Source organism: Dromaius novaehollandiae, chromosome 5 (genome assembly GCF_036370855.1).
Source record: "Dromaius novaehollandiae isolate bDroNov1 chromosome 5, bDroNov1.hap1, whole genome shotgun sequence".
NCBI classification, from domain to species: Eukaryota; Metazoa; Chordata; class Aves; order Casuariiformes; family Dromaiidae; genus Dromaius; species Dromaius novaehollandiae.
This window is the reverse complement of record NC_088102.1, coordinates 77,503,718-77,574,903: the sequence shown is the minus strand read 5'-3', so window position 1 is coordinate 77,574,903 and position 71,186 is coordinate 77,503,718. Positions and strand designations below refer to the sequence as shown.

Below are 71,186 nucleotides of genomic sequence, written 5' to 3'. Positions count from 1 at the left end.
CACCCAGTAGTAGTTGTGTTAACTGTTATGCCTATTACTTATGATTATATTATACATAAGATTATGGAAAGTGATAGTACGCCTCAAAAGGCTTCGAGAACTCTGTTTAAAGCATTAGCAGGGATGCTTAATAAAAACAAAGGGGGGACTGTTAAGGAAATAGCAAACTGAAACTGTAGCTGCTTAGCACAACTTCTCTAAAACTTGCTTAGCATGAGTAGCTAAATTTGCTGAAGCCTTAGGCCGCACTTAGATAAAATAATGAACTTTTACTTAGTCCAGGAAGAAAAGCGCCTCAGAGCTGGTTCCAGCTGGGAAGATAAGGAAGTTACAAGCAGTCTGCGTTCCTGCGTCTCACACTCCAAAAGGGAGGGTGTCAAGGCTTTGAAATAAGACAGGGCATTAGGACCTTGAGGGGCAAAGCCTTAGCTCACTGCTGGGGCAGTGTTAATTGTTATGATTTAGAATCACCTCCTCCTCCTCCTCCTCAGGATCTTGAGAGAAAACAGTAAGACCCAACCAAAATAAAGGTACAACCGTCAGCAGAGACCGCAAAAAATAAAGATAAGGAGAAAAACAGCTTACCTAGGAACATCAGTGAGATCCAATGAGGAGCAGGAGACCCCAGATCTAAAAATTACTATTGGTCTAACTACTGCGTGAGGGGTGGGAAACTTAAGTTGAAAAAACTATAATTGCCCAGGATTTTTTTTGTTGGGGTTCCTCTTTGGAGGCACCCAGCTCGAGCTGTAATTACGGCACGTGCGTGATTAAAATTTAATTATTTAATTTGCTTTGATTCTGATTAGCTCTGAACTGTACTTGCGGGAACCTAGGGTCGAGCCCTGTTATGGTGGCCAACAAGCCTAATTTCCATAACAGAGTGATTAGAAAAGCACCTGGTACTTATATGCAGCTTGACTTTGGCACACAGTATGCCAGAGCCTTGCAAAGTAACTGTATTTGTGAATCTATTCCCCCTGATTTCCTCTGAACTTCATGTTCACAGATGTGACCAAAACAGCAGGACAGATCAAGAAGGGCGCTCCTGAGAGAGCTTCAATTAATTATGATGCACGCAGGAGGATAATTACGAGGCATATAGTTTTTGGCTTGAACCTTTTTAAACATTCTTATGCCCCTTGTTCAAGTCTTGCACAGGCTGTGGAACATGGGTGAGGTACTGCCTTCACAAGCTATTGCATAATTACATCTCTTCCTCAAGGCATGATGAGCTCAACTACTGCAACATCCTCTTCCGTCCTGAAATACAGCCTTACCCCACTCAGATCCATTCAGAAAGTGGCTCTAAAGATCATATGCTGAACTTATTCCCTTAATCACAAAGAGCATTCTCCTGAAAGCTGTCAAGTTTCTTCCCTCACAGCAAACAAAGTTGCTAGAGCCTTTCACCAATTACCCTCATTCCCACATTATTTCCCACTGAGTGCCCAGAGGAGAGCTCTGATTTCCAGGCCGGCACTGACAGCAGCACCTACTGACTAACTCCTCAGTACAAAAATGCAGCAGCACACGAATTTCTGCTCTAAACCAAGGCTCAGTAAATGTGGAGGTTGCTGCAAATTCTTATCCAGATACAAAACGGAGCGTATCAGCTAATCATCAACTACTAATCCACCAGTAGAATCATGAAAAAAGCAATAGTTCCTCAGCAGCCACAGAACTGTTCATACTGTCACTTGAGAGATATCATACAAATTGCGTGAGCAATTCTGGTCTCATTTGAAAAAAGGGAACTGAGATTCAAACAAAAAGTGACAAAGGCAAGCTATGAAGATGCTCCAAAAATGAAGTGCCAATCATTCAAAAGCACACTAGGAGAATGTAATTTGACATAGCAAAACTAAGACAGAGGAAATATGATTGTTACATATAATAGAAGTTGCTCTAGGGACAGAGAACCAGTTACGCCCACAAGTAATGCTGGTACAAGAACAAATATGCATAAACTTGCCCCCAATAAATGCAGTTCCCTAAAAAGGAAATCCTGGAAGTGACTCTCAATGAAGGGAGTATATTACAAAGGAGCTTAACTCAATTTATAAAAATGATTCTGGGATCCTTTTGCCTGTAACAGGCAACTAAACTACAGCACCCAGGAGATTCTTTGGGAGGTGAGGAGATGTCAAGGAAAAACAGGCAAATGGGAATCCAAATCTCAGCCACAGGGACAAGCACAGGATGCTAAGCAGTGCCTTTTAGCCTGTAGGCTAACCACACTGCCCAGGCAAACATCATTCTTTTGTGCATGTGGAACAATGAGATTCAGGAGCTGAGGAGTAAAATCACAAAAGCTTAACAGCTTAGTTGTGCCTAGGCAATGGAAGGCATCACACAGTCTTCTTGCATATTTCAACCCCAGCCATTATTTCTGAAAAGTTTTAAAGTGGAAAAACAAGTCCTGAAACAGCTGTTTGTAAGCAGAGTATCTATACAAAAATCACAAAAAGGCAATTCAGAGAATGCAGCATAAAGCGTATATACTGACTGCTCACCGTTATTTCACATTTTCTGAGGAAGAAGCTATGTCCTCCCTGCTCAGAGCATGCCTCTAGCATGGTCATACCTATCAATATGTAAATTGTAATTAGAGAGGAAAAATGAAAGTTTTCTCAGACCGTGGTACTCTGTGAAAGAAGTTATTTCAGCTACATTAGAAGCATTACTCTGCTGTGTGAAATATACTACTTACACAGAAAGGGTAAGATAAATGAATGTTTAAACTTCTCTGCATCACCAAACAACACAAGATCTTCCATCACCTTCACATCATCCGCTGGCTTGCTATACTGCTTCTGTGGGACTGACAGAAAGCTGCACACACAAGAGCAAAGAAAACCAAGTGTCAAAAAAGGTTGGACACAATGCATACAAGCAGCAGGACATCTCAGTGTGGACTTCACATAACGACAGAGTCAAATTAACACTTAGCCAGGTTCTTCAAAACTAAAAGAAAGTTAGTTCAAATGTTTGCTTTGTACAGAGCGGTTTAAGAACAAGTGCTTGAGACTCTGCAATCACACACTGCACTGAGGTTCATTTTCCCTCCCCCGAATACAGTGAAAAATCCACTTTTGTAGGAGAAAAAGAGAAATTCTAAAGGTCATAGTCAGACATGAGAAAGGAATTATGGCAGACGTTAACAGCACTTGAACTGCTCTGCAGGACAGCAGGAAGTCCTCTGCAGCTAACAGCCTCCCCCAGACCCAGCGGCTCTCTGTTCCTAACTGGGGTGCAAACCGCGGGCGTTGCTCCATGGTGGCACACGTCGGACAGGCCATCCCGCAGCGGCCCCACACTGCAGCTCCCCCAGGAGACAGCGCCAGCCTGGGCTGCCCGAGGGCCGCGTCGGGAAGGAGGCTGCAGGCAGAACCGCAGGAACGTCAGGACTCCTCGGGGCGGGCTGCGGTCCCTCTGCCCCCGTGTCCGGACTCGCCCCGCGCACGAACCGCATTTCGATGCGCCTCAGCCTGGAGCAGCAGCTCGTCAGCGCTCCAGGAGCCTCTCACCCCGCAGCCGCCACTAAGATGGCGCCGTCCCGCCCGGGTCACGTGGCCACAGCATTGCCATGGCAACACCCCCAGTGCGGCCCTGCTGTTGGCCGGCAAGAGGAGGTGGGCGGGTCTGGGTGGGACTGACAGCTCTATCAACCAATCAGAGTCCAGCATGCAGGGTCCTCGGGGAGGGGAGGAAGGGGTGGGGCCTGACTTGGGGGAGAGAAGCGAGCGGGAGAGAGAGAGCGGGTGGGGGTGGGTCTGGTGGGGGCTGTGGGTGTGTTCAGATGCCGGCGGGTGCCCTCCCGCTGGGGCGGGGCAGTGGTGCTGCCGACGGGGCTGCTTCCTGCCGGAGCTGCAGCAGGTCAAACCCTGAACTAGGAGAAGGCTTCTTGTCCTGGGTGTGCAGAGCGTTTGCTGACTGCCGAGTTGTGGGAAGGCCTCTCACCCTGATGGCACAGGAGGCCCTACTGTCCTCAGCTCCATGATCGCTGCTCCCATGCAATGCTCCCATTAGAAAATGGTGCCAAGAAATCCGGGCTGTTCTCCACTTCCTAAGTGTCATAGGCTGGGTGTAGGTAATACATGGGCAGAAGGTAGTGTTCTTTTGGGGTGGTAACTGGTATGTAATGGGTGTTTTGCTGTGCTATGGGGGCGGAAGGGCAGCTGGGGTTGCAGCAGAGCCGTGTGTCAGGCCCTGGGATGGCCAGCGAGGCCATGCAGAGCCAGGATGGCCATGCCTCAGTCTCAGTTTGGCCCTGCACAGAGGCCAGGGAAGTGCTGCTGCGCAGAACAGCATAACATGAGTTGAGACTGCTGTGGCTGTTGCTGTGGTGGTGCCTGGGCCGGAAAGCGGCCTGGCTAGAAACAGCCTGTGGCTGCAGGGCACCGTGAGAGGCAGCTCCCAGCAGTGGGTGGGGGTAGGACCCTTTTGGAGGAAGCTCCCAGCACAAAGGGGCAGGGCACTCGGGGACGGTCACAGCGGTGGTGGGTACCCAAGGTAGGTAGGAGATCCTGGGGACAAGCGGAGCTGGAGGCAGCAGCGTGACCCGGCAGCACGGCCGGCCCCGCACCCCAGCTGTGTTAGCAGAGGGCAGCCAGCAGGGCGAGGGAAGGCATTGCTCCCCTTGGCTCGGCCTGGGAGAGACCGTGTGTGGGAACAGGGTCCAGTTTGGGCTACCCAGCCCCAGACAGACACAGACACACTGGCGCGAGCCCAGCGGAGGCCCCCGAGCCGGTGGGGAGCTGCAGCATGGGACGTATGAGGCAAGGCCAAGGGCACTGGGTGTGTTCAGCTGGGAGAAGGGAAGGTGCAGGGGGATCTGGCTGCTGCCTGCAGCTGCCAAGGGCAGGGTGGGGAGAGGATGGAGCCAGAGGATGGAGCCAGCGCATCCGCGAGGTGCCTGGGGCCAGGACGAGGGGCAAGGACACAAGGGGCAGCAGGGAAAATTCCCATCTGAGAGTGCCAAAAGCCTTTGAAGCCTAAGGGTGCTCCAACAGAGAGAGTCTGAGCTCTGCCAGGCCCTGGGAAACCCCCTCTGGCTGCCACCCCTTGCGGCAGGAGCTTGGAGCAGAGACCTCCAGAAGCCCCTTCCCACCCCAGCTGCTCTGGGACTCTTTGACTGGTTGAATGGGTTTCCCTCCAGACCTGACTGGCTTCATTGGCGTTGCCTGCACTAGTCTTCCTCTGGAGACGCACCCAACACCAAGTAACATGGGCAGAAAAAGCCTCCCAGGGTTTTTTATTCGAAGCAGGCAATGGCTGTCACCGGCTAGGGCTTGTGAGAGCTGTGGCAGCATTTCTGTAGCACCCAGGACAGCGTCTCCGTCGCTCTTGCTCTCTGCTCTGCGCCAGCCCCGATCTCAGGGGACCTGCCCAGCACTTGCACCCGCACGCCATTCCTCTCGCTGCCCCGTGACACAGCGGCAGCAGAAAGCTCTGCGCAGAGCCCGAAGTGCTGTGCTGAGCCGTGAGGGCCATCGCCTGGGCGCTGCAGCATGCGGGAGGGTGGCGTTGCCTGTGGTGGGAAGGAGAGCCGCGTGTGAGGGGCAGCGAGGGCGCAGGACCGGCACCTGCCTGTCCCCTGCCACCAAGGGCTTTCCCGCGGGGTCGTGGCCTCGGCACAGCCAGCTCCCGAGGGCTTCCTGCTGCCGGCCTCGGTGCCCCTTGCTGTGCCGGCACAGGCCCCCCGTCCCCAGAAGGGCTCTTGACTTGGGTACGTACCTGGGTCAGCCTCTGGTGTGTGCCTGAAGGAAGAGGATGACTTCTGCTCGCCTTTGGGCTCAGAGGCAACCTGCATGGGCGGAGCAAGAACACACACCCGCGTGCCATCAGCTGGCTATGCTCAGGATACTGGTGCCCCGGGATGGACGGGGGAAAGGGCTTGGGGTCGGGGGATGCTGCCACCAGCTGCGAGTCCCAAGGGGAGGGAGCTGCGGCTGCCACAGCAATGGCACAAGGCCGTAGCAGCAGGGCTGGGCTGGCTGGGGGCTGCGATGGGCAGGGGCAAATGGAGGTGGCCGGGTGCATGGCAGAAGTGGGGGTCGCTCACCGGGTGTGGGAGGGGGCTGCTGCTGGGGCCGCCCCTCCCCTCCTTGCTCAGCATCCATGCCCCAGGGCTGAACGCAGCACAAGGGGTGGAGGGCACGTCAGCCCTGTGCCTTTGGCACTTTGAAACAGAGAGGAGCAGGCATCTCCCCCATGGGAGATACTGCAGAGGATAAATGGCTGGGGGTGACCGCTTGGCACCATGGCCGGGGGGTGCCACGCGATGGGGCAGCTCTCTGCCCCCACCCTGCACACCCCAGACGTAGCTGACACAGCAGCTCCCTCTCATCATGGGTGCCAATGGCGTGCTCGTTGCTCACCTGGTGAGGAGGGCCTCCAGCCAAGGCAGAGGTCGCTGGTGGTGTTTCCTTGGGCAAAGGCTGTTGGAGAGGCAGGCTGTTGCTCTCAGCCCAAGTGCCTATGGCCAAGGGAGAGGCCTGTGGCACAGCTTCTGCAGGAACTGATGGAGTCAGAGGTGCATTTTCCCCCACATCCGGAGGGATGCTGGGTGCAGGGGAGGCCTCCTCCGGCTTCGTTCCTGCGCTCAGAAATGCTGATGGGGCGAGAGACGCGCTGTCCCCCGCGTCCTGAAAGCCATCGGCCAAAGCAGGTGCCGCTGCCTCGGCTCCTCTGGGCACTGCTGGGGCGAGAGGCGTGCTCTGCAGGTCGCCCGTTGCCTCCCCGGTAGCGTCTCTGGCCTTGCCGTTGGGAGAGCAGGGCACCTTCTGGGGGCACGTCTCTGTGTCTGTGAAGAGGCTCCTGAGGCTAGGTCTGACCCAGGTCATGCACAAGGAGGGCTTTCCCTCCAGCTCCTCCCCTTCGCCAGCGGCAGGAACAGCATCGGTAAAATGCCTCTGAGGTCACTTCAGCCTGGTCAGCTGTTTGTAGCAGGAACACGGCTGTGAAATTGCTTGTGAGGATGCTTCTGATTGATAGTCCAGAAACGCGCTGGACTTGCAGGGTGTTCGCTGCTGGGCTGGGGCACTCCAAGGAGGCCTGAGCCGCCCCCAGGCTGCCTTGGGCAGGGGGGGTTGTGCCAGGCCCCCACACAGCAGGTGCCTGGAGTCCACTGAATAGACTCATCACTCAGTTCATGCAAGGAGGAATTTGGTAGGTTTGCTTGGGATTTTTTTTGCACACTGAAATAGAGACTGCTGTTGCATTTAGAAACAAAGACTTATCAGCTGGTACCAATGAACCACATACCACACAGAACTCTGAAAACACAGTTCGTGCAGTTGTGTGGGGACTCTGTTGTTCTACGCAAGTGCTCCGTTATGAAACATATGTATATATGCATATACGCATATATACGTATACACCTATCTCTGTGTATTGTTTGGGTATCTAGGAACTACAGAAGGTGTTCCTGGTGATCGGCTATCTTTATTCTTAGGAGAATAGGTGTGTTCACCACTGCAGAAACAGGCAAATCGTGGTATTCAGGAGTGCTTTGTAGAGACTGGTACAGTCTCCTTAGATGCTTGGTAGGATGAAGTTCTAAGCAAATAGTGTGTTCCCATTAAATCAAGAAATGCAAGATGATGTATTTCAGCACTGATTTAGAAGCTGTACTAATGCAAGTGAGGGATATGGACTATTCAGAGAAGTGAACAAAGATCTCTGGTCTTTCAGACAGTATAAATGCTACCATAAAAGAAGAGGCAATGGATAGTGATGAGGAGTCACCTTCAGGCTTTGAAGATGAGTTATCTCATCAAACGCCTAGTAGACAAAAGGAAACATCCCCTGACTGCAACAGGTAAATGTCTGTGTCCTTTTGAGTCAAATTCTTCAGAGTGCTGGGTCTTTCTCAACAGTCTTGGCTGTTGTAAGTGTGAGGGGACGTAGAGGAGGGAGTAAAGAAAAGATTTTCAGGGAGGGAGGGTTATATCAATACATGCAAGAAGTAAGCAAGCACAAAGATAAAACTAGGTATTAAAGTTCCAGTAAAGTACATTGTTATTACTGATCAAATTGAAGGACCCAGCCTTCTTTTCCTGCACATAAAAGATCCACAGACTCTTTGGGTGTGTTGATTTAAAACACGGTATGCCTTAAAAGATTAAGGACCAAAGAAATATGTTGTCTATCCTTTTAGATAAAAGAACCTATATGGCCTTGTCTAGCCATCTTTGCCCTTCCATTTCCAGGATTGTTAGAACAGCAGTGAATTGTGTAGTGGGCATAAAACTGAGCAAGGGTTTGTTAAAACAGCATAAGAAAAAACCACAATGTCGGCATTTGTTACTGTGAACGCAAGGCGGGCAAGAGACGGTCGGACGCTGGCCGAGAGAGCCACTCAAAGTTCGTGAGGGGTTAAACAGGACAGATTTAATCAAAGACTTGCACTCCAAGCTGCACAGGGAGCCCAGGGAGCCACGCGGAGGGGTCACTGAGAGGGGGATGCTGGACACACGGGTTGGACGCCCAGGCAGGACTCCCCCTGTGTAACCCAAGGGCCCCCTTTTATCTACTAGAACTATTTCCTTACCTCAGCTGTGCTAACCTTGAGTAGCGACTGTCTGGGAAGCACCAGACATTGCTGACAAAACAGAACACGCCTGGGCCTGAGGGGAACTTGGTCCGTGTGTAGTTTCACACGCTGGGCCTGCTACCACCTACTCTGCCAGTCACTGACTCCTTGCCAGATCTTCCACAGGTGTTCTTACTACATTGACCTTTCAGCCAGCTTATGTTAATCTCTTGCTCTTTCAGTGTGAAAATCATGTAAACCCACAGATGAAAAGTGAGGTTAGGTTGTCCCAGTTGGGTCAGTCACTTTTCTCAATTCCTGTTCCTGTGTTGGTCAGGAAATCTCCTGAACTACTAAACTCAGTTATGGCACTAGGATCTTTGGCTTGAGGCAGTATATAAGGTACTGCAGGGCTGTGGTGGCAAAAAGAAATGGTGTCCGCAGATGTATTTCCTAATACTAGAGCAGGATAACTAGAAAGTTTATTTGCAGTCTAGGTTAGTAATCAACTCACAAGGAAAGATAAAATCAGTGGGATGGCTGAACAAAATAAGTATCTCACATGCACTTATGGTACTGCTGTAACTTCACCCATCCAATTTGCACTTCTTTAGATACAGCTCCTGTGTTTCAACGTTCATGTTTTTTTCTAAAAATGTTATTCTGCTCCTTCTTCCCTTCCCACCTTCTTTGATAACTGCTGACCAGTTCCAGCGGAACATGACAAATGCAGAGCTCTCAGTGTTTCGGAAGTCCTGGCATCACAAAAATTAGTGCCTGTATGGCAAGGAGAACATGTCACATGTATGCTGAGAGAGAAAGCTGCAATGCTACCCCATATCAGCTAACTGACACCTTGCCCTGCATGCATTTGGCTGGCCAGTGCCCATGTGTGATGTGAGACCCATCACTTGCCCAGCCAACATGGTGGGGACCAGCAGGCATGGTGGGGATCAGCAGGATTGCTTAGGGGAGGTATGGTACGAGTCATCAAGAACATGGGCTTTGGTAGTCATCCTGACCGCAGAACAGCTTATTCCTTGCTGGAGAATGGAGGGTTTTAAGCAATTAAAATAAATAAATAAATAAAGTGGTGAGAAGGGGGAAAGAAAGAAAAAAACCGTTAACATCTTTGTCTTTCTTGGTAATTTTATTTTTAAAATTCTTACTTTTGAATTATTGTTGTAGAAATGCTTATTGTCAGCCACCATAGTACAGGCCGGGGCTCTAAACAGCTGCAGAGCCAGGATACAGGCAAAGGCCTCCCTTGGAGCCTGCAGGAATACATGCTCGGGAAAAGTTTGCAGTTCATACCCCGGGCCTGTCAGGTCTATTTGTTAGCACCACATCCCCTGAAGAAAGATGCAGTTACCTTCTTCCTTCTTTAATCTCATAGGATGAATAGACTCAAATGAGGTAGGTGGAACTCATTGTTATGGAGGTGGCCTGGTTTGGTGCGCTTCCTACTATTTCTGTCTGAATATCCACATTTCTTCTAGATTGAATGACATCAAATGACAATGTTGTACATGATCATATCTTCCACTCCAAATTGAACAGTCAGGATGTTGCTGGCAGCTCAGGGAGCTGGAAGATGCTGCTCATAAACCTCTCTCAGTGGCAAGAACTCCTGCTGACCTCAGTGGGATTCAGACCGTGGTTTTCATCACCTCTTAAGATTCTGTAGCTCCTGGTAGAGCTCCATCAGTCTGATGGCATGTCATGCGCTTTTTCTAGCTTCTTTTATTTTTATAATGGTGTATTGCAACAAAGGATTTTTTGAGCAAACATCTGGGGTTTTTTTCTGTTGTTGTACTGAGGAGGAAATATTATAACACACTTGGTTAATATAAACATTTCCTGTAGCTGAGTACATTTACCAAGTGTAGACAACACCACAGCCTGTAATGCTGCATTGTAGGCACTAAAAGCATTTCAACTCTCAGAACACTTCTATCTGCAAATGTGTGTCTTTTTCTGAATGAGAAAAAGCATAAACAGACTCAGTGCTGTTTTGTTCCTTTCTACTTTTGGGCAGGAAATCCATTCTGTTGTTTGGCATCCCTATATTACAGCATCTGGAGCTTTAGTAGAAGCATTTGAGAGCTGTGACAGTATGGGCAGACGCGTTACATGGCTGAGTGCTCATCTGTCACATAAGAGGAAGATCTGCATTTGGGTTGTTTGATGGTTGCCTCTGTGGTCATCTACCAATAATGTCTAGTCAGTGCCCACATGTACCGACAGCATGTACTAATGTGCCTGAGGCACCACGTACAGGCAATGGCTTGTGATGTTCTTGAGCAAGAAACTTGGTCTGAAGGAACCTCTGGAAATGAGGCAGCAGGCTGTGAGCTGGGGAGCTCTTCAGACAGGTTGAAGGCTGGTCACCTCTTACAAAATGACCTTCTGTGATTCAAAACCAGGCTTCTAGGACAGTGCCTGCCCTCAGCTTTCCTGCCTATGTCGTGCTACTTGTGCTCCAGACTGACTTGGGCACAAGCCCATCCTGAACTGAAACCTCTGCAGTCACATGACCACATGAATCCAGCTGTGAGGCTTCTTAGGAGTGATCTTACATCTCAGTAGCTCTGAAGTCAGGCAGAGATTAAGGTCTAATTCTGTCTGTGGAGCTAGGTCTGTAATGTAATCAAAGTAGATTTTTTTCACCTACCAAGACAAACAAATATCTTAATGGAAGGGGTTTTCTGACACTTAGTACTATCTGGCTGATAAACAGTTTGCAGTTTACATCCTGTTTACATGTGTTAGTTCGCATAGATACATAGTTACTAGCTACATAGCAGCCCATTCTACCTGGCTCAATATTCTCTTGATATGTATTCAACTTCCTTTTCACTAGCAGGTGGGAAGAGCAGAGGACAGCACCAACTATCATTTATATTCCACATGTCCGTGTATGGTGGGAGGCTGTTGGAGTCTCACTGGAAGCTACATTAACCACATTATTACAGAAGGGTCCAGCATCTGCACCAGCTGTTTTGCTTGCATGATACATGGATGGATGGATACGTGTATTTTCCAGTTTCATTTCATTATCCTTTTCCAGTTTCATTTTCATTTATGTGCCCTTGAAGCCCCTGAATGCTGTGCTTTCCCAAGCAACTGGATACTGTTATCACGAGGGCACCCTACCTGAAGCTCTTTAGACTGAAAACATTTGTCTAAACCCTTCTCTGAGTCAAGAGATTCACTTGGACCCAGCCTTCCCCACGTTCTCACAACCATAGGGTTATTAGACAGATCTGTAAGTGTAAGTTTGCCTAGGAGAATAACTCCAGTGACTCTGAGATGACTGTTTATATCTTGAGTCAAGTGTATGCAATGCACTCAATGTAAAAGGCAATCAAGATATGTTCACTAAACGCATACCTTCCGACAGTCTGCCATTGAACAGTATGGTTGTTGCATTGTTCAAAAGAGAAATCAATTGAGCATTTCAATAACTTCACTGCAAGGTCAGTTCTTTCTTCATAAAGGCCAAAGCTTGAAAAATTAGGAAGCTAAATCCCATCTTGTTCTTCAGTGACTTTAGGACGACAACTACCTCGATTTCCAGCAGCAGACTTCCGTTAGGAGTACAGCCTTCACTTTCCAGACTTCTGAGAGCTGGCATTAAAAGAAGGTGTTTAAAAGATGAAACAAGTTGCTCTCCAGTGGATAATGTTTTCCTGAATATGGAAACAAAAATCTTGACTACGTGTGTTTACCACCAAGTGCTTTCAAACTACATGACTTGGATAGTGTTGGTAAATCCCTTCTAAAACTGAATACTGAAATTCCAGCATGTCAACAGTTTCTGGCATCAAGGCAGGTCCCTTTTCCGACAGAAGGCTCCAGTAGCTCAGAGCTAAGCCCCCACCTCAGGGGTCAGCGCTGGCCCTAGAAACAATCCTCCATTTCCTCAGCATCAGGGTAGCCACGTCAGGCTCTGATGTCCAGTAGCCATGGTGCAGAGATTCAACCTTATCTTTCCAAAGAGGATGAGAAAAAATGGATTTAAGATGTAATAGTTAACACAGGCCTTGTCAGAGAGTTCAAAGCCCTTCACACCAAGTAGCAGTACCTCAAACACTGATATGTTTGAGTCTCTGCCTGAAGCCATTTTTGCAGTTCCTTCAAATGATATCATAATATATGCTGTCCTGCTGTCTAAAGCCTCGCAGCTTCTCCCCAAACTTTTGCTGCTTCCCCATACTCCTTCTGCCTCCTCCCATTTCCATTTCATATCTTTAGCAGTTCACAAGAACTCAGTCCACTGGTCCATGGATTTGATCTATCTCCAGATACACAGGCAGGACTTGATAGTAAAGCCTTTCATTCCTTCTTAAAAAGTTGTAACTTATTGGATTTTGTCTCTCAGAATTGGTCGGCAGTAGCTGAGGAGAAAGTCTAAAGCTGGGAGGAAGAAAAAGGTATTCTGTATTTCCAGATAATACTTAAATATCAAGTAGAAAGGCTAAGCTACCATTGCTTAGAAGAGAATGCCAATGAATAAAGCAGCAAAACATTTGAAGGTTTTTCTTATTTGCAGTACTTTTAACCTTCTTGAAAGAGAAGAATTTAAAGTTCTATTTCCTCATGCTGAGTTTTTGCTGATAGGGAATATATAGAGCTAACTATTAAATCTACAGACATTGCACCCATAAAGGGAAATGCCTGGTCTTTCAAGCAAACAATTGCAATTGACTTCCAACAGACAAACCTCTCCAGCTTATAAAGTAATCAGGTTCTCAGGTATGTAAAAAAAATCATAGATGACAAAACTCCCAAACCACCTTTTTAAACCAGGACATGTTTTGAGTATACTTTCCGCTTATCACACAAGACACTAAGCCTTTAACTATGGCAAGCAATCCCCTATACTTTGAATCTATGTATATTCTGGATTTCATCTGTTCTTAAGAAATTACTTTGTACTGCTACTATAAAAGCTCAATAATGGCAGAAGCTTTTCAAGCACACAAATGTATTGATGTCTCAGTTTACCTAAAGATAAATCCAACAGAACCCATGTCCTGGGTTTAAGAAAGGCAAAGAAACCCCATCGCTGCCTCTATTTATAAATTTTCTGTTGGGGGGGGGGGGTTCTTTCTGAATAGCCTACTGTAAAGCAGAGGGGCAGTAGAATTTTACATTAAAATATTTAGAGTTTATGCCTAACCCCTTCAAAGAAATCCAATTGCTTTTAAAAAGTCTAAAAATCCAATTGCAGAGAGCCCCCTTAGAGCCACCAGTGCCAGTAAGTTACATACTATGCTAATGGATTAAATATTGCCACTGTTTAGAGTCTGCATAGGAGCAGGGAGGAGAACACTTCACATCAAAAATCAAGTGAAGCCTCCTCCAGAATGTACTGTGAGAGCTAAGAAGTTTCCAGCCCATTATCTGTATTCCTCGTGCATCTGATTTCAAACTGCATTACACGTTTCCCCTTGTGAGAGCAAAATTCAGTCTTTGCTGGGAAGGTAAAATGTTTAACCAGTTTACAATCAAAATTCAGCTACAAGTTGTTCAAATCTGTAATCAGACACACAGAGCACCCAGTTTCACTGAGCATTAAGTATCCACTCTGTAAAACATAAGCCCTTTGCATGTATTGAATCATCGCTCTTCCAAAACTGAGGCCCCCTCTTCTTTCCTAAACTGACTGCTCTAAAGAATGTCAAAGTGTTCTTATCAAGCAATAGATAGCTTTCTCCAAGCTCCAAGTGCTTACAGCATCCAAAACAACCTTTCTCACCACAATCGCCATCAACACTTCTTTATGGATTTTTTCTTGTTTAAGAGTACTTCTACAGAGAAATAATCCAAGAGGAAATTAGTATTGCCATCTGAGTGATTAGAAAAGCACCTGGTACTTATATGCAGCTTGACTTTGGCATACGGTATGCCAGAGCCTTGCAAAGTAACTGTATTTGTGAATCTATTCCCCCTGATTTCCTCTGAACTTCATGTTCACAGATGTGACCAAAACAGCAGGACAGATCAAGAAGGGCGCTCCTGAGAGAGCCTCAATTAATTATGATGCATGCAGGAGGATAATTATGAGGCACACAGGTTTTGGCTTGAAGCTTTTTATACATTTTTATTCTCCTTGTTCAAGTCTTGCACAGGCTGCAGAACATGGGTGAGGTACTGCCTTCACAAGCTATTGCATAATTACATCTCTTCCTCAAGGCATGATGAGCTCAACTACTGCAACATCCTCTTCCGTCCTGAAATACAGCCTTACCCCACTCAGATCCATTCAGAAAGTGGCTCTAAAGATCATATGCTGAACTTATTCCCTTAATCACAAAGAGCATTCTCCTGAAAGCCGTCAAGTTTCTTCCCTCACAGCAAACAAAGTTGCTAGAGCCTTTCACGAATTACCCTCATTCCCACATTATTTCCCACTGAGTGCCCAGAGGAGAGCTCTGAATTCCAGGCCGGCACTGACAGCAGCACCTACTGACTAACTCCTCAGTACAAAAATGCAGCAGCACACGAATTTCTGCTCTAAACCAAGGCTCAGTAAATGTGGAGGTTGCTGCAAATTCTTATCCAGATACAAAACGGAGCGTATCAGCTAATCATCAACTACTAATCCACCAGTAGAATCATGAAAAAAGCAATAGTTCCTCAGCAGCCACAGAACTGTTCATACTGTCACTTGAGAGATATCATACAAAATAGCGTGAGCAATTCTGGTCTCATTTGAAAAAAGGGAACTGAGATTCAAACGAAAAGTGACAAAGGCAAGCTATGAAGATGCTCCAAAAACAAAGTGCCAATCATTCAAAAGCACACTAGGAGAATGTAATTTGACATAGCAAAACTAAGACAGAGGAAATATGATTGTTACATATAATAGAAGTTGCTCTAGGGACAGAGAACCAGTTACGCCCACAAGTAATGCTGGTACAAGAACAAATATGCATAAACTTGCCCCCAATAAATGCAGTTCCCTAAAAAGGAAATCCTGGAAGTGACTCTCAATGAAGGGAGTATATTACAAAGGAGCTTAACTCAATTTATAAAAATGATTCTGGGATCCTTTTGCCTGTAACAGGCAACTAAACTACAGCACCCAGGAGATTCTTTGGGAGGTGAGGAGATGTCAAGGAAAAACAGGCAAATGGGAATCCAAATCTCAGCCACAGGGACAAGCACAGGATGCTAAGCAGTGCCTTTTAGCCTGTAGGCTAACCACACTGCCCAGGCAAACATCATTCTTTTGTGCATGTGGAACAATGAGATTCAGGAGCTGAGGAGTAAAATCACAAAAGCTTAACAGCTTAGTTGTGCCTAGGCAATGGAAGGCATCACACAGTCTTCTTGCATATTTCAACCCCAGCCATTATTTCTGAGAAGTTTTAAAGTGGAAAAACAAGTCCTGAAACAGCTGTTTGTAAGCAGAGTATCTATACAAAAAATCACAAAAAGGCAATTCAGAGAATGCAGCATAAAGCGTATATACTGACTGCTCACCGTTATTTCACATTTTCTGAGGAAGAAGCTATGTCCTCCCTGCTCAGAGCATGCCTCTAGCATGGTCATACCTATCAATATGTAAATTGTAATTAGAGAGGAAAAATGAAAGTTTTCTCAGACCGTGGTACTCTGTGAAAGAAGTTATTTCAGCTACATTAGAAGCATTACTCTGCTGTGTGAAATATACTACTTACACAAAAAGGGTAAGATAAATGAATGTTTAAACTTCTCTGCATCACCAAACAACACAAGATCTTCCACCACCTTCACATCATCCGCTGGCTTGCAATACTGCTTCTGCGGGACTGACAGAAAGCTGCACACACAAGAGCAAAGAAAACCAAGTGTCAAAAAAGGTTGGACACAATGCATACAAGCAGCAGGACATCTCAGTGTGGACTTCACATAACGACAGAGTCAAATTAACACTTAGCCAGGTTCTTCAAAACTAAAAGAAAGTTAGTTCAAATGTTTGCTTTGTACAGAGCGGTTTAAGAACAAGTGCTTGAGACTCTGCAATCACACACTGCACTGAGGTTCATTTTCCCTCCCCCGAATACAGTGAAAAATCCACTTTTGTAGGAGAAAAAGAGAAATTCTAAAGGTCATAGTCAGACATGAGAAAGGAATTATGGCAGACGTTAACAGCACTTGAACTGCTCTGCAGGACAGCAGGAAGTCCTCTGCAGCTAACAGCCTCCCCCAGACCCAGCGGCTCTCTGTTCCTAACTGGGGTGCAAACCGCGGGCGTTGCTCCATGGTGGCACACGTCGGACAGGCCACCCCGCGGCAGCCCCACGCTGCAGCTCCCCCAGGAGACAGCGCCAGCCTGGGCTGCCCGAGGGCCGCGTCGGGAAGGAGGCCGCAGGCAGAACCGCAGGAACGTCAGGACTCCTCGGGGCGGGCTGCGGTCCCTCTGCCCCCGTGTCCGGACTCGCCCCGCGCATGAACCGCATTTTGATGCGCCTCAGCCTGGAGCAGCAGCTCGTCAGCGCTCCAGGAGCCTCTCACCCAGCAGCCGCCACTAAGATGGCGCCGTCCCGCCCGGGGGGGGGGAGGGGGGGGGGTCGTCGCGACCGGGTCACGTGGCCACAGCATTGCCATGGCAACACCCCCGGTGTGGCCCTGCTGTTGGCCGGCAAGAGGAGGTGGGCGGGTCTGGGTGGGACTGATAGCTCAATCAACCAATCAGAGTCCAGCATGCAGGGTCCTCGGGGAGGGGAAGAAGGGGTGGGGCCTGACCTGGGGGAGAGAAGAGGAGGGAGGAAAGGAGAGGAGGAAGCGGGCGGGTGCATCTGGGTCGGGGTTGGGGACGGGTGTGGGGGGGCTGTGGGTGTGTTCAGATGCCGGCGGGTGCCCTCCCGCTGGGGCGGGGCAGTGGTGCTGCCGACGGGGCTGCTTCCTGCCGGAGCTGCAGCAGGTCAAACCATGAACTAGGAGAAGGGTTGTTGTCCTGGCTGTGCAGAGCGTTTGCTGACTGCCGAGTTGTGGGAAGGCCTCTCACCCTGATGGCACAGGAGGCCCTGCTGTCCTCAGCTCCGTGATCGCTGCTCCCATGCAATGCTCCCATTAGAAAATGGTGCCAAGAATTCCGGGCTGTTCTCCACTTCCTAAGTGTCATAGGCTGGGTGTAGGTAATACATGGGCAGAAGGTAGTGTTCTTTTGGGGTAGTAACTGGTACGTAATGGGTGTTTTGCTGCACTCTGAGCACTGCGAAGCCACGAGGTGACTCAGGGAGGCTGTTGAGGAGCTGGCTCAGCCCTGGGGGGGGGGGGGGGGGGGGGGGGCAGGGGGAGCTGCAGGCGACAACAGGCATGTGGTCAGGGTGTGGGTAGTGAGGTCACCACTGTGTGTGAGAGCTATGCCAGGAAATCACCGGTGTCACATGAATTCTTTGTGAGTAGCTGATAGGCCTGGAGGAGGCACGTGGCTTGGCTGTTGATTGTGAGGTCACTTCTGACTGCTGAACTGATTGGATAGCAGCAGCCGTGTGGCTGGTGACGGTGACTGTGAGGTCACTTCTACCTGAGCGGTTGATAGGGCAGCAGCAGGTACATGGCTGGGATAGATGTTTTTGAGACCAGTTCTGCCCGTGCAGCTGCTAGGTCAGCATTTTTCTCGCGGCTGGGGAACTTGCAGTGAGGTAACTTTTTTCTCAGAGGCTTCTAGGCCAGTAACAAGCCCACGGCTGTGAAGTGACTGTGAGGTCATCTCTTTCTGAGTCCCTGGTAGGCCAGCAGCAAGCGCATGGCTGGGAATCGACTTTGAGGTCACTCCTGTCCCAGCAGCATACAGGCCTGCAGCATTAGTAATCTCTGATTTCCAGGGTCTGTGTGCTGTAGAAATTACCCCTGTCCATCAGCAGGGAGCTTGTGAGCTTTTCCTGCAAGGTCTGTACTGGGTCTCTGTTCTTCATGTGTACACCTGCTTTAATATCACCTTTGGGACTGTAGCATGTGAGAGGTCACAGATTCTCTGTCCAGGTATGTTCTGATTGGAGAATGGGTGCAAAGGCTCTTGGAGGAGGCAGAGGTAATGTCACCCCCAAGGAAAGGCATGAGAAAAATGTCCACAGAGGCCTCTTTTTGGCAGGAAAATAGGCACAAGAGAGAGAAGAGATTTGGCCAGGTGAAGCCCCTTGGGACCGCTTCATCTGCTTCCTTGAGGTGGGAACTGAACGTGAGCAGGGCTGAAAATGGATGTTCCAAGAAAGTCCATTTTTAAAGCCTTTAGGGGATTAAAAGCAGCTTCCAGGGATGGAGAGTTGGCCTTGCTGTGTTTTTGGGCTTTTGGGGTGCTCTGCCTGCTGCCATGTCTAGTTGTGGCCCCTCTGTGTCCCTGATGCACCATGCTGAGGCAGCAGTGACCTCAGAATCAAGATCCAAGCCATGTGCCTGCTCCTGGCCTATGAGGTACTCAGGCAGCAGTGACCTCACAATCAACACACAAGCCAAGTGCCTGCTGCTAGCCTATCAGGGGCTCTGGGAGAAGTGACCTCAGAATCAAAATCAAGCCCTGCGTCTGCTGCTGGCCTGTGAGGTGTTCAGGGAGCAGTGACCTGGCAGTCGGCATTCAAGCCGTGTGCCTGCTGCTGGCCTATCAGTTACTCCAGCAGGAATGACCCCAAAAGCACGTGTCCCACCCATGTGCCTGTTGGGGACCAAAACAGGATGGCACTGTGTAAGACAGCAGAGAATCTCTAAGACAGAAAGTGATGATGTGGTAACTATGATCTGTGGCCAGAATGTGTGCACGTGAGTTGCCAGTGATCATGATGTGACTTCCTCCCTGTGTACCAGCAGTCACGGTGTGCCTTCCTGCCTATGTGTCAGCAGCTACGGTGGGCCTGTCCTGCTGGCCTGCCTGCCTGCCAGGGATCAGGAGATGTCTTCCTACCTATCACAAGATGCCACAATGCTTAGGAGATACTTGGAGGAGTGGCTGGGCTTGATTGCTATATAACCAGCCATTGTGTTTTCAATAAAGGATCTTTGCACTACCCTACCTCAGGTCCATGTCGTCATATGCCACGTGTGCCTACTGTTGACCTCTCAGGCACTTAGGCATCAGTCATCTCACAGTCAGTATCCAAGCCCTGTGCCTGCTGGGAAGGGAAGGGAAGGTAAATAAGTTAAATGCAAAGTGCTCCTGAGAGGATAAGGACAACATCCCAGGAAGGGCAACATAATAGAGTATTGTGAAAAAAGAGAGCCACAATAATATTTGAAGAGCCTAATACAATGCTCAAGCATTTCTCAATAGAAAACCACTGAGTAAGTAGAAAAGTAAAATACATAACCATATGTGAAAGTCTAATGGCATTGAAATGTATGAAAGTGTGCAATAGCAGCATGGTGGGATGCTGTGAGATGCCGTATCGCTTGTGTGAAACTGCAATGAAATGTGTGTGCTGTTCTGCATAAATGGTGGTGTGCGATGGACAGGAGTTACAGAGAGATGGAGAGGTGCTGGGTGCCAGTGGCCCTGGGCTGCAGTAGTGCTGTGAGCTGCGAGCACTGTGCCCCTGCAGCACAGGAGACATCCGTCCCCCTGCTCAGCCCTGAGCATGGGGGCTGGGGAGTGTTTTGGTCACCTGCAGAGAAAAATCCCCCTCTAGGACCTGTGCCCAGCACCTGTGTCTGCAAAGGCAGCAGGAGCAGCCCCTGCGGCCCCATCCCTGGGAGCAGGTTTGGGGCTGGAGCAGGCACAGTGGCTACGTGCAGTGACACTGCTTGGGGAACCAGGCCCAGAGAGAAACCACCGTCTTCCTGGCTCGGGCGCTGCTGCAGGGAGAGCGCGGCGCAGGCTGCCGAGGTCACGTGGGCTGTGGTTTGTGCACCTGCAGGCGAGGCTTTGATCTCCCGCTCAGCCCCGGCGAGGGAATAACGGGCTCTTGGTGAACACCGGGGGGGGGGGTGGGGGGCTCTGAGTGCCTGGGCTGCCCTGTCTGCTGTCAGAGCAGTGACATGCCCCAGCTCCCTGCTCCTGACCAAGGCACCCACTGCGGGGCGGGCCGGGAAGGGACTGACAAGCCCGCGCTCATGGGATGTGGCTCTGGCCATGGCAAAGAGGGCTTTCACCGCTGCTGCTCCCGGCACAGCAGGGCTGTAGCGGGGTCAGGGGCTGTTTCTGTTTCCTTCCCCTCCTGACACAGCCCGTCCCGGGGCAATCCCAGCTCCACGGTTCCCATGGTGTGGGGACAGCTGGACACTCACACCTTGGGCACGTGGGCAAACACAGCGCACGAGATGCCCAAAGCTCCGGGTCTGCACAGTGGGATATGAGGGGCGACAGACCCATTTTCCCCCCATGGTCTGCCCTGTCCCACTGGGATGGGCCCCGTGACGATGCCCCAGAGCAGCGACCGTGACATCCGCAGTGGAGCCGTGCCTCATATATGGTCATGAACGGTGCTGGAGAAGTTCATTGGAGGGCTGGGCTGTGTCAGACGGGAGATGACGCCTGATAATGTCTAAAAAGGTGCCTGCTGCTTCGATTGGCTCCTCCTGCAGCTGGGCCAGCACCTGCAGATATATATTAGCCTCCCATCTTTGTTGTCCTGCGCGAGTCCCCAGGAGCTGTGTCAGGGAGTGGGGTGCAGCACGGCAGTGCCGTCAGGGCAGGAGGCTGCGTATGGAGGCAGAGGGCCTCCTCGTCCCTCGGGTGCTGTGGCTGCTCCTCTGGGTGCAGCTCTGCAGGGGTAAGTGCCTGCTTCCTTGTCCCACAGCCCTGGGGCCACTGGGCACCAGCAGGGTCATGGGGATCCCTCTGGAAAAGAGGTTTCATCCCAGAAAGCAGTGAGACAAGGGTCAGAAGGTGCTCAAGTCCATCGACCCTGTGCCGCTCTGGGTGGGAGCAGGGCGTTTGTGCTTCCAGGGCTCCTGTGCTTATGGCAGTCAGTGCCTGGGTGTGCTTGTAGACACCTCGTCCTTGGGCACCCTTTGGGGACCCCCTGTGCCCCCAGTGCTGTGCCCCGGAGCTGGCGGTGGGTCAGCTGGTGACTGCAGAGCTCAGCAATCCCCAGGGCACAGCCAACCCCCCGGGTGCCCAGGAGGGTTTCTGTGCTGCTCGCTGCCCCGTTTCAGGGTGAGCCTGGCCCAAGCAGGGGCAGTTTGTGCCCCGCAGAGAGAAGGGCACCAGGGCATCTGCGTCCACAGCCCGGCAGAGAGGTGTCCTTCCTGGGGGCCCTGGCCAGGGGCAGGGGCTGGGCTCATCCCCACGGGCGAGGAGAGGATGTGGGTTGGGAGAGATCGTGGGGATCATCTCGGTGCGGAAAGCCCTGTGGGATGCGGGTGGGTTTGGGTGGTGCCCAGGGCAGGTGGTGGGCAGGGGGCTGGGATCCTGGGGGCGGGGGGGGGCAGCAGTGTGTGGGGAGGCCTGGGGGTTCAGGGCTGCTCGTGGGGCACCAGGCTGGGGAGGAGCGGGTGCCCTGTGCAGAGCCTGGCAGGGTGTCCGGGTGGGCATGGGCAGGGTGCAGGGTGCTGATGGGGTGCGGGGAGGTGCCGAGGGCTCTGGGGTGAGAATGGCCCAGCAGGGCCGGAGCTGGGCATCCCCCAGCGCAGCCCAGTGCAGCCTGTGGGGAGAGGAGGGACCCGGACGCTGCCCTGGGACAGTGTGGAGGGGAGAGGGCTCACACCCCGGTGCCTGGGACTCGGCCCCAGGCAGGGGACCCCGCACAGCCACAGCGCTGGGGCTCGGTGCTCCCCTAACCTGCCCCGTGTCTGTGTTTGAAGGTGCTGCGGAGGTGAGGCTGGAGGCTGGTGGCAGGCCCTGTGCTGGGAGAGTGGAGGTGAAACACCAGGACCAGTGGGGGACGGTGTGTGGCGGTGGCTGGGACATGAAAGATGCTGCTGTAGTTTGTAAGCAGCTGGACTGTGGATCTGCTCTCCAAGCCCCTCAGTATGGATATTTTGGGCCAGGATCTGGGCCGATTTGGCTGAGCTTTCTTAACTGTCAAGGCACCGAGACTGCCCTGTCTGAGTGCAGACATGATGGTTGGGGTGAAGTTTATAACTGCATTCATGCTGAGGATGCTGGAGTGATGTGTTCAGGTAAGGAGTCAGGCAGTGCCTCACCTTCGGGGTCGGGCCTGGGATCAGAGCACTAACCGGGCTGTGCCCTGAAGGAGAAATGCGTGGGTACCAGCGCAGGCCCTGACGTGGCTGCTCTCGCTGCCGAGCTGGGACTGTTGCTGCTGCTGTCCCTGGGGAAAGCCCGGGTGAGCCCATCCCTGGGTGCACAGACCCGGTGAGGGTCCTGGGGGCTCAGCCCACTCCCAGGTGGTGCCTCATGCTGGGAGATGAATCCCCCACACTGCCCCGTGGGGTCTCTTGGTCTCCATCGATCTCCTCCCATTCTGCCAGGACCTGGCTGGCAGTGCTGGGGGTTCCTGTGCCCTAGACCCCAGGGATGACTTGCTCAGCACCCCTTGGCCAGGATAGGGCATGAGATGGCCGTGGCCCCTCGGCTCATTCCCCTCAAACGCAAGTCCCTCAGCTGAGCCAAAGGGGCTTTTCAGAGGGGAGAAGAGCAGGGCCTGGGCAGAGGAGCAGGGCGGCAGGCAGCACCTCGCACCCCGTGCCCAGGGCCACCCTGCGAGGACCAGCCCCATGTGGGCTCGGGGCTTAGTGGCTGCGGGGCCACTGGCTGCTCCCTCCCGTGTCACTGCACACAGCCCAGTCCTGCGGGTCCCCGGGGCTGTCACCGCCCCGTGGGGAACACGGCCCGTCCAGGCAGCACTGTCCAGCCGCTCCTGCCGGCCCCGGCTCCCCACAGTGCCCCGTGCCACAGGGCTTTGCCAGCACTCGCTGACCCTCGTCTGTGCCTGCTTTTGCAGTGCGCGACGGTGTCAGCCCAGGCTGCACACGGGTCTCCTGCTCCTCTGCCCGGTTGCTGGCCTGCGACGTGCTGTGGCCCTGCCTGGGGACACCCCTCCCCGGGCTCACGTCGGAGGGGGGCAGCTGGCCCAGGCACCGACCCGGTTACAGCTGCACCACTTCTGTGCCTGAGACGTGTCTCCCCTCACAGACACCCCAGGACACCCCTGGGAACAGGGCACATTTTGGGCTGCTCTGAGGCAGCTCCTCAGCCTGGCCCTGAGCCCTGAGCTCTGCAGGGGCTGAGCAGGCTGCAGCAGCCGTGAGCGCCTGGGCAGCTTCTCCTGGTCCAGGTGCTGCAGTGCTGGGGCCTGCGCTGGGCAGTGCCGGGCCTCTGGGGCAGCAGCATTTCCCTGAGCAGTGCCTGTGGCTGTGGGTCCAGGACAGGCACAAGCCCCGGGGTGCTGTGTGGGTGTGAGAGGAGGTGCAGGGGGCCCTGGAGGGTTTGTCATCAAAACCCACTGACAGCTGCTGCCAGGATGTTCACAGGGCATTTTGGATGTGGCTGCCATGGAAATTGTGTGGGATGCAGGTGTGTAACTGCTGGAAGCCCCCGGGAACTCCCCATCGTTGGTGTTTTTTCCAGGATTTGTCCAGCTGGTTGGAGGAGACAGCCCCTGCTCAGGACGTGTGGAGATCAGAGATGGGGACCAGTGGAGAACAGTCTGTGACTCTCACTTTGGTCTCAAAGCTGCCGATGTTATCTGCAGGGAGCTGCAGTGTGGCACAGCCCTGTCCGTCCCCGGGGGAGCTCACTTTGGAGAGGGGGTCGGGCCCACCTGGGACGGAGAGCTGCAGTGTGTGGGGAATGAATCCCTCCTCTCCTCCTGCCCCAGGATGTCCCTCAGCAACCAGACCTGCACCCATGCGAACGATGCTGGTGTCACCTGCACACGTGAGCATTTGGGGAGGAGGTGTGAAATGCCTCCCACGAGCTGTGTGCCGTGGGGCAGGGGAGCAGGGAAGTGACCGTGCTGAGCATGGTGTGAGCACAGGAGGGCTGGAGTCATTGTCTGTAATCTTAAAATGCTGTGGAAGAAGTAGGAAGGGCTGCTATGCCTTTGGTGTCGCCTTCAACACCTGAGGGTGCAAGAGCACAAAGCCATCCTCACTTTTCCTCCTCTTTCCCCAGAGTACACAGGATTCAGGCTGGTGAATGGCAGCACGGTGTGTTCAGGGCGGGTGGAGATCCAGGTGCTGGGAACCTGGGGAAGCCTCTGTGACTCTCGCTGGGACGTCGCCGATGCCCACGTTCTCTGTCATCAACTCAACTGTGGATTTGCTGAGTCCGTTCCTGGAGGAGGGCATTTTGGGAGAGGAACGGGTCCTGTCTGGAGAGACAGCTTCCACTGCAATGGGACTGAATCCCATTTGGGACAGTGCCCTGTGACTGCCGTGGGGGCCTCCCCATGCTCACATGACAACGATGCTGGTGTTTTTTGCTCAGGTGAGTGCAGGGAAAATGCAGGATTAACTGAACTTGCCCCTTGTGTGTCACATGGCAACCCGAAGCTGGGGAACCCATGGCAATGACAAACTGAATTTCTTCCTGGAGAAACTGTGGTTCCCCATGGAGGGACTGAAAGGGCTTTGTCTGTTCAGGCAGACCTCTTTGCCTTGTGAGAAATGAGGAGTGAGCACGGAGGAGACATCTCTGCCTCCCCAGGGCAGCTGGTTCAGGCCCCAGGGGCCACCACCAGGCCTGGGCTCCTCTGCTCCCCTCCTGCAGCTCAGGCTCAGGACAGGGCTGTGGGACACAGCTCCACTCACTGCAGCTGTGAAGGACCCTCTGCTCCCTCCTGCATCACACAGCCCCATCTCAGACTGCAGAGAGCCCCGCAGACCCTGATCCCACCACCGGCAGGGGCTGCCGTGGGTTCGCCTAGCAGGAGCAATCCCTGGGGCTGAGCTGCAGAGTGGGGCTGGGATTTGCCCTTGCTTCTTGTCAGTATGAACCCAAACTCATCCTGTTTTATCAGAAAGGCCCTTGGCCGTCTGCTTCCTGCCAAGGACACCAGCTCCCAGGCCCCGATCCATAGGGATGCAGAGGGGCAGAGACGTGTGGGCTCTCCCCTGGCTGTCTCAGCAGAGGCCAGTCCCAGAGCAGGGACGGGAGCAAGGCTTGGCCTTGTCCTGTCCATCACCCAGGCCTTGCACAGGCCCCTGCTTTCTCCTGCTGGAGCTGCTCCAGATTCATCATTAAGGACATATCTGGTGTCTCTGGGATTTGCGCTGACCTCCCACACTTTCCCATCTCTGTCCCTTCCTGAGAAACAGCAACATTTGTACTCAGCAAGGTTTAGTGAGTGGAGAAAAAGAAATCCCTGGGAAAACTCCCATCCTTGAGCTCCTTACTGTGAGCTGGATACAGCTGGGTGAGCCCCAGGGTGTCCGAGGACATCAGAAATGGGAGACACACGGGAGGGTGCAGGGCTGTGCAGTGTCACAGAGGGTCCAGGGCATTTCCCTCTCTCCGCGCAGGACCCTCTGAATCCCTGCGGCTGGTGGACGGAGGGAGCCGGTGTGACGGGCGAGTGGAGATGTCCCTGCACGGGGCGTGGGGCAGAGTCCTGGATGACCAGTGGGACATGGACGATGCCAGCGTGGTGTGCCGGCAGCTCCAGTGCGGAGAGGCAGAGCGAGCCTACAACCTGCCGAAGCCCAAGCGAGGGACGGGCCCTGTGGGGCTGAGAAGGGTCCAGTGTGCAGGGGAGGAGACTCGCCTGGCCCTCTGCAACACCTCCCTGCTGGAGGCAGCGCCGGCAGGAATTGCTGAGGACGTGGGGGTGGTTTGCTCGGGTGAGTCGCTCTGACGGTCCCCGACGTGCTGTGCTCCCCAGGGCTGCGAACCTCTGACAGCCGGGGTTTCTCCTGTCTGCAGGGAGCCGGCGGGTCCGGCTGGTGAACGGGACAAGGCGCTGTGCCGGGAGAGTGGAGATCTACTACCGGGGCACCTGGGGGACCGTCTGCGATGACTCCTGGGACCTGTCTGACGCCACCGTGGTTTGCCACCAGCTGGGCTGTGGGGTGGCTGTGGAGGCGGCCGGCTCTGCTCGTTATGGGGAAGGCTCCGGGCAGATCTGGCTGGACGACGTGAACTGCTCCGGGGGTGAAGCTGCTCTCTGGGACTGCCCTGCCGGGGCCTGGGGGCAGCACAACTGCAGGCACAAAGAGGACGCAGGAGTCGTCTGCTCAGGTCTGTGCAGGGAGCGGTGGTGGGAGCCTGGTGCCCGGGGAGGTAGGGACGAGGGAAGAGCAGGGCATGGTGAGACTGTCCCTGGCTGCCCCGAGCCCCCTTCCTGCCCCCGACCTGGGGACACTCGTGCACACTCCCCATCAGACTGTTACAGGGAGAGCACAGCTGTCTCCAGGGGTTAGAGGGGAGGGCACTGCTGCATCCCAGGGACTTCTCTACTCCCTTGGTGAAACAGTGACTTGCTGGCAGTGTCCTCTTCCTGTCTGAGCCCGGGGGTGCCCAGGAGGGTCCCTGCTCCTTGGAGTAACTCTCCTCGCCCTTGGCTACTGCAGGGGGGATTGTCAGGGATGGCTGCAGTTTCTCTCTCCTCACCCCAGGACTAGCTTGATCCCCCCAACTTTGTGCCTTTCCTTCCAGAGTTTGTGGCCCTGAGGCTGGAGAACAGCGACGGCTGCTCTGGGCGCCTGCGGGTTTTCTACAACGGGACGTGGGGGAGTGTTTGCTCCAACTCGATGACTCCTGACACCGTGTCCCTGGTGTGCAAAGAGCTGGGCTGTGGAGATGGAGGGTTCATTGAAACACATCTGGTGTATGGCAAGGTATCTGGCCCCGCATGGCTGGATTATGTTCAATGTGGGAAGATGAACAGCTCCTTTTGGCAGTGCCCCTCTGCTCCCTGGGACCCGCAGTCTTGTGATGACCAACGAGAAGAGACTCACATCACCTGCAATGGTAATGCTGGAGGCACCTGAGCACAAAGGTTCACAGCAGGTCTTGCTCCCTGTTCAGCAAGGTGCAATGCAGAGAAAGAGCTTGGAGTGGCTTTTACTTTCCATTTGAGACCATTCTGCTGTCAGTGACACAAACATGCCTTCAGCGCTTGGAGGGACACGTGTCCATCAGCAGTAGCTGTTCTGAGCTCCCTGCATAGCCCAAGGAGGGGCAGAGGCACCTCTAGGCAGTGTCTCCTCCATCTCCCCTTGGACACCTCTCCGAGCTGCCTGTTGCTCTCTGTCGCCCATAGACAGGCCCAGACAACCTCCTTTTAGCTTGGGAAGTCCATGCAGAGCATCCCGCTCATGGCTGTGGTTTGCTGAGGGACTGGGAAGAGGGAGAGTGAAACCAGTCCTGGTGGCTGAGGGCTGTGCAGAAAACAGGCACTGCCCAGAGCACTTGTTGCACCAGAGTTCAGAAAAGCCTCCCCTCTGGGAACATCCTTCTGCTCCTCTGCTAACCAGGGATGCTTTGGGGGTGAGCAGCCAGGGGTAACCCTGGAGTGCGGCACTGCTGTACACTGCATTACTGGGGGCTGCAGCTGTGTGCATGACCAAGGAGGCACTGGGAGGTTCAAGCACAGGTCAGTCCTGCTCCCACCTGTGTGGCCCCCACGGAGCAGCCCCTTCACCGCAGCATTTCCTTCTGCAGGGAGACGACCAGAAACGCCCCCAGCCCCGGTGGCCGAGTGCCCCAACTCTACAAGCTGCACAGGTAGCTGCTCCTCCGTGTCCCCTTCTTGCCTGGCTGGGCTCTCCCAGCTGCCCCAGTGACAGGGGGTTTCTGCCTTTTCCAGAGACGGAGAAGATTCGTGCCGTGGGAGGAGAGGACGGGTGCTCGGGCAGAGTGGAGGTTTGGCGCCGCGGCTCCTGGGGGACGGTGTGCGACGACTCCTGGGACCTGAAGGACGCTGAGGTGGCGTGCAGGCAGCTGGGCTGCGGCCCCGCGGTGTCTGCCCTGGGGGAGGCTGCGTTTGGGGAGGGGACGGGTCCCATCTGGCTGGAGCAGGTGGCGTGCCGAGGGACGGAGCGGTCTCTCCGGGACTGCTGGGCCCAGCCCGGGGACAGCGGTGCCTGCCAGCACAAGGAAGATGCTGCCGTGAATTGCTCCGGTGAGTGGCAGTGCTTTGTCTCCTTGCTCCAGGACATGTTTCCCCAGCTGGGTCCTCACATGGCCCCAGAGCTCCTCAGAGCAGGGATGTCCCTGGGGAGGTCAGGTGTCTGGTGCCAGGTGGGGAGCAGCTGTTGTGGGGCTGGGTGTCCTCAGGCCTCTGCCTGTGGGATCCTGCAGCCCCCTGGGTGCATCCCCTGGGCTGCCTGTGCTGTCCTCCCCACGGCCCAGAGCAGAGGGCCCTGAGCCTGTCACAGGGACCCAGAGGAGGACAGTTCAGGTGGGACTTGTAGGGGACATCTGTGCGCGTGCACACACACACACACACACACACACCCCTCTCTCTCTCTCTCTCTGCTCCACAGCTGCACCCAGGACGACAACGTCACCCCCCCGAGCAGGTAACCTCCCCTCCTCCCTGGGGCTGGGTCTCCCTGGGGCCAGGCTGTGGGCTGCAGCCCCAGGGAAGGGGCTCTGTGCTGGGGTGCAGAGCCCCAGAGAGGAGGCCCTGGGGTGGGAGCGGGTGGCTTTGGGGAGGGCTGTGATTCACCCAGCAGTGTGGGAGCTGCCCCGTGACCCACCCCTGTGCCCCCATCCCTGCTGCCACATGTGGGGGTCAGGACTGGGGTGTCCCTGGGGCCCCCCTCCCCCAGGCCAGGGGCTGCCTCATCCATGTCCCTGCCCATGCAGATCCCACCCAGGGCCGTGCGAGGGACAGCGGGAGAGTCTCGGTGCCTGTCGTCATCTGCATCGTCCTGGGGGCCCTGCTCTTGCTGCTCCTGGCCCTCCTGGTGGGGCAAGTGCGAAGTACCAGGGCTCAGCGCAGAGGTGGGTCCTTCCCCATCGGTCCCAGGGTGGGCGATGCCTCTTGGCAGCCCCGCGGGTGCTGTGGGGTGTCTGTGAGGGGCGCAGATGGAGCTGGGGTGGGGGTGCTGCCTCCTGCCCTATTCACTGCCCCTTCACTGTCTGTCTGTGGGACACCAGCAACCAGGGGTGGAGAGAGTGCAGACGCAGGAGGAGGTGGTGGTGGGTGAGGAGAGAAGTGGCAGCGAGGGGCCGGGGGAGCCAGGAGCAGTGGGAGATGTCTGAGGATGCTGCTGGCCATGCTGTGGGCAGCGCTGGCGGGGATGCTGTGGGGCAGGAGTGGTGCCAGGAGGAGCACAGGGCCGGGGGTCTCTCAGTGCAGGTGTCCGGTCCCCAGGCTGCTCCCTCCGTCCATCCCTGCCCACCCGTGGCAGGGCAGGGCCGCATTACGGACCCGTCTGGCAGAGAGTGGGGAGCCCTCCGGGGAGAGGAGCCACGGGAGCTGCTCCAGGGTCAGACCAGGGACTGAGTCGGGGCCAAAAGGGACATTGAGCTGTCTCTGAAGGGACAGCGTGAGGGTAACATTGCCCCAGGCCATCTCCACAGGGACATTGCTGTCACTGGAGATGGGATAGTGGTACCTGGACAGAGCAGTGGGGCTGGGCGGTGGGGTCAGTGCTGGGCTGGCCCTGGGGAAGGGCTGGGTGACCACATCAGGCTCATTCTCCATGTCCCTGTCCCGACCCTGCCTCTGTCCCCAGGCTCCAGGAGGTCTCTGGAGCCCTTCTCTGAGGCTGTGTACCAGGAGATCGACTACAGCCTGACGTGGGAGAAGCAGGCGAGGTTTGGTCGTTCAGGTCTGTGTGGGTCCCTCCTGGGTGGGAGCACGTTTTCAGGGCCCTTTCCCCTGGCCCTGACCCAGGATGGGACCTTGGCAGCCCCTGGGCCAGTGGTCCCCACAGCACTGGGCCATGGAGTCTGTGGGGAGAGCAGCCCCGTGCTGGGCTCAGGAGAGGAGCTTCCTCCCCACCAGCTCTGCCCATCCCAGTCAGGGGCACAGCTCCTCCCTGCCTGCCCCACTGCACCCCAGGGTTGTTCCTGGGGGGTGAGGGAAGGGGCTGTCCCAGGGCAGCTCTGAAAGGCCCTTTGAGATGGGGTTTGTCCCATGGGAGCAGGACGAGCCCCGAGCCCTCTCCCCATGCAGTCCCTGCTGTGTGGGTCCCTGTCCCCAGCAGCGCTGGCCATGAGCAGGGTCAGCAGGGCTCACCCTGATAACACCCGCTGCTCCTCTCGCCAGGCTTCTCTTCAGAGGGGTCCCTGACCAAGCTGCGTCCTGACCCCAGGGACAGTGAGGAGGAGGACGGTCCTGGGTCAGCCCCAGGTAATGGAGGGGGAGGCAGAGGAAGGGTCGGTCTCTCCTCCCTATAGCTCTGTGACCGACAGCAGTGTCACTGGGTGTCACCATCGGGGTGGGGAGGAATCGCCCTGAGCAGTGACTCCAGAGCCATGCGGAGCAGGCGAGGGTCGGCCGTACCCGTCTGAGCTGGGTGCCTGTAGCCCTGTGCTCCACAGGGGACATGGTCGAGAGGGATCCCCACTGCCGCACACACGCTCCTGAGACTCTGGGGTGGGTGGGCAGGACGCCGGGTCTCCTGTGGCCCTGCCAACACCATCATCTCAGCCCCTTGTTCCTGCACGTCCTTCCTTCCTCTGCTCTGCGGGAGGGCTCTTCTCATTGCCACCAGCTCCCCTCTCCTTTCAGATGGCCTTGTCCTGCCCAGAGGTGACCCAGCAGATGGCTATGACGATGCCAGGGACGTCTCTTACCCCGGGGAGGATCTTGTTCCTGGGCAGCAAGATTGGGAAGCGCCCAGGGAAGCAGAGGAGGGAGATGGGCCCAGGGAGACACAGAGAGGTGAGGGGCAAATGCAGTGCTGCCGGCTCCTGGGGTGCTGTCCCCAGTGCTAGGAGAGTCGCTGCGTACTGACAGCCCAACTTCCTGGGATAGGGAGGGAATGTGCCCAGGAGTTTTCCTGGTGGGGAAACTAGGGTGGGAGAACGGGCTGAAGATCTCAGGACATTAAGAGGAGGGAGAGAAAGGGGATTGACAGCCCAGAAGGGGCACGCGCACAGGGAAAACTTGCACAATGCACCGGCCTTGCTGCTTCCAGGGGGGAGCCTGCACTCCTGGGGAAGCGATGGGGCCCCTGGAGCTGAGAGAGCCGCCCCATCCCTGCTCCCCGCAGACACGGGATACGATGATGCTGAAGAGGTGTCTCTGGCACATGCCCATGAGGACATCAAGGTTGTGAGACTGGACCCTGGTGCCAAAAGGTCCCTGAGCCCAGGGCCAGGAGAGACCACCCCTGCCATGTGGTTGGGTGCACCTGGGACAGAAGAGAGGTCTGAGCAGCTGGGAGAGCCGTGAGTGCCAGAGACTGGTCTCCCTTCTCCCACTGGTAGCAGAAAGAGCTGGGCATTTCCTCTATTTTCATTCCTCTACTTTTACACCATGCATTGGTATTTGTTGTTATTAAAGCCATTTGGAGGTTTGATCCAGAGCTGGTGCTTCCCTGCCCGGGTGTCAGGGTGTCTCCCTGAGGCTGATCAGGGAGGGCGAAGCACCAGGAACCAGCAGTGGGGAAGGGACAAGTCTCGGGAGCAGCGGGCTCTGAGACAGGCTGTGTGCCTGCAAGTGCCTCTGGTCCCTGCAGTGCGGGAATAGTGAGCAATCCAGCTGGAGGATATTCCTGCTGGCAGAGACATTTCCATCCTGCAAACCACACACAGAGCTTCCAGCCAAAATGGGTCTCTCTGCAGGGTCCCGTAATGCCCCTCTGGGCGGGGAGGTCCAGTCTCCTCACCCCAGGAGTGCCCCTGCTTGCTCTGTTCCTGGGGGCTCTGCCTGGGCCACCCTGGTCCCAGGCACGGAGGCCACCGCAGAGCTGCAGTGACAGGGTTAACCATGGGCGGTGGCCCCACAGCAGTGAGCCCGGAGCTGCCAGCAGGGCCCTGAACACCCCAGGCAGCCCCAGAGGGGCTCATCGCCTGGGGATCACCTCCCCACAGTGGTTGGGGGCAGCTCTGCTTCCCGCTGCCCCCGCACACGGCGCAGAGCAGCTTGATTTTCCCCTCCTCTGGCTCTGCAGGGACTCCCATTTCCAGGGGCTGCTCCTGGCTCCCGTGGCCCTCGTGGACTCCTGAGCACTCCTGGCACAGCCAGGGACTGAGGCACCAGGGCCAGGACAGCGCTGGGACCCCCCTCCTGCTCCCATCCTCCCCCACCCCTCTGCCCTGCCGCTGCTGGGCTGCGAGGGCAGAAGAAGGAGCTGCCTCGCCTGGGGCACCAGGTTGGGTCTGTGCAGGGGAACATCTGTGTGCAGGGCGCAGGGGACGGGAGCAGGCAGCCACAGGAGGGGACGTTTCCTTCAGCAGGGTGGGAGGCAGAAGAGGGAGAGGGCAGTGGACTGGAGAAGGGAGCCCCACAACACGCAGGCTCCAGCCCAAAGTCACGGTTCAGCCCCTGGCCTTGTGACAGGCCCATCCCTGAGGATGCTCACAAGGGCATATTTCCACGATAAGATTTTTTTTTCCCTGGCTTTTTTTCCTTCCTACACTGCAGTTATTTATGTTCCCTGCTTTTTCCTTTGCATTTTTTTCTTTCCTTCCTTTTCTCTTCCCCCTCACCCTACCACTTATGCATCCCTCCCTCCACTTGTTTACTGATTGCAGCCTTCCCAGCCACAGGAAAGCATGGGGCCATGCGACTGCCATCAGCTCTCCCTGCCCAGCTGCCCCAGCACAGCTCGCCTCTCCCCCCGCAACGGGCACCGTCAGGCCAGGAGACAAAATCAGACCTCTCGGGGAGGCAGAGGATAACACCCCCAGCCCCAGTGCTGCCCAGCGCTGGCTCTGCTTCGCAGGAAGGTTTCAGCTCTGGGTCCCAGGAGGGGCAGCTCTCTTCGGCCCCAATAGCCAAGCCACTGCCTGGCAGTGGGGCTGTGTGAGCCCCCTGCACCCCCCAGCTGGGGCAGGGCAAAGCCGGGCTCCCTGCTGGGAATAGCCATGGCTTAACACTGATGGTGACAGTGGTGTCACCAGCACATCCCTGAAGCAGTGGGGCAGGGCTGGGGTGACTCTGGGAGTTCTGAGGGGAGCCGGGGCTCAGGCACCACCTCCAGCCCCAGGACCTGGAGCCTCCCTGATGGCAGCCCCTGCCCAGAGACAGCCCCCTCCCTCCCAGCTCCTGGCCCATCTCTCCCTGTGGGAGAGGCAGGGCTGAAGCCTGAGCCCCAGCAGGAGCAGGGGTTTCCCGTGGGGACGGGAGTTGTGTTTGCAGCACCCATGTGCATTACCCACCTTCATGGGGTCTCACTCTGTGAATGCTTTTCTCCCACTGGCTTCCAGCAGTCGGGGTACAGAAGAGCAACGCATCTCTGCTCAGCCCCACAGCCCCTCCGCTGTGGGCTGAGCACCTTCTCAGCCAGCCCCAGGGCAGCGCCAGCCCCTGCCCTGCCCTACAGGGAGATGTGGGGCCAGGCTCAGCCCTCAACCGAAGGACACACTCTCCCTGAGGGCTGCCACGGGGACCACTATGCTCAGCTACAGAAATGTCACTACACAGACACACATAGATTTGGGCCAGAGATGGCCCAAGAGTGACAACATGATGACATGGCCCTGTTCCATCACCAGGATGATGTCCCTGGGATCCCCAGGAGATGTTTGCCAGGCTCCAGACCAGACCCACAATCAAATCTCTTGCCTTGGCTGTAGGAAACTCTACACCTGCTCTGAAGGTCCAGGTAGAGCACACAACAGGGGCACAACACAAGAGCACAGGGCCATAACAAGAAGGTGATGGATCAAAGTGATCCATGTGCTTCAGAGACGTTCATGGTCAGAGTGTTGGTCTAAAACAAAAGTCTAATTCTTTGGGATCTTTTGCTTAGGGTGATGCTCATGTGGGGAATCCAAACCTCTTGGACAGGATTGCTGGTTGCTTTCCAGATGCTGATGGTAGTCTCTATCACAGATGTCCTTGCAACAGCATCTTCAGCTGGATTGGGTGGGAATCCTTGAATGGGATTGTTTCATGGCATCCTTATAATCCAGCTGGCCCAGGGTCCTACATGACTCCTCCAAAGCATGCCTGATCCATTTCTGTTGATATAGGAGCATATCGGACAAGTCTGAACATCATTCTTGTATCACAGCTGTAACTTTACTTCCAAAGATCTTACCACAGTGCAAAAGAAGTGACATCATCATTCCAGCATTGTTCCTCTTTACCTGCCTGTCCCTCTCCCCTCCCCTGAGCTCTCCTTTGCATGGGGAACATTTTCTGACCTGCTTCATGACCTCACAGTGCCTGCCTGCCACCCGATCAGATTGCTGCAATAGAAGTGACTTCACAAGAAAAGGTCCCAGCCATGTCACCTCGGCCATCCTCAAGAGCTCTCCTCTCCCCTGGGAGGCTTTCTCATCACCTTGATGACCTCAGAGTGCCTACCTACCTGCTGCTGGCCAACCAGGCTGCAGTCACAGAGGTGACCTCACAACCACTATGCCAGCAGTGCCACAGTCACCTGCCTCTCCCTCCTTCCAGGCGGGCTTTGTCATGCCCTTGATGACCTCACATGCCTGCCCACCTGCTGCTGGCCAATCAGCTGCTGTGAAAGGAGAGACCTCACAATCAAACCCACCAATGCCACCTTCACCTCCTCCTCCCTCTCACCTCCTCCCAAGCTCTCCTTGCTGCTGGGCAGCATCTGTGATGCTGTTGATGACCTCATAATGCCAGCCTGCCCTCTTCTGGCCAATCAGGTAAGTGTAATGGAAGTGACCTCACAAACAATGCACCAGCCATTATGCTTTTGCCTGCCTCTCCCACTCCCGCTTCCACCTCCCCAGCTGCTGAATCAGCTCCCACCACTCATGGTGACCCCAGTGCCGTGATTACAGCTCGAGCTGGGTGCCTCCGAAGAGGGACCCCAAACAAAGAAATCCCTGGGCAATTATAACTTTTTCAAATTAAGTTTCCCACCCCTCACGCGCTAGTTCAGACCAATAGTAATTTTTAGGTCTGGGGTCTCCTGCTCCTTATTGATTCTCATCGTTGTTCCTAGGTAGGCTGTTTTTCTCCCTTATCTTTACTGTTGCGGTTGCACCACTGACTTTCCTGTTCACACCTCTGTGTGTATAGAGATGGGTGTTGCCAAGGAGTGTTACACTGGGAGGGAACGGGGAGGGGGATCAACAACGTTGGTATCACCACCAAGCACAAGGCACACACTTTATTATGGCTAAAATACAATAAATCAGGGTTTAGTGAATGCTGTCCATTCTGCCCTGTGTCATCCTCCAAAGAAGAGAAGAAAGGGCAACATGAACAGCCACAAATGCATCCCGAAAGCTTTCCCAAAGCATCTCATGGCCATGTCTCCACCAGCCCCCTGATGTGCTGGGAGCCTCCCTGCACCTCCTCTGCTTGCAGAGAGTGCCCTTTTCTGCTCCCAGGAACTGACCTCGAAAACCCAGAGGGAAAAGGGAAAACTCCCCTCCCCACACCAGATGGGAGTGTGCAGGGCTGTTCAATTCAGCGCTGCCTGCAAGAGCACAGGACGCATCGTTCAGACTTCTCCCTGCTGCTCAGCCCTGATGTTCAAAAACAAACCCAGAAGTACAGCAGAGCATGCTATAGCTGGATTTGTTTTATCCAAAGTTGATACAAACTGAAAACAACAGCATGGCGATGAGGTGGCCAAGAGGTTACAGCGATGCACTGCTCACCTCTTCTGCACTGTGCACATGGGCTCAAACCCCCTCCTCATCAGACGCTCCTGTTTCTGGCTCCAGACCAACCTGCAAGAAGTCTTTTGGGGCAGTGGCAGTCCTGCAGTCACTGTCCCTATGGACAAGCATTTTCAAGCTCATTCTCAAAGCTGGCAAGATAATCACCTTGCTTGGGTGGACAGACCCTTCCTCTCCTCCCTCCTCTCACTTGAGCTCAGTCCCAACAAAAGCCAAACTTCTCCGGAGGTACATCCCTGGGGAGCCAGCTCTGGGACAGCACATCTGCTGGGGGCTGCGACATGCATGTTGCTGTGGGATGTCCTTTCTGGACTATTTGGAATGGCCAGAGAAGCTGAAGAGCAGCACAGAGGGTGCACATGTGTCCTGTTGAGCCTGAGCTGAGATGTTTGTGCTGTCTCCTTGCCTGATGGGAAGGACAGAAGAGGGAACAGTGTGCGTCCGTGCTGGGTGGTCGCATCTGTATATCTCATTACTGAACGGGGAGAAGGGAGGCTGCAGTGCCATGGAGCAGTGAAAGAGGATGGCTGAGTCCCTACTCCAGTGACTGTGTAGGGACGTGGGAGCGATTCAGACATCTGCCTGATGTGCAGACAGCTCTGCCACAGACCCCTGTGGCAGGGTCAGTCCTTCATCCACCCACAACATCGGGTTAGAGGACAACTCTCTCAGTCCAGTCTGTGCTCGATCTTTGGCCTGATATGTTGGCTGGAGAGAGGCTGAGACTGCAGACAGAGCAGGATGTCCTGGGTTGCAGTCACAGCTGAGCTCCTGATGGGAGAGCAGGGTTCAGCAGCAGCAAGAGCTGGCAAGAGCTGGCAAGAGGGGCAAGAGGAGCAAAGCAGCTTGTGGGGTTGCAGGAGCAGGGCTTCTCCCTCTGAGCAGGGACTGGGGGCTGCAAGGTGCTGCAGCTGGGATGGCCATGGCAGCCTGATGGGGGAGTAGGTTTGGGTAAGGGAAGTGGGGAGAATTGAGACGTTTGTGCCGTGAGCAGGTACCGAAGGGATAGAGAACACATAAGCAAAGCCTGTGTGCAATGTACAGGAGCTGTAAAAATACATAAAAAAGAAAAAGGAAATTTGGAGAGCAAAACTGACTGCCAGTCTTTGATCTGGGGCTGTTGTGAAGTCATGGTTTTACAGTCAGGTTTCACCCTCCCTTCTAAATCCCAGGGGAGTCACTGCATTTGTGCCTTGCCTTGTGCCTTTCAGCAGGAAGGAGCTGATGCAGAGCGATGTTCATTAGAGGTCCCTCTGTGCTTCTCCTCCACATCAGATCCTGCTGTTTCCTTCCCTTTTACACCTCTGATTCCAAACACCAGCTCCAAGAAATCTCTGGGCAATTAATCATAACCAGGGATTCAGCATTTTTTAGGACGCAGCTCACGCTGAAGTCTCTGCTCCATGGGCAGCTGCTTAAACGGCCTCCTCCCTGCGACTCACGTTCAACACTTGTCCCTCTACATCTGCCAGGCCGGGACGCCAAGGACAGCCCCCACTCTGCACTCTGCTTTGGCATACAAATCCCCTCCTTTTCCACAAATCCAATCTTTCTCCCTCTCAGGTCCACTGCCCTTCGGAGGGCAAGGGCCAGGCTGCCTACTCACCCCTCTCGCTCAGTCAGACATCTCCCATAGCATCACAAATGAGGGGAAGAAATTGCCATGGGCAGAGCAGGAACTTTTAATGCAACCCTACTGTGAGCTTTGGCAGCTCAGACCAAATGATCCTAAACACCCCTGATGACCTCAGCTTTTACTTTCAGCATCAGTGTTCATGGCCTCGCTTGAGCTTCCCCAAGGCCCCACAGCCCAACTATGGGCCTTTATTAACACCGGGACTTCACTTGGACCACAGGCCCCATTCCTGATGGTTCCTTGCCATCTGTGATGCTGTTGATGACCTCATAATGCCAGCCTGCCCTCTTCTGGCCAATCAGGTAAGTGTAATGGAAGTGACCTCACAAACAATGCACCAGCCATTATGCTTTTGCCTGCCTCTCCCACTCCTGCTTCCACCTCCCCAGCTGCTGAATCAGCTCCCACCACTCATGGTGACCCCAGTGCCTGCTCCCCTGCTGCTGACTGGGGCTGCTGGGACAGGAGCGATTCACCAGCACTGTCCTAGCAGTGACCTCCCCCTGCCTCCCCTCTCTCCTCCTGCTGCGCTCTCACCTCCCATGGTCAGGGGCATCTGGTGTGCCTGATGCCCTCACAGCACCTGCCTGCCTGCCCAGGGCAGTACTGCTGCTGCAGCTAAAATAACCGAAGCCGACGCAGAGACCAGCAGCTCTGCGAGGAAGCTCGGAAAGTGCTGTCACCCCTCTCTGCCCATGGGCAGCACCAGCAGCACCTTAGCTGGCCCCATCAGGCCTGGTGTCACCTTCGGCCTGGAGCCACCACAAGCCCAACAGCCGGGATGGCGCTGAGAAATGGCACCGAGCCGCGGGGCCACCAGGAACAAGGGCGCAGGAGCCGGGGGCTCCCGCGTGGGTGGAGGCGGCCCCGGCCGTCTGGGCCTTCCCCAGCAGTTGCTCGCACCCAGCCGGGCCGTGGCGGCTCCGGCCGCCCTGCGTGCACAGCCACTCGCTCTGCCTGGCCCGTGGCTTGTGGGTGCTGGCGGCTGCTGCGCAGGGAACCGGGGCGACGCTGCGGCCCGGCGTGTGCTCATGCGCCTGGAGCCGGCGTATATATGTGTATTTTTATATGTGTATACACACACACACACACACACACACACACACACACAGTAAATTATAGTACATATGCACATAAAACTAATCAGCCCAGAAGACCAGGAGCATAATGTGTTTTCCCCATAGTCCTAAATTTGACAGAGTCACTGCCAGGGGTTGTCCTGTGCTGATTCTTTGGACTTTACATTGTGTAGTATTTGGGCTAGGCATATTCATCAGGTCACGGTTCTCTGGGCAAGAGTCTCCTAGAGAGGACATAGACTGGGACACTTTCCCCTTTGATTAGTACCAGGTGGGGATCTCCTGGCCTGTCAGCAAAGATTTCCCCTTCCAGCTGTCTGGGTTTAGTCGGATCATGCACCCACACAGCATGCCCTGTAGACCCGAAACCACCTGGCTGCTGGGTGGATGCATGATCTGAACTCTTACCTCTGCAAGGTAGTTTGAGTCAATGCCTTGATGTCCACCCCCCTGGAGAGCTAAACTATTATGGGGCTCGATGGATTCCCCTTTGAAACGAGCATATGGGGTAGAGCCATGCAGTGGTTGGGCACTGAGGCAGGCAGTTGCGTGATGAACATTTTTGCTCCAACTCGTGAGGTACCAGCAGGGGACAATTTGCACAGCTGCTCTTTGAGCAGCCGTTCATTCGCTCTATCAATCCCATCCCTCGTGGATGGTAGGGTATGTGATATGTCCAGGCTATTCCTCACTCTCCAGACCAATTTTGAATGTCATTCTCTGTAAAACGAGTACCCTGATCACTTTGGATTTCCACCAGGGAACCATATAACCCAATCAAGTCTTCTAATGCCTTAATGGTGTGAGCCTGTGTAGCTGCGGTGCAGGAGTGGATGTATAATAGACCAGAGCAGGTATCTACAGTGGTCAGAATATATCTGTGCTGCTGGCTCTCTGGTAAGCGTCCGATATAATCAGTCTGCCACACCTCCCCAGGCTTTTGTCCTCTGTGGATATAAGGCTTTTTCTTCTGCAACTGCCGTGGAGCTAAGTGGGTACAACTCAGGCAATGCTGCCTGGCCCCTGCTTGTGCCACTGGCAGCTCCCCTCTGTGCATGCTGCTGATGGGGCAGTGGGTGTCCTGGGTCCCCCCGCGCTCTCCAGGCTGCTCGCCACGCTCCCCGGGGGCTATGTGTGTTGCTCCAGCTGGAGCTGCAGCCGCCACTTGAGCAGCTCCGTGCTGCGTTTACCATCCACCTCCCCCCGGCACACCGGCTCGCAGCAGGTCTTGGAACGTAGTGCCATGACTGACTCTTTTTTCCTTTTTCACGTTTACCTGCCTGTTTCCTGACTTCCTATCTCTGCTAACAGAGGACGCCACTGCTAACTGAGATAGCAGTACTGCCACTCCCCCCACCATACCCACCCCCATCGCAAGTAGCACCATTGCTTTAAGATGGGGGTGGCAGGTCGCAGCATCTTAGTTCGGATGGTTTTGCTCACGGAGATCAGATCCGGTTCTGTAAACTCGGGGAAATAAGTGCTGAACAACATTCCCAGTTGCCGTAGATGGTTTATTCCTGCTGCGATAGTAGTCCACCCAGTGAACCCATCGTTGATGTCTGCGGCAGTCAGCCAGGTTAACCGCGCTGTGCCCGTCACCCACTCCATTAGGGACGGGGAAACATTTAGGTTTTGCTGCTGCAGGGTGCGGAGGGTGTTGCGCAGCCTGGGATCCTGGTGCAAAGCCCCCTTCTTATCAAGTTCCCTGCTAGTAAAATAAACCGCATCTGCTCCATTATCCCACAGGCTTAACAGCCACTCTAATAACCCTCCGCGGGGCTGCTGCCTGTAGCGCCCCTCATAGCCTGCAGTTATCATGCTTTAAAATCACTCACTGTTGCGGTCCCTTCAAATTGACTGCATTCAGTCCAGTAAGCCACTGCTCTGCCACTGGCCAGACAGCTGCCTCGCCCTCATGCTCTGGGTCTGACTCCGAACCAGGGAGTTCGTCAAAGTCCCAGATATTTCCACCCAAATATTCATTCACCACTTCTAATTTTTCAAATGTATTTCAGAAAGGAAAGAGAGGAATCTTTTCCAAAGTATTCATAAATGCACTTTATAATGCTGAATATACCCTTTTTGATTAAAAGAAATGAAAAATGGAAAAGCTACATCTCTGATTACTATGGTATACTGAACCAAAGTTAATGCAAGTCTGTACTACGTATAGACTGACAGCATATGAAGCAAAAGAAACCCATGCCTTTCTGTTTAATGGTAACTCCTTTATACAACTAAAATTGGAGACCATAAAAACAAGCACTCAGAGGTACCACCTTCTGCAGTTGAAGTATAGGCTATCTGAGAAAGAAAACGCATGGAAGCTAATATCAAAGGTAATTCACAGGTGGTGGGTAATACAAAGAGCAGTGAAATAAATTTTAGCATTTACAGAATGCTTTGTCTTTTTTTTATATGTGTGTATATATATATACATTCTCCATGATTTCCATCCCTTATTTGATTTGGGCTTTCCTATCCCACAAGCTGATGCTTAACCAAAGATATAAGATACTCCAGACCTCTTGTGAAATATATATAAATATGCAGCTTAAATTATTTAGATCATAATAAGTCATTTTTCAGGAAGGGTCCCTTGGAGGAGTTTATTGAAGATAACACTTCTGAGATCTGTTGAATCTCACGTTTTCTTAGACTAGAGGCATAGCAGTTGCCTCTCTCTCCTGTTAATAAAGGCTTATTGGGAGGTACTAGCTATAAATAATTGGTGTGGAGACTCTTTTCTTCTAATATGGTAGTACTCTAGAAACCGTTTGCTTGTAATGCAGTAATATGCCCTACTTAGCAGTTAATTAGCCATCCAAGTAACTCTCCAATGCAGTGAAATAAGGCGGGAGCAAGGTCCTGATCTCTCCCTGCCAAAGGGCTCGCTCCTTGGTGATCTCTGCTGCAACCTGCACACTGCGTACTGCCCCGGGCACCAAAACAGGACATCCAGGGGCTGGCATCCAGGAGGAGACCAGAGAGCACAGTTTTGACGCAGTGGGACTTTTTTCTCTGGCATAGTTAACAAGGAAGTGGTCTCGTCATGACAGAGCGCTCAGAGGTACTCTTGTGAGCAGCAGTGCCACAGTCGTTACCTTTCAAAATGGGAAAATAAGGAAAACTTCCAAAGACAAAGTATTTCTTCAGGAAATAATTGGCCTCTTATAACCACTTCTCCCAGATGCTCATACTACAGAGTGCTGTTTCAAGGGCTCAGAGCTTTTTTTTGTGCTGAAAACAAAGAAAATGACAACATTGCTTTTGGACCCTGAAAATACTCACCTGATGCTCAAGCACTTTCCTGTAAGTCATCAAGAAATACTTGTAGGGTCATAGCTGAGGATCAGCTTGCAAAGTTGAAGTTGTTTCATGCAAATAACTCTGCAAGGCCCCCGAGAGTCCTCACCTTTGCACATGCTCCTCTCTTCCTTAAGGGAGTCATTTCTAACCTGACAGTTCAGGTGTCCATCTCAGCTGAGCACATTTTGCCATGTGTCACTAGGCTGGTTGAGGCCTGCAGCTTGTGAAACTCTTGCCAGGATCTCCTGCCAGGATGCTAACTAAAACCCCAGGTTCAGCTGATCAGATACAAGGAACATCACAATCAGCGTCCAAGCCACGTGCCTGCTGCTGATCTGTCAGCTGCTAAGGCAGGAGTGACCTCACATGCACCTGCCCCAGCCATGAGCCTGCTGCTAGCCTATCAGAGTCTAACTGTCTCTTTACCCTACTCCCTAGTTGTGTTTCTATCTATCCTTTTCTATCTATTTGTCAAAAACATTTCAAGGAATGTTATTCCATGTAGAAAGTGGACCTCACTGGAGGCAGCTTGGGCTTAACATGTACTTGAATAGTGTATTCTACTTTTTATTAAACTGTATCATATTTTGTTTTTGTTTGCTTGCAATTAAGAAAAATCCTCCTGTGTCTGCAAGTAGTTGTCTAAGGAAAGCAGATGGGAATTGGTGTATAGGAGCTGTATATATAGACTTAAGTGGAAAAAGGTTAGATTCTAACAGGAGTGATGTAAGTCCCCAGTGGCTGATGAGAGAAATGGCAGGGCTGGGGAGGTGAGAAGGAAGGTTGGCCATACGTGTCTCTTATCAAAAATGCTGTTTTTCCCACATGTCCATACTTGATTAGGAGACGCTCTGGATCAGCATGAATTGGGGAGTGTGGATATCAGTTATTCTGAAAGCTGAAAAATAAAGCTTAAAAAGCAGAAATCCTTTCTTTTTCAGGTGCTCATTGAAATCTTCCTCTTGTAAATACACTCCTGAAACCTCTCCAATCAGCCACACAAGAATTGAAGAACTGAAGAAGATTATGGAGAGTGACATGGGTTGTTAGGGCTTTTGGCATTTTAATGACCCCTTGGGTGTATTTGGTGCTGAGTCCATGAACCTCAGATACTGAGAGGAGATTGAACAAACCACTCAAGAAGTTAAAGTCAGAAGTAAACGCCAAAGTTTCTTGGAGCTTTGATGGGTCCCACTGAGGACCATTACCAACAAAGCCTCCCTGGAGGCTGATTAGAGCAGAAAGTTGGAGACATTGATTGCAGGTAGGCAAAGGAAATGTGCAGTTGGCTCTAATGCCAAGTAAACTTTGATAGGTTTTATCAAGCAGATTGGACAGGCATTGACACCCAGCCCCTGGGTAGGGTGATCTTTTCCCTCATGCTTTGCTTGGGGCTCTTCACGGGGGCAGTGGGAGTGTGCAATGCCGAGTGCAGGCCAACAATACGGCACCTCCTGGGCTCCCTGGAGGGGAGAAGGCAGTGAGGCTGTGCTTTAAGGAGATGGCATTTTTGGTAGGCCTCAGTGGCAGTGACAATAGCCATAGCCAAGAGGACAAAAACATCAGTTCTGTCAGAGGCTTTCAGCCTTGGCGGTGCCCTTGGCTGACTCCACCACAGGCCGTCCCATGCTGTCCCATGCCTGTGCCTGTTTCCCTGCAGACTGCAGACATCCAGCCTGCTTCCCCACCTTGCTCTCACCCATGGATCTGCCTCCCTTCAGTGATGTCTCTCTGTCCTTGCTTGCTTTTCCTTGAAATGCAAAGCCATGGACTGATCACAGACTCCCTCTGGGTGACCTGTAGCACCACAGCACTGCCCTTCAAGTGACATTCTCTTTTCCTAATGTTACATCTGAACACCACAAGGTGCTCTTTGTGGCTGTTTACCATTCTAGTGCTCTTTCCCATTACCAAGAGAAGCTCCATCATCTCTGAAACCACCCTTCAAGCACTCGCAGGCTACTACTCTACTGCCTTGCACCTCCACTTCAGCAGCATAAAGAAGCCCAGGGCCCTCAACCTCTCCTCAGGGATGCAGTTATTCCCCCCCAGTTGCAGGACTTGACATTTCTCTTGTAAATCTTCATGAGGTGTCTGTTGTCCAAATAACCCAAGTTTCTCAAGGTCCCTCTGGACTGAAGCTCCTCTGTGTCAAAAACAAAAGAAAACAATTCAAAACAGCGCCAATAGGGAAAGGGTAAGCAGGGGTGGGCATGCCAGGGGATCAGGATGGTAAAAGACACAAACTTAGAAAGAGGGAAAGAAAAAAAAAGGAAATTAAAAGTGAAGCAAAGGATTGATCAGGGCTGTGTTGGGCATTCCTGCCAAGAAGCCCTGCATCTGCATAACCCTGACTGGAAGCCGACAAGAAAGCTGACCTACTTCCACTGTCACAGGGAACCTGTATGTTTTCTGTGACAGCAAAGAGTGAAGACCCAGAGGGGGAAGAATCACAGACCCCTTCAGGGTGGAAGGGACCTCAGGAGGTCTCTAGCCCAATCTCCTTGCTCACACCAAGGTCAGCTCTGGCATCGAACCAGGTCGCTCTGGGCTTGATCCAGTCCGCTCTTGGAAACCTCCAAGCAAGGAGACTGCACAGCCTCTCTGGGCAACCAGCTCCAGTGCTTCACCATCCTCTTAGTGGAAAACCTTTTCCTCATCTCCTGCATGAACGTCCCTTCTTTCAGCTTATGCCCGTTGTCTCTTGTCCTCCCACCATGGTGAAGAGCCTGGCTCCATCTTCTTGATGACCTCGTTGTAGCCATCAGAAGGCTGCTATGAGATCCCTCCAAAGCCATGTCTTCTCCAGGTTGAACAAGCCCCATTTCCTCAGAAAGCAAATGCTCCAGCTCCCTGGTGATCTTGAGGGCCTTTCACAAACTCAGTCTCAGTTATCGACCTCCTTCATTTTTCTTGGGATTCTGTACGTGGTCTAATGAATGCTGATTAGAAGAGGATCATCATTTCCCTCAACCTCCTGGCTGTGCTCCTGGTCCTACAGACCCAGATCCTTTTGGTTGTCTTTGCTGCCACGGAATGGTCCTGGCTCATATTTTGCCTCCTGTCCACCAGGACCTTCAGGTTCTTTTCTGCAAAGCCACTCCCCAGGCACTCAGCCCCCAGCCTGTAACACTGCGGAGTGTTGGCCTACTCCAGGTGCAAGACCTGGCATTTGTCCTTGTGGAATTTCATGAGGTTCCTAACAGCCCCTTCCTCCTGCCTGTCTAGGTCCCTCTGAATGGCAGCCTCAAGCATAAAACTGGTCTCCCACACCTCCAGTTTAGGGTCATCTACAAGCATGATGAGTGCTGCCTCCTCCATGTCACTACTAAAGAAGATAAACAGGAACAAGCTATTGGCGACATCAGTGGTGCTCCACTTCTCCCTGACCAGCAGGATGAGTACTGCTACACATTCACCGCTGCCCTCCAAGCCTCATCATCCAAGCAGCTTTCAACCCATCTGTTGTCTACCCCTCTAAAATGTAGCATTCTAACTTGCATACAAGAATATTGTGGAAGACAGTGTCAAACACCTAGCTAAAGTCTAAGGAAAAGACATTTACTCTTCTCCATCCACAAATACGTTATTTAATCATAGAAGGCGATCAGGTTGGTGAGGCACAATTTACCCTGGGTAAATCCGTGCTGACTGTTCCCTATCCCCTTCTTCTCTCTCATCTGCCCAGAAATGTGATGTGAGAGGATTCACTCCATTGCACACTCCTCACCAAAGTGAGGCTGAACTGCCTGCAGCTCCCCAGGTTGTCCTGTTGGCCTTTTTTGAAGACGGATGTAACATTTGCCTTTCTCCAGTCATTGTGATCTTGCCTCATCTCCACAACCTTTCAAATATGTTAGAGAATGGTCTTGCTATGGCAGCAGTCAGCTCTCACAGCACCCTCATATGCAGCCCATCCAACTCCATTGACTTGTATAGTTTGAGTTCTCACAAGTAATCCCTCTCTCATCCAGTCTTGGTTGCTTTTCTCCTCAGGAGTCCTGACTCAAGACACAACAGCCTGGGAGACCTTGTGGGTGAAGACTGAAGCTAACAAGGTGTTGAGTTCCTCAGGCCTATCTGCATCTGCTGTTACTAGATTCCCTGCCCCATTCAGCAGTGAGACCACCTTTTCCTTTTTATTCTTACCGAAGCGGTAGCAGCTCATTTTCATGCCCTTAACATCCCCTGAAAGTGTCTATCCTAGGGGTGCTTTGTCTTCCCTAACACCATGCCTACAATGCTGGACAATATTTCTGAATTCCTCCTTTGCAGCCTTTCCCTCCTCCCCCCTCCCATATGTTGCCTTATTGCCCTGGAGCTCAAGCAGAAGTTCCTGGTTTAGCCAAGCTGGTCCCCTGAGATAACTGCTAGTTTTACTGAGTATCGTTAGGAACCATCCTTGTGTTTGGCAGGTGCTTTTCTTAAAGATCTTCCAGCTTTCCTGAGCTCCATTGCCCTTCAGAGCTGCCTGCTATGGGATCCCCCACCAGTCCCCTGCAGAAGCCAAGGTCTGTTTCTCTGAAGTCCAGCATCTATACTCTGCTTCTATCCTTCCTCAAGATCTGGCACTCCACGATTTCATGGTCATTGCAACCAAGGTTTCCACTGATGATCACATTCCTGATCAGTTCTTCCTTGTTTGCAAGTGCCAGAGCTAGGTAAGCATCACCCTCACTGGCCCTTGTTGGCGGGTGTGCTAAAAAGTTGTCCCTGACACCCTCCAGAAACCTCCTGGACTGCTTGCACCCTCCTGTTTGTCCTTCCACTGAATGTCAGGGAGATCAAATTCCCCCCATAAGAGCCAGGGTCTGTGACATAAAGACTTCCTCAGGTTGCTTAAAGGAGACTGTGTCCACCTCCTCACCCTGACTGGGTGGTCTGTAGCTCCACCATAACGTCACCCTTACTCTGATGCGCACCCACAAGCTCTCACACAGCCCCTTGTCTGTCCCACGGAAGAGCTCCATACCTCTGAGCTGTCCTGTCACACTAAGGGCATTCTCCTGCCTCATCTTCTCTGACAGTCTCTCCTGAAGAGTCTGTACCCTGCTATTGCAGCCCTCCTGTTGTGTGAGTGATCCCACCACGGGGCTACTAAGATAATGAATGGACTGGAGTATCCCTCTTACGAGGAAAGGCTGAGAGAGCTGGGCCTGTTCAGCCTGCAGAAGAGAAGAATGAGGGGGCATCTTATCAATGCGTCTAAATATCTGAAGGGAGGGTGTAAAGAGGATGGGGCCAGACTCTTTTCAGCGGTGCCCAGTGACAGGACGAGAAGCAATGGGCACAAACTGAGACACAGAAAGTTCCATCTGAACGTGAGGAAAAAATTCTTTACTGTGAGAGTAACAGAGCACTGGAACAGGTTGCCCAGAGAGGTTGTGGAGTCTCCATCCTTGGAGATATTCAAAATCCATCTGGACCGGATCCTGTGCAGCCTGCTCTAGGTTACCCTGCTTGAGCAGGGGAGGTGGACTAGATGGTCTCCAGAGGTCCTTTTCAACCTCAACCATTCTGCGATTCTGTGATAGCAGTATAGGTCTCTAGGATCATTTCAGATGGCTGAAGAAATTCCCCAGCTGGCTCCCACCTGATGCTCTAGAAGGATGTGGGTCTTACCATTGCTCCATCAGAGCAAACAGACACTGGCACAGGACCACTTCTGTCTCTTCAGATATCACCAGCTGTTTGTCTGTGACCAATTGACTCCCACCCTCTACCTCCATTGATTATAATGGGAGCTTAGACAAGGAGCTCGCATGCAGACATCCACATTGTGCACACTTCAGCTTGGGCAAGCTCCCACCTCCTGTGTGTTTGTGGTGTTCACGGGAGGGATATGAATCCCACTCCACCCCATGGGTTTTTAACTTGGCATGAGATGTCCAGATTGGCTCATTCGAATCAACACCTGAACCATGGGAAAATGAACTCCCTTCTTGTTGCTGTCTAGGTGTCCTGCCTAGGTAAGAGATGGGAATAGGGGCATCTAGACTGGGACGTTTGCACCTCTCTTAGATAACCATCCTATGATGAGACAAATTGCAATGCTGGAATCAGCCTCTCTCCACTGTTTAGAGAGAGATCATAGATGATTATTTTAGTCTACCTCAGCGAACATCTCCCAGGAGGAGGGAACACAAGGGACAGAGAAATTCATGGCTTCAGATGGGTCTGTGCTCCTGAGCTGGGCCAGGCTCCTGGGATGGAGGGAGCTCATAGCAATCTGGCAGAGCTGATGGGAGACAGCTCTGTCCAGGAGCAGCTCCCCTGTGAAGAGCAGCAGGGCTCCAGCACTGCCTGCTCTTGCAGACATAACATGAGAGAAGACCGAGGGAAGTGAAAGGCAGTCTGGAGTGGGAAGACAGAGGAAAGCTCATTGTGAGAGAAATCTCCATAGCCCTTTACGCCGTAAGTCTCTGGCTGTAGAGCAATGCTACTGAGGTTCTTGGAGGGATCTTCTGAACCCAGCCTATCTCATGACCGATAGGGTTGTAAGGCTCACTCTCCTGGCTTCTCCAGTGCGGAGGAGGAGGAGGTGCTTCAGAACAAGGGTTCCCTGCCACACTGTCACAGGGACAGGGAATGCTGCTACCTTTTCCCAGAGACAACTGCAGGGGTGTGAAGCTGGGGTGTGCACAGAAGTCTGCCCAGGACTGTAATTCGGAGCAGTGTCCCTGTGTCCCAGGGTGCTGTGTGCCTGGGGCAGTGACTCTGCTGCCCGTGAGGGTCAGCATTCAGCCTGCCCGGGGAGCTGCCCAGGGGTCTGTGGGAAGAAGCTCTGGGTGGAAGGAGTGACCCTGGCAGGGCAGGTTCATTCTCCTGTTGAGAGGGTGCTCTGTGAGTCAGGGCTGCTCGCAGCTCCATCTCACCCTGAGAACATTTCTGGAGGAGATTTTCCAAAAGGAAGATCAAGTCAGGGATGCCTGAAAGGGAAGGAGCTTTCATGAGTCTGTGCTTTCAGTTTTATTCTCTTTGGGTGGGATGAAATCTTATTGGATCTGTTAGGGTTAAACAAGGGATTGCGATTCCAAAACATGCCAATGAGAGGAACAGTTCTGGGAGGAACTCAGCAAATCCCTTCATCCACCCCTCAGCCTACAGACAGAACCAGCATCACCTTTCCAGCCTCATCAAGGTTTTTCTCACCTGCTCCTTAGCTCCTGCAAACACGGAGGTGCCCCTGTGCAGTGGCCTGCACCCGGGAGGTTTCTGCAAGGCAGAGCTGAATGCCCAGTGGGTGGGATGGGGTCTGTGAGCACTGACATGACATGGGGGACATAGAAATAGCTCCCTTCAGGGACAGCTCCAGGCAGCAGAGTCATGGTCAAAGTGTGAGTGGAAACTACAAACTTCAGTGCCTCCCCTCCTCTCCCACCCAGCACAGCCCTCAGTCCTCAAGGCTGTGGGGTCTAGGGCATGAGTCATTTCTTTGGCAGCCAGATATCCAGAGAAGGAGAAAATCCTGAGTGCCCATCTGTCTCTCTGTGTCCCTACCCCCCTGCATTGATCCGTGTGTCCCCACCTGTCTGTGCTGTTCTTGTCCCTCCCCTTGGACTCTCTGGGCAAGGGGGTTTCAGATGCAGTTCAGACAATGAACCCGCGGGACCTGCCATGCAGATGTGTCTTTGACAATGAGGTGCCCCTCTGACCTGTGGGGCTCTGGGCAATGCAGTGGCGGGTAGGGAGGGCTGGCTGGGAATGAGCCAAATCTCTCTTCAGGACACCCCATCCGTAGGACATTCGACCATTTGCCTCTGGGGTGTCTGGCTGGGCTGCAAGCCAAGATGGGGAGAGGTGATGTCTGCTTTTGGAGGAGGGCAGAGTTGTAAGAAACAGAAATTTTTGCTCAGAGAAGTCTGTCCTAACTTGTTGATGTCTTTCCCTCCTTGGACAGTCCCCCATGCCCAAAGGAAGCAAATGTCCAGTGGCAGCTCCTTCAATGAGTTCCTCCTCCTGGCATTCACAGACACGCGTGAACTGCAGCTCTTGCACTTCATACTGTTCCTGGGCATCTGCCTGGCTGCCCTGCTGGGCAACGGCCTCATCGTCAGAGCTGTAACCTGTGACCACCGCCTCCACACTCCCATGTGCTTCTTCCTCCTCAACCACTCCCTCCTTGAGCCTTGCTTGGCTCCATCTCCATCACTGTCCCCAAATCCATGGCCAGTTCCCTGTGGGACACCGGGGCCATTTCATACTTGGGATGTGCTGCCCAAGTCTTTTTCCTTGTCTTTCTCATTTTGGCGGAGTACTTTCTTCTCACAGTCATGGCCTATGACCGCTTTGTGGCCATCTGCAGACCCCTGCACTACAGGACCCTCATGGACAGCAGAGTTTGTGTCAAAATGGCAGCAGCTGCCTGGGCCAGTGGTTTTCTCCATGCTGTGCTGCACACTGCTAACACATTTTCAATACCACTCTGCCAAGGCAATGTCCTAGGGCAGTTCTCCTGTGCACTTCCCCAGCTCCTCAGACTCTCCTGCTCAGACGCCTACCTCAGGGAAGCCGGATTTACTGTGGTTAGTGCCTGTTTAGCCTTTGGGTGTTTCATTGTCATTGTGCTGTCCTACGTACAGATCTTCACTGCTGTGCTGAGGATCCCCTCTGAGCAGGGCCGGCACAAAGCCTTTTCCACATGCCTCCCTCACCGGGCTGTGGTCTCCCTGTTTGTCAGCACTATCGTATTTGCCCACCTGAAGCCCCCGTCCATCTCCTCCCCAGCTCTGGATCTGATGATTGCAGTTCTGTATGTGGTGGTGCCTCCAGCAGTGAACCCCATCATCTATAGCATGAGGAACAAGGAGCTGAAAGATGCAGGGAGGAAACTGATCCAGTGGGTACAATGTACACACCAGCAACTATCCCATGTGCATCTACTCCCCATTCCCAGGGTATTTGGGATCAAAGATATGTGTTGTTCATTCATTTCTTTCTTACTGGGCTCCAGGGGATGAGCTCAGAGTCCCAGTGTGATCTGTTAGGGACCGAAGGCGGGATTCAGGGTTCATTTCTCTGCGACCACTGCCAGTAGAGATGGTGAATGGTCTCTGAATTGTCTGCCTCAGGGCTGTCGCACAGGTGACAGTGCTGATGAGAGATGCCCATCCTTCTGGAAGGGAATCTGAGCCCCCAGGAGAGCTCAGGGCATCTCCAGGAACAGCATGTGCCTGGGGGTGGGCAGGGAGTGGAGCTTCAGGAAGTGAGGGACTGTCCATGGTGGAGTCACCAGAAGGTAAAGCACTGAAACCTGGTATGCACAGGGAAAGGAGGACTCTGCAATCCCCAGAGAGGCAGTGGGGACCCAGGAAGCCCAGAGAAGGGGGACTGGAGAATGATTCATGCACCCACAGTGAAACACCACAGACCAGAGTGAGTGCACACCCAAACACATCTTGTACCATTGCAAACGCCCTGGGGTCACTCTGAGCACCAGCCATGAGCACAGACATGTGCCAGTGGGGTTGAGCCATGTCTGCCTGGATCTGCTTCCTGCCCCAATTAGCACTGCCAGTGAGGAGTCAGGAGTCACCCCGTGGTCCCACAGCCTACTTGCACCACAGAGAAGCACCAGTCCAAGGCCCTGCGGGGAGCACTGAGGAGGGGCGCAGGAATGGCCAGCCAGCCAGCACAAATGTACTCACCTGGAGAAAGGCTCTCTGGGGAGCAGGAATGTCCCAGGAGCAAAGCAGGGCAGCATTCAGAGATAGCAAGCGAGAACAAGAAACAGGTTTGTGTGTGCCCCAGCTCGGGGCAGGCTGCTCTGTCCCTGGGGCAGCAGAAGCTGCTGGAGGGGCTGCAGGGCCAGGGCTCTCAGGCTGTCCTGAGCAGCGGGGTGGGCGTGGAGGAGCTGCAGGCAGACAGGGAGGGGGATCTCCTGGACACGAGAGCAGGGGAGACGGAGAGTGACCAGCCTCACTGGGGGGTCCTCCTCCCCTTTGCCGGGGAGCTGCTTCCGTTGTCCTTGGGCCTGCCCTGAGTTACGCTGTGGACACGCCTGTGCCTGGCCCTGCACCTCTCGGGTCCTGACCTGACCCTGTCCCCGTCCTGCTGACCTGATTCCCAGTCTCTGCCTCAGACCTGCCTCCACACTGTAATAAAAAAGCCTTGGCAAGGGAAGCTGGGATCTTAGCAGATCCCGGAGAAGGTTGTAGGTACAAATGGTGACCATACATGAACAGCAGCAACTCTTGCCTGACAGCCAATTTAAAGGTGTAAGGAGTGCTTCGGGTTTGGACACCCTACCCAGGTAACACTGCAAGCAGAGTCTTGGCTGGATAGAAGAAGCTAGGGCAGCCACTTGGGTCTGATTTTACGATGGGTAGTTGGGAGAGCAGGTCTTTCTGTATTCAGATCAATTGGTTATGCACCATTTATGACTGGGTTGCTATTACAAAGAGTATATTGTTGGGTGCAGCAAGAACCAGGCTGCTCTGTATAGGAAGGGGCATTGGGAGCCAAGGGTGCTGGCAAGGCAGGCAGGGCAGTGCCCCACTGATGAGAGGTGCCGTCCCGCAGTGCCTGGACAAGAGGGGCAGAGCAGGTTTGGGGATGGTAACTGGCATCGCGCACATTCCAGGAACTGCCAGACAAGACTGTAGGACTCTGACCAGCCCTGCCTTGTGCGGGGGATTGGACTGGAGACCTCCAGGGGTCTGATCCCACTGAAACTCCTCTGCAACTCCATGAATAGAAAGACCTCAGGCTGGGGGGAAGAGGGTGTCCCACTGCCTGGCTGGGTTTGGATCCTCAGCTTGGGGAGAGGAGGGGAGGACTGGGGATTGGGGAGCTGAAGTATGGTGGCTGTATGGTGCCTTCGCCTCCCTTGGCAGCTGTCACGGTCACCTGCTTTGCAAAAGGTCCCGCGCTGCCCCTGGGCAGACACAAGCTGTTCCTCCACTCCCGTGCTGCCCTCCCAGCAGGACAGGACACGCAGAGGGGCTCAGCCTGCCCCGTGCTCAGGGCCAGCTCCCCGGGGCTGGCACAGCTTGGCCTGAGGCACCTCCAGCTCCTCGGCCTCTGCTCCAGCATGGCTGGCATAGGGATGAGAGCTCCTCGGGCAGGGCAGAACAAGCCTGGCTGGCAGAGTGTCGGGGGGAAGATCCAAAGGTCCCTGGCTCAGCCGTGGGCTCTGGAAAACTCCCTCACGCACCCCGAGATGGTCCATCTGCCTCTTCCACCCTGACCTGTGCTCCCCTCCCATCGGCCAAAGTGGAGTCCAGCATTGCTTGGGGACTCTCTTCTCCATGGGGAGGGGAGGGAGGACCTTCACCAGCCCCACACTGATGTTTCTACTCCCAGCCTTTGCAGTTGCACGTGCCTGGGTCTGCCCACTCACCTTCGCCACAGTCACGGATGCACTGGACACCAACGAAAACGCCAGTGTCCCACGCTGAACCTGGAGCCCGGCTGGCCACAGAGGCATCAGCCATCCAGTGCCCTGGCCGTGCAGCCAAGGGCAGGGGGCTTCCTCCCAACTTCCCTGCTCCTCCCCCTGCTCCCGGCACTGCTGCTGCTGTGCCCATGTCAAACCCTCTTGCTGCCAGATGGCCCCAGGGCCCAAGGCAGCTCCAGCTCCCTCCAGGGCTGCATTGAAGCCTTCTAGGAGCAGGCTGAGGTGGGGCTGGCTGCACCGGGGTGGGTTGGGAGAGGGCAGCTCCCCTCTGCTATGCTGGGGCTGGGGCTCGGCACAGCTTTTCCCAGGGGAGCTCCCTCAAGAGTTGCTCTGGGACATCCTCCATCTCTGCCCTGGCAGCAGCACCAGTGCTCAGGGTGCCAAGGTGGAGGTAGACATATACATCTCCTTGTCGGACCTTGTCCATGCATGCAGGGATAGAGTGAAGAAAGCCAGAGCTCAGCTGGAGCTGGAACCAGCGAGGGAAGGGGAGGGCAACGAGAAAGCTTCCTGCCAGTGCATCCACAGCAAAGGGAAGGCAGCTAAGGGCAATATGGGCCTGCTGCTCAGTGGGGCAGGGGCCCTAGTGACCTCAGGCATGGAAAAGTCTGCCTTTTTGCCTCAGCTTTCATTGGTAAGCTCTACCTGAGGCCTCCAAGTTCCCATCCCCAAGTTTAGGGATGCTGAGCACCCAGCCCATGCCCAGCCAGGGCTGTGCCCTGCGTGGGTGTTAGCAGACAGCCGTGCTCTGGGATCTGCCACGGTCTGGTGCAGAAGAGAGGCCGTGCAAGGCTGCCCTTTTCCCCTCTGTGAGGATACAGAGACCTGCAGGAGGACACAGCTGGCCACAGATCACTCCACAGCTGATGTGGGAAGTCAGTGCTGGAAATGGGCGATGTGAAGGGCTGGCCTGGGATGATGTCTCTGAGACAGCTTCCCCAGTGTGTCCATACAACACAGAGAACAATGTGGGCTCTTGTCTTCTGCACCTGCCATGTCCTGGTGCCTTTCCCAGGAGACCTGCATGTGCCCTGCAAGAAACCTGGTGTGCGATCCCACACAGGGTTCACACACAGGAGCTTTCTGCTCATATTTTCCGCTCCCAGGCCCTTCCCAGCCCAGCCCAGCCCCTTCCCAACTCTCCTCATCTCCCCTGCCCTCTCTCCAGACCAGACCAGCAGAGCAGCCCAGGCTGGCGGTGGCCCCATAGCAGTGCCTGCTGCAGGGTGCTGCCGAGGGCTGGGCACTCACCCGACAGCCTCAGCTCCTCTGAAGGGCACAGGGGCTCTTGGGGGTGGGGTGGGAGATGGGGTGTCAGGCTCTCCGTCACCCCCAGTTCTGGGGGCCAGCAATGGCATGACAAAATGTGGTTCAGAGACTCTCTGCCTGCCCTGCTCTCATGGCCATGAGATCCCCAACCCCAGAAAATCTGTGGCCCCTCCATGCCCAGACCCCCTTGTGTGGACCGCTGCCCAGGACAGCACAAGAGTCCTGACCCCAAAGCTCCTCAGACAGATCCTGCTGCCCAGCAACAAAGACGCTTGCCCCAACCTGGTGCACACAGGAAGGGTTTCTCTTTCTCTTCCTCCCCTGCACACACATGCACCCCTACTCCTCCCCTGGATGGCCCTGCTCCCCAGAGAGCCTTTCCCCAGGGGTGCGTGTCCATGCTGGCCCGGCCAGCCATTCCTGCACCCCTTCCCTGTGCTCCTCGCAGGGCCTGGGCTGGCGGTGCTATTCTGCAGCGTGAGCAGGCTGTGGGGCCAGGGAGTGACTCCACAGTGGCCTTGCTGGTCAGCGCTGGAAGCAGACCCAGCCAGACTGGGATCCCTCTTGCTGAGCTCCTTTCTCTCATCCCCTACCTGATGGTCCGTGGCCATGGAATGTGCTTGGATGGACCATGGGCTGTCACTAACGGTACAAGAGGCATTTCGGTGCTGCACTAGATCCAGCCTGTGATGTTTCAAAGAGGGTGCCATGATTCATTCTCCAGTCTTTCTTCTCTTTGCATGCTGGGTCCTCACAGCCTCTCCTGGCATTTCAGAGCCCTCCTTAGCCTGTGAATTCCGTGGGTTAGCCCTTTTCCTTTGGAGAAGTCCACCTTGGGCTGTCTCGTCTTGTGAGGCCTCACTCACTACCCACTCAGGTTCACAAGCTACCCTGGGAGATCCCCTGAAACCTCATGGGAACTCCAGTTTCTTCTCTAGGAAGGGCACCTGCCATCAGCCCTATTGCACGTGGGGGGCAGTCCCAAGCAGATAAGCCAGAGACCATTTGCTTTCTGCTTGGACATTTGTCACAAACGTCCAGTTCCTGGTCCCTAATGGATCACACTGGAACTTTGAGTTCATCCCCCTAAACCCATGGAGAAACCCAGAAAAGCAAGTGGCCCTTTTAGGGTGCAATTTATTGGCTGTATTCATGACACCAGCTTTGGAAGAGGAGTCCAGACTCCTGGCATAGCACTGAGGAGAGCCCTTTTTATTACAGTAGTGCTTGTAGGGAGGTCAGATCTGATGTGGTGGTTCACATTGCCTATTCCTGCCTGTAGTCACAGAAATGTGACTGTAGACACAGTAGTACTGTCACCAAGGTGCAAGAGACCTTAGGGCTGACACAAGTACAAGGTCACAACAGGACAGCGCACAAGTGAAAAGAGAGCAGCTCTGAAAAGACCAAATCCTGCTGCTGTCAATGGATGGGGCTCGAGGAAAGCAACAGCCTCAACTTGAAGGCTGAGGAAAGGATCTGCCTGCTGAGGCAGTGAGGGACATCCCAGAGAGCCACAGGGGTTGCGCCTCCATGCCCTGCCTGGACACTCCACCCCTCAATCACTGCTGCATATTAGGGCTGCTCCCTGTGCTCCAGAGAAGGTAGCATGGGCATGAGCCAAGACCAGTGATTTTCTGCTTGTTCCTTTATTTTGTTTGATAATGCAGTGAGCCATGTTTCCCATGTACATGAGAGAGTTGGGTCTGAAGAACAAACAAACAAAAAAAAACGTGCAGATGCTTGAGAAGAAGTAGGATGGATAATTAATAAACATTTGGGAATAAATTTATCAAAAGTATAACAAATAAAGAAAAAAAAAAGAAGGTACATATGAACAAAAGATAGACTTGGCTTTTCTTGAGATACCTTGGGAGTCATCGAGGAAGATGCTGAAATATTGTGTATTCAAATAGTTTCCTCAGCCCATCTTTGAACTCCTTGTTCCTCATGCTGTAGCTGAGTGGATTCACTGTTGGAGGCACCACCACGTACAGAACAGCCACCACCAGATCCAGAACTTGGGAGGAGATGGGGGGGGGGGGGGCTTTAGATGGGAAAAAAATGAGATGCTGATAAATAGGGAGATGACAGCCTGGTGAGGGAGGCAGATGGAAAAGGCTTTGTGCCAGCCCTGCTTAAAGGCGATTCTCAGAACAGCAGTGAAGATTTGTACATAAGACAGCACAATAAAACCGAACACCCAAAGACTAAGCAGCCACTAACAACAAGAAACCCAGCTTCCATGAGTTAGGAGTCTGAGCAGGAGAGATTGAGGATCTGGGGAAACTCACAGAAGAACTGCTCCATGGCATTGCCTTGGCAGAGTGGTATTGAAAATGTGCTCCCAGTGTGCAGCACAGCACAGAGAAAACCACTGGCCCAGGCAGCTGCTGGCATTTTGAAACAAGCTGCTCAGAAGGGTTCCGTAGCGCAGGGGTTTACAGATGGCCACAAAGTGCTCATAGGCCATGACAGTGAGAAGAGGACACTCTGCTGAAAATAAGAAAAAGAGACAAAAGATCTGTGCAGCACATCCCAAGTGTATGGAACACCTTGTGTTCCAAAGGGATTTGGCTATGGATTTGGGGCTAGTGACACAGACGGAGCCAAGGTCAAGGATGGAGGGATTGAGGAGGAAGAAGTACATGGGAGTGTGGAGGCGGTGGTTGCAGGTTACGGCTATGATGATCACCATGTTCAAAGGTAATGTTCAAAGCACCCACGTCACGTTCGAAGTCCAGACGTCACGCCCACGTCACGTTCGAAAATCCCACGTCACGTTCGAAAATCCCACGTCACGTGCACGTCACGTTCGAAGCCCCCACATCACGCCTACGTCACGTTCGATGGCCCAACGTCACACCCACGTCACGTTCGAATCACCCACGTCATGCCCACGTCACTTTCGAAGACCCCACGTCACGCCCACGTCACATTTGAAAAACCCACGTCACGCCCACGTCACTTTCGAAGACCCCACGTCATGCCCACATCACGTTCGAAGCCCCCACGTCATGCCCACGTCACTTTTGATGCCCACATGTCATGCCCACGTCACGATCAAAGCACCCACGTCACGCCCACGTCACATTCAAAGCCCTCACATCACACCCACGTCACTTTCGAAGCCCCCACGTCATGTTCGAATCACCCACTTGATGCCCACGTCACGTTCGAAACACCAACATCACGCCCATGTCACGTTCGAATCACCCATGTCACGCCCATGTCACGTTCGAATCCCGACGTTACATCCCACGTCACATTCAAAGCCCCCACGTCACGCCCACGTCACGTTCGAATCACCCACCTCACACCCACGTCACGTTCCAAACACCCATGTCACGTTTGAATCACTCACGTCACGACCATGTCATGTTCTAAGCCCCCACGTCACACTCACCTCACGTTCTAAGCCCCCACGTCGCGCCGATGTAACGTTCGAATCACCCACGTCATGCCCACGTCACTTTCGAAGACCCCACGTCACGCCCACGTCACATTTGAAAAACCCACGTCACGCCCACGTCACTTTCGAAGACCCCACGTCATGCCCACATCACGTTCGAAGCCCCCACGTCATGCCCACGTCACTTTTGATGCCCACATGTCATGCCCACGTCACGATCAAAGCACCCACGTCACGCCCACGTCACATTCAAAGCCCTCACATCACACCCACGTCACTTTCGAAGCCCCCACGTCATGTTCGAATCACCCACTTGATGCCCACGTCACGTTCGAAACACCAACATCACGCCCATGTCACGTTCGAATCACCCATGTCACGCCCATGTCACGTTCGAATCCCGACGTTACATCCCACGTCACATTCAAAGCCCCCACGTCACGCCCACGTCACGTTCGAATCACCCACCTCACACCCACGTCACGTTCCAAACACCCATGTCACGTTTGAATCACTCACGTCACGACCATGTCATGTTCTAAGCCCCCACGTCACACTCACCTCACGTTCTAAGCCCCCACGTCGCGCCGATGTAACGTTCGAATCACTCACGTCACACCCACGTCACGTTCGAAGCCCCCACATCACACCCACATCACTTTCGAAGCCCCCACGTCACGCCCACGTCACGTTCGGAGGCCCTATGTCACGCCCACATCAATTTCGAAGCTCCCACGTCACGCCCACGTCAGGTTTGAAGCCCCCACGTCACGCCCACATCAATTTTGAAGACCCCCACGTCACGACCACGTCACTTTTGAATCACACATGTCTCGCCAATGTCACGTCAGAAACACCTACGTGACGTTCGAAGCCCCCACGTCACTCCCACATCACGTCCGAATCACCAACGTCACGTTCGAATCGCCCACGTCACGCCCACGTCACTTTCGAAGCCCCCACGTCATGCCCACGTCAAGTACCAAACACCCACGTCACGTTCGAATCACCCACGTCATGACCACGTCACGTTCGATGCCCCACGACATGCCCACGTCACGTTCGAATCACCCACGTCATGCCCACGTCACCTTCGATGCCCCCACATCACACCCACGTCACGTTCGAAGACCCAACGTCACACCTACGTCACGTTCAGTGCCCCAACGTCACGCCAATGTCAAGTTCGAATGTCCCACGTCACGCCTACGTCACGTTTGAAAAACCCACGTCATTTTCGAAGCCCCCACGTCACACCAACACCACGTTCGAAGCACCCACGTCACGATAGAAGCACCCACGTCACACCCACGTCACGTTCAACCCACCCACGTCACGACTACATCACGTTAGAATCACCCACGTCACGCCCACGTCACGTTCGAAGCCCCCACGTCGGTGTTTCGGACATGACATGGGCGTGACATGCGTGCTTCAAACGCGAAGTGGGCGTGACGTGCGTGATTCAAAAGTGACGTGGGAGTGACGTGGGGTCTGCGAACGTGACGTGGGCGTGATGTGGATGCTTCGAACGTGACGTGGGCCTGACGTGGGGACTTCGAAAGTGACGTGGGCGTGACGTGGGGGCTCCAAACGTTACGTGGGTGTTTCAAATGTGAGGTGGGCGTGACGTGAGTGATTGGAACGTGACGTGGAGGCTTCGAACGTGACGTGGGCGTGATGTGGGTGATTCGAACATGAGGTGGGCGTGATGTGGGGGCTTCGAATGTGACGTGGGTGTGACGTGCGTGAGTGGAACGTGACGTGAGTGTGACGTGGATGATTCGAACTTGACGAGGCCGTGACGGGGGGCTTCGAACGTGACGTGGGTGTGACGTGAGTGTTTTGAACGTCACGTGGGCATGACGTGTGTGATTCGAAAGTGAGAAAGTGATGTGGATGTGACATGGATGATTCGAACATGACGTGGGCGTGAGGTGGGGGCATCGAACGTGACGTGGGTGTGACGTGGGGGCTTCGAAAGTGACGTGGGCGTGACGTGAGTGATTCGAACATGATGTGGGCGGGAGGTGAGTGATTCGAACATTACGTGGGGGTGATGTGGGGGCTTCGAAAGTAACGTGGGCGTGACCTATGTGCTTCGAACGTGATGTGGGTGTGACGTGTATGAGTCGAACGTGACGTGGGTGTGAGGTGCGTGCTTCTAACATGACGTGGGCGTGACGTGGGCATTTGGAACGTGATGTGGGTGTGACGTGTGTGATTCGAAAGTGACGTGGGCGTGACGTGGGGGCTTCGAACGTGACATGGGTGATTCGAACATGATGTGGGCATGACATGGGTGCTTCGAACGTTACGTGGGCATGACGTATGGTTGGAATGTGACGTCGGCATGACGTGTGTGATTCGAACGTGACGTGGGCATGACGTGGGGGCTTAGAAAGTGATGTGGGAAGGAGGTGGTTGTGTCGAACGTGACGTGGGCGTGACACTGGTGATTCAAACGTGACGTGGGCGTCACGTGGGGGCTTCGAACGTGACGTGGGTGTTTCGAACGTGACGTGGGCGTGATGTGGGTGCTTCGAACGTGACGTGGGCCTGACGTGGATGATTGGAACATGACCTGGGCGTGATGTGGGGTCGAAGAACGTCACGTTGGTGTGACGTGGGTGCTTCGAAAGTGACGTGGGTGTGACGTGGGTGTTTCGAACGTGACGTGGGTACTTCGAACGTGATGAGGGCGTGACGTGGGGGCATCGAATGTGACGTGTGCGTGACATGGGGTAATCGAAAGTGATGTGGGTGTGACGTGGGTGGTTAGAACGTGACGTGGGTGTGACATGGGTGGTTAGAACGTGACGTGGGTGTGACGGGGGTGAGTCGAACATGACGTGGGTGTGACATGTGGGCTTCTATCGTGACGCGGGTGATTCAAAAGTGACGTGGGTGTGACGTGTGTGATTGGAACGTGATGTGGGCGTGACATGGGTGCTTCGAACTTGACGTGGATGTTTCAAACGTGAAGTGGGCATGACGTGGGGGCGTCGAAGGTGAAGTGGGTGTGACGTGGGTGGTTTGTATGTGACGTGGGTGTGACGTGGGTGCTTCCAAAGTGGCATGGGCATGACGTGAGCAATTCGAACGTGAGGTTGGTGTGATGTGGGAGCTTCAACCATGATGTGGGCGTGACGTGGGTGCTTTGAACGTGAGGTGGGCCTGATGTGGATGCTTCGAACAAGACGACGATGTTTCGAACATGACGTGGTGTGGCGGAAAGATGAGTGAACTTTTGCCTTGAACATTTCTTGGTACATAAGATGCAAGCGAACCATAACCCTGAACAAGCCATCTGTTCCCAGCGGAAACAGGACTGAGCTGCTGCGACCCCTGAAAAGGTCTCCCTGCGACCACCCGGGACACACCGAGCCTGCACCGAATGAGACCGCAATCGGGCAGAGACTTTGGGATCTGGACTGTAAATTATTGTCCGTTTTTAGCACAACTTCTATAAAACCTGCTTGGCATGAGTGGCTAAATTTGCTGAAGCCTTAGGCCGCACTCCCTAGTACAGTGAGAAAGGGCCCAGAGCTGCTGCAGGCGGGAATGATAAGGGCGTTACCAGCAATTTGCAGTCCTGTGCACTGCTGAAACAGTGCTAATTGCTGGAGTTATCACCTTCTTTGTCAGGACCTTGAGAGCTAATGGCTGGACCTAAGAATGGAGACACACCTGTCAGCAGAAACGGCAACAGTAAACGGCCTACCTAGGGACAGTGATGAGACCCAATAAGGAGCAGGAGACCCCCAGACCCAAATATTACTGTTGGTCTGAACTACCACGTGAGGGGTGGGAAAACTTAATTTGAAAAAGCTATAATTGCCGAGGGATTTCTTTGTCCCCCCCCCCACCTTGTTCCCTCTCTCGGCCCTCGCTCCTCGTCCCTCGTCGGAGGCCCCCCAGCTTGAGCTGTGATTCGAGTGGAGTCAGCAGAACATCATCGGCCTCGGAGTGGTGGTAGCTAGCTTCCTCTCTCCTTTTCCAACTTTTCTCTATCTTTTCCCCTTACCCTTGTTCCCTTTTTCCCTTCGCCTCCCCTTCGCCTTCCCCCCCCCCCACACACACACGCCTTTTCTCCCCAGTTCGTGGAAAATAAAGGTGAAAGGTTGTACGATATTTGACCAGTTTTAGCATCTTAATCTCGTCCTTGGGATCGTAATGAAACCCTCCCGATATTGGATCGGGACACGTGGGTGTGACGTTGGTGCTTCGAACGTGACGTGGGCGTGACGTGGGGGCTTCGAACGTGACGTGGGCGTGACGTGTGTGAGTCGAACGTGTTGTGGGTGTGACATGGGGCTTCGGACGTGACGTGGGCGTGACGTGGGTGCTTCGAATGTGACATGTGCGTGATATGGGGCTTCGAAAGTGATGTGGGCGTAACGTTGGTGTATCGAACGTGAGGTGGGTGTGAGTTGGGGGCATCGAACGTGATGTGGGCGTGACCAGGGTGATTTGAAAGTGGCGTGGGCTTGAGGTGGGGCCTCCGAACCTGACTTGGGTGTGACTTGGCGGCATGGAATGTGACGTCTGCGTGACGTGGGGAGGTTGAACGTGACGTGGGCGTGACGTGGGTGATTCGAACATGACGTGGGCGTGACGTTGGGTATCGAACGTGAGGTGGGCGTGACGTGGGTGATTCAAAAGTGACGTGGGTGTTTCAAAGGTCAGGTGGGCGTGACGTGGGTGATTCGAACATGACGTGGGCGTGAGGTGGGTTCCTCGAACGTGATGTGGGCGTGACGTGAGTGCTTCGAATGCAACGTGGGTGTGACATACAGGCGACGAATGTGACGTGGGCGTGAGGTGGATGATTGGAACGTGACGTGGGCATAACGGGGGGGCTTCGAACGTGATGTGGGCGTGACGTGAGGGCTTCGACCGTCACGTGGGCGTGAAGTGGGTGCTTCGAACGTGACGTGGGTTTTTCAAATGTGAGGTGGGCGTGACGTGGGGTCATTCGAACGTGACGTGGGTGTGAGTTGTGGGCATTGAACATGACGTGGGCGTCACGTGGGGGCTTCAAAAGTGAACTGGGCGTGACGTGTGTGATGCGAACTTGAAGTGGTTGTTTGACATGTGAGCTGGGCATGACGTGGGGGCCTCAAACGTGATGTGGTTTTGATGTGGGTGTTTCGAACGTGACGTGACCGTGATGTGGGGGCTTCGAATGTGACGTGGGTGCTTCGAACCTGACGTGGGTGCTTCGAACCTGACGTGGGTGTGACCAGGGTGATTAGGACAGGACATGGGCATGACGTGGGGGCTTTGAACGCGACGTGGGTGTGATGGGAATGATTCGAACGTGACGTGGGCGTGACATGGGCGCTTCTAACATGACGTGGGTTTTTCAAAGGTGACGTGGGCGTGACGTGGGTGATTCAAATGTGATGTGGGCGTGACGTGGGGCATGGAACATAACATGGGCATGACGTGGGTGTGACGTGGGTGCTTTGAAAGTGACCCCACGTCACGCCAACATCTAGCTGGTAGCCCCCACCTCACGGCCACGTCACGTTCCAATCACCCACGTCATGCCCACGTCACGTTCGAATCACCCACGTCACGCCCACGTCACGTTCGAAGTCCCCACGTCACGACCAGCTCACATTTTAAACACCCACGTCATGTTAGAATCACCCACGTCACACCCACATCACGTTGAAACCACACACGTCACTCCCACGTCACGTTGGATGCCCCACGTGACAGTCACGTCACGTTCAAACCACACACGTCACGCCCACGTCACGATCAAAGCCCTCAATCACACCCACGTCACGTTCCAATCCCCGAGGTCACGCCCACGTCAATTTCGATGCCCCCACGTGACGACTACGTCACGTTCGAAGCACCCACGTCACACACACTTGACGTTGAAGGCACACACGTCACGCCCACGTCACGATCGAAGCCCCCACGTCACGCCCACGTCACGTTCGAAGCACCCACGTCACACCCACGTCACGTTGAAACCACACACGTCACACCCACGTCATGATCGAAGCCCATATGTCACGCGCACGTCACGTTCGAGGCACCCACGTCACACCCACGTCACGTTCGAAACACCAACGTCACGTTCGAAGCATCCACGTCACACCGACGTCACTTTCGAATCACCCACGTCATGCCCACATCACGTTTGAATCACCCACGTCACGCCCACGTCACGCTCGAAGCCCCACGTCACGTTGGAATCACCCATGTGACGCCCACGTCACGCTCGAAGCACCCACATCACACTCACGTCACGTTCGAGTCATGCACGTCACACCCACGTCACATTCAAAGAACCGACATCATGCCCACGTCACGTTCGAAACACCCACGTCACACCCAGGTCACGTTTGAAGCCCCCACGTCACACCCACATCACGTTCCATGCCCCCACGTCACACCCACGTCACGTTCCAAGACCCCACGTCACACCCACGTCACCTTCGAATCACCCAGGTCACACCCATGTCAGATATAAAGTACCGACGTCACGTCCACGTCACGATCGAAGCCCCCACATCATGCCCAGGTCACTTTTAAACACCCACGTTACGCCTACATCACGTTCGAAGCCCCCACGTCACACCCATGTTAGTTTTGAAACACCCACGTCATGTTCGAAGCCCCCACGTCACACGTACATCACGTTCAAATGACCCAGGTCACACCCACGTCACATTCAAAAGTACCGACGACACGCCCACATCACGTTCGAAACACCCAGGTCACACCCACGTCACGTTCGAAGCCCCCACGTCACGCCCACGTCACCTTCGAATCACCCACGTCATGCCCACGTCACGTTTGATGCCCCCACGTTACGCCCACGTCACGTTCGCATCACCCAGGTCACACCCACGTCAAATGTAAAGTACCGACGTCACGTCCACGTCACGTTTGAAACTCCCACGTCATGCCCACGTCACGTTCGAAGCCCCACGTCACGTTGGAATCACCCACGTGACGCCCACGTCACGTTCGAAGCACCCACATCACTCCCGCATCATGCTCGAGGCCCGTACGTCACGCCCATGTCACTTTCGCAGCCCCCACGTCACACCCACGTCACCTGCAAAGGACAACATCATGCCCACGTCACTTTCGAAGCACACACGTCAGGCCCACCTCACGTTCGGTACCCCACGTCACGCCCACGTCACGTTAGAATCACCATATCACGCCCAGCTGACCTTTGAAACACCCACGTCATGTTCGAATCACCCACGTCACGCCCACGTCACGTTGAAAACACACACGTCACGCACACGTCACGTTGGATGCCCCACGTGACACCCACGTCACGTTCGAAGCACCCATGTCACCCCGCCTGATTGTTGAAGCACCCACGTTACACCCACGTCACGTTCGAATCACACACGTCATGCCCACGTCACGTTCGAAGCCCCCATGTGACGCCCATGTCACGTTCGAAACACCAACGTCACGTTCGAATCACCCACGTCACCCCTACGTCACTTTCGAATCACCCACGTCACGTCCACGTCACGTTCGAAGCCGCCACGTCACCCCACCTCAATTTCGAATCACCCACGTCACGCCCACGTCACATTTGAGGCATCCACGTCACCCCTACCTCACTTTCGAATAACCCACGTCACATCCACGTCACGTTCAAATCACACACGTCACGCCCACGTCACGTTCGAAGCACCCACGTCATGCCCACATCATGTTCAAACCACACACGTCACGCCCACCTCACGATTGAAGCGCCTACGTTACGCCCACGTCACGTTGGAATCACCCAAGTCATGTTCGAAGCCCGTACGTCACGACCACGTCACGTTCTAAGCACCCACGTCACCCCTACGTCACTTTCGAAGCACCCACGTAACGCCCATGTCAGGTTCGAAGCACCCACGTCACCCCATACGTTACTTTTGAATCACCAGGGTCACTCCCCGTCAGGTCCGAAACACCCACGTCACGCCCACCTGAATTTGAAAGTACCGACGTCACGTCCATGTCACGTTCGAAGACCCCACGTCACGCCCACGTCACGTTCGATGCCCCACGTGAAACCCACAGCACGATCAAACCACACACGTCAAGCCCACGTCACGTTCGAAGCCCCCACGTGACGCCCACGTTACGTTCGAAGACCCGACGTCACGCCCACGTCACGTTCGAATGACCCAGGTCACAACCACCTCAAATTCAAAGTACCGATGTTTCGTCCTCGTCACGTTCGAAACTCCCACGTCACGCCCACGTCACGTTGAAACCACACACGTGACGCCCACGTCACATTCGATGCCCCACGTGACGCCCACGTCACGTTGAAACCACACACATCACGCCCACGTCACGATCGAAGCCCCTATGTCACGCCCACGTCACATTCAAAGCACCCACGTCACACCCACATCACGTTCGAAATACCAACGTCACGTTCGAAGCATCCATGTCACGCCCACGTCACGATCGAAGACCACACGTCACGCCCATGTCACTTTTGAATCACTAACGTCACGCCCCCATCACTTTCGAAGCACCCACGTGACGCCCACGTCACGTTCTAAGCACCCATGTCGCCCCTACGTCACGTTCAAAGCGCTCACATCACACCCTCGTCACATTCGAAGCCCCCACGTCACGCCCAGCTCACATTAAAAACTCCCACGACACGTTCTGATCATGCATGTCACACCCACATCACATTCAAAGTACCGACGTCACGCCCACATCAGTTTGGAAGCACCTACGTCACGTTCGATGCCCCCATGTCACACCCACGTTAGTTTTGAAACACCCACGTCACGTTCCAAGCCCCCACATCACACCCACATCACGTTCGAATGACCCACGTCACACCCACGTCACATTCAAAGTACCAACGTCACGCCCACGTCAAGTTCGAAACACCCACGTCACACCCACGTCCCGTTCGAAGACCCCACGTCACACCCACGTCACGTTCAATGCCCCCACGTCACGCCCAGCTGACATTTAAAACACCCACGTCACGTTCGAATCACCCACGTCACGCCCACGTCACGTTCGAGGCATCCACGTCATGCCCACGTCATGTTTGAAGCCCCCACGTCACGCCCACGTCATGTTCGATGACCCCACGTCACGCCTACGTCATATTCCAAACATCCACGTCACGTTCGATGACCCCCACGTGACGCCCATGTCAGGCTGGAAGACCCCACGTCACACCCACGTCACGTTCAATGCCCCCACGTCACGCCCAGCTGACATTTAAAACACCCACGTCACGTTCGAATCACCCACGTCACGCCCACGTCACGTTCGAGGCATCCACGTCATGCCCACGTCATGTTTGAAGCCCCCACGTCACGCCCACGTCATGTTCGATGACCCCACGTCACGCCTACGTCATATTCCAAACATCCACGTCACGTTCGATGACCCCCACGTGACGCCCATGTCAGGCTGGAAGACCCCACGTCACACCCACGTCACGTTAGAATCACCCACGTCACTCCCGCGTCACGTTCGAAGCCCCCACGTCACGCACATGTCACGTTCGCAGCCTCCACGTCACACCCACGTCACCTTATAAGGCCAACGTCACGTCCACGTCACTTTCGAAGCACCCACGTCACGCCCACGTCACATTCGGTACCCCACGTCACGCCCACGTCACGTTAGAATCACCACATCACGCCCAGCTGACCTTTGAAACACCCACGTCACGTTGGAATCACTCATGTCACGCCCACATCACATTGAAAACACACACGTCACGCACACGTCACGTTGGATGCCCCACGTGACACCCACGTCACGTTCGAAGCACCCACGTCACGCCCAAGTCACTTTCGAAGCACACGTCATGCCCACGTCACGTTAGAATCACCACGTCACGCCCACCTCACGACTAAAGCCCCCACGTCACGCCCACGTCACGTTCGAATGACCTAGGTCACAGCCACATCAAATGTAAAGTACCGACGTCACGTCCACGTCTCTTTCGAATCTCCCACGTCACGCCCACGTCACGTTCGAAGCACCAACGTCACGCCCACGGCACATTCGGTACCCAACGTCATGCCCACGTCACGTTAGAATCACCACGTCACGCCCAGATGAACTTTGAAACACCCATGTCAGGTTCGAATCACCCACGTCACGCCCACGTCACGTTGAAAACACACACGTCACGCCCACGTCATGTTCGAAGCACCCACGTCACCCCTACCTCACTTTCAAACCACCCACGTCACACCCACGTCACCTATGAAGGGCAATGTCACGCCCATGTCACTTTTGAAGCCCCCACCTGACGCCCACGTCACGTTCGAAGCCGTCACGTCACGCCCACCTCACGATCGAAGCGCCTACGTCACGCCCACGTCACGTTCGAATCACCCACGTCACGACCACGTCACGTTCTAAGCACCCACGTTACCCCTACGTCACTTTCGAACCACCCACGTAATGCCCACATCACGTTCTAAGCACCCACGTCACCCCTACGTCACTTTTGAATCCCCCACGTCACGTGCACGTCACGTTCGAAGCCCCCACGTCATGCCCACGTCACGTCCGAAACACCAACGTCCCGCCTACGTAACGTTCGAATCACCCACGTCACACCCACGTCACTTTCGAATCACCCACGTCAAGCCCACGTCACATTCGAATCAACCACGTCACGCCCACGTCATGTTCGAAGCCCCCACGTCACACCCACGTCACGTTCGAAGCACCCACGTCACGCCCAAGTCCCTTTCGAAGCACACGTCATGCCCACGTCACATTCAGTACCCCACGTCACGCCCACGTCACGTTAGAATCACCACGTCACGCCCACCTCACGACTAAAGCCCCCACGTCACGCCCACGTCACGTTCGAATGACCTAGGTCACAGCCACATCAAATGTAAAGTACCGACGTCACGTCCACGTCTCTTTCGAATCTCCCACGTCACGCCCACGTCACGTTCGAAGCACCAACGTCACGCCCACGGCACATTCGGTACCCAACGTCATGCCCACGTCACGTTAGAATCACCACGTCACGCCCAGATGAACTTTGAAACACCCATGTCAGGTTCGAATCACCCACGTCACGCCCACGTCACGTTGAAAACACACACGTCACGCCCACGTCATGTTCGAAGCACCCACGTCACCCCTACCTCACTTTCAAACCACCCACGTCACACCCACGTCACCTATGAAGGGCAATGTCACGCCCATGTCACTTTTGAAGCCCCCACCTGACGCCCACGTCACGTTCGAAGCCGTCACGTCACGCCCACCTCACGATCGAAGCGCCTACGTCACGCCCACGTCACGTTCGAATCACCCACGTCACGACCACGTCACGTTCTAAGCACCCACGTTACCCCTACGTCACTTTCGAACCACCCACGTAATGCCCACATCACGTTCTAAGCACCCACGTCACCCCTACGTCACTTTTGAATCCCCCACGTCACGTGCACGTCACGTTCGAAGCCCCCACGTCATGCCCACGTCACGTCCGAAACACCAACGTCCCGCCTACGTAACGTTCGAATCACCCACGTCACACCCACGTCACTTTCGAATCACCCACGTCAAGCCCACGTCACATTCGAATCAACCACGTCACGCCCACGTCATGTTCGAAGCCCCCACGTCACACCCACGTCACGTTCGAAGCACCCACGTCACGCCCAAGTCCCTTTCGAAGCACACGTCATGCCCACGTCACATTCAGTACCCCACGTCACGCCCACGTCACGTTAGAATCACCACGTCACGCCCACCTCACGACTAAAGCCCCCACGTCACGCCCACGTCACGTTCGAATGACCTAGGTCACAGCCACATCAAATGTAAAGTACCGACGTCACGTCCACGTCTCTTTCGAATCTCCCACGTCACGCCCACGTCACGTTCGAAGCACCAACGTCACGCCCACGGCACATTCGGTACCCAACGTCATGCCCACGTCACGTTAGAATCACCACGTCACGCCCAGATGAACTTTGAAACACCCATGTCAGGTTCGAATCACCCACGTCACGCCCACGTCACGTTGAAAACACACACGTCACGCCCACGTCATGTTCGAAGCACCCACGTCACCCCTACCTCACTTTCAAACCACCCACGTCACACCCACGTCACCTATGAAGGGCAATGTCACGCCCATGTCACTTTTGAAGCCCCCACCTGACGCCCACGTCACGTTCGAAGCCGTCACGTCACGCCCACCTCACGATCGAAGCGCCTACGTCACGCCCACGTCACGTTCGAATCACCCACGTCACGACCACGTCACGTTCTAAGCACCCACGTTACCCCTACGTCACTTTCGAACCACCCACGTAATGCCCACATCACGTTCTAAGCACCCACGTCACCCCTACGTCACTTTTGAATCCCCTACGTCACGTGCACGTCACGTTCGAAGCCCCCACGTCATGCCCACGTCACGTCCGAAACACCAACGTCCCGCCTACGTAACGTTCGAATCACCCACATCACACCCACGTCACTTTCGAATCACCCACGTCAAGCCCACGTCACATTCGAATCAACCACGTCACGCCCACGTCATGTTCGAAGCCCCCACGTCACACCCACGTCACATTCGAATCGGCCACGTCACACCCACGTCACGTTCGAAGCCCCCACGTCACACCCACGTCACATTCGAATCACCCACATCACACCCACGTCACATTCGAATCACCCACGTCACGCCCACGTCACGTTCGAAGCACCCACATCATCCCTACCTCACTTTCAAATCACCCACCTCACACCCACGTCACTTTAGAAGCCCCCACGTGACACCCACGTCACGTTCGAAGCACCCACATCACGCCAACGTCACATGCGAATCACCCACGTCACACCCACGTCACATTCGAAGCCCCCACGTCACGCCCACGTCACGTTCGAATGACCCAGGTCACACCCACCTCAAATTGAAACTACCGACGTCACGTCCACGTCACGT

The 71,186-nt window shown here is 54.2% G+C and overlaps 1 protein-coding gene across 1 annotated transcript; it reads left to right on the top strand.

Annotated features, from left to right (window-relative positions):
• The first annotated feature begins 22,578 nt into the window (after positions 1-22,578).
• Positions 22,579-66,389, top strand: LOC135328623 (scavenger receptor cysteine-rich domain-containing protein SCART1-like). Its single transcript, XM_064513504.1, has 19 exons — positions 22,579-22,588; positions 24,000-24,308; positions 24,546-24,860; positions 25,895-26,212; positions 26,295-26,609; positions 27,027-27,341; positions 28,035-28,097; positions 28,180-28,504; positions 28,869-28,894; positions 29,184-29,321; positions 30,059-30,154; positions 30,595-30,678; positions 31,060-31,212; positions 31,544-31,721; positions 34,967-35,123; positions 45,366-45,538; positions 50,818-50,980; positions 57,374-57,510; positions 66,164-66,389. The coding sequence occupies exons 1-19, from the start codon at positions 22,579-22,581 to the stop codon at positions 66,387-66,389; spliced, it is 3,501 nt and encodes a 1,166-aa protein (XP_064369574.1).
• The last annotated feature ends 4,797 nt before the right edge of the window (positions 66,390-71,186 follow it).

Bases quoted from the DNA above. Each gene is read 5' to 3' on its own strand.
- LOC135328623 (XM_064513504.1), top strand. The intron at 30,679-31,059 runs GTAATGGAGGGG...CTCTCCTTTCAG, and splicing joins CGGTCCTGGGTCAGCCCCAG to ATGGCCTTGTCCTGCCCAGA. The intron at 45,539-50,817 runs GTACTGCTACAC...CCTGTTTGTCAG, and splicing joins CTCCCTGACCAGCAGGATGA to CACTATCGTATTTGCCCACC.